The sequence below is a fragment of the Brassica rapa genome, chromosome A01, assembly GCF_000309985.2.
Source record: "Brassica rapa cultivar Chiifu-401-42 chromosome A01, CAAS_Brap_v3.01, whole genome shotgun sequence".
NCBI classification, from domain to species: domain Eukaryota; kingdom Viridiplantae; phylum Streptophyta; class Magnoliopsida; order Brassicales; family Brassicaceae; genus Brassica; species Brassica rapa.
In genome coordinates, this window is record NC_024795.2 from 18,000,970 (window position 1) to 18,065,245 (window position 64,276).

Below are 64,276 nucleotides of genomic sequence, written 5' to 3' on the forward strand. Positions count from 1 at the left end.
AAATGGCTTCAACGTTCAACCACTGCCTGTATTCTAATTTCTAGGTCTTTGTTCTGCGAGAAACTACAGAATGGTTCTGATTGAAGCAGTTAAAAGTATTGTACCGACATTTTCGTAGTTTAGAGAAGTTCCTTATTTTGGGTTCCAGATTTCTACTGTGTCTATTACTGGGCATGCGAACATACAGAGGCGAATTTAAGTTATTTAACTATAAGATATTGTACTTTTGATATTTGTAGGAACTTTTTAGATGCCTAGCCATCTGTCATACAGTCCTTCCTGAAGGTGATGAGTCCCCTGAGAAGATCGTATATCAAGCTGCATCTCCAGATGAAGCTGCCCTAGTTACTGCCGCCAAGAATTTTGGTTTCTTCTTTTACAGGTGATTCTCGTTACATTCAGTTCCGAAAGAAAAATTGACAAGATAAATTTGCAACTAGTTAACTTGACCCATGATTCCCCTTGTTTCAAGTTTTAGAGATTTTTTTCATATATGTGTTTGTTTCTCAAGTCTCTGTTAGTAATGTTTGAGACTAGTTTCTTGTAATTTCAGGCGTACTCCAACTATGGTGTATGTTCGCGAGTCTCATGTGGAGAAGATGGGAAAGGTTCAAGATGTAGCCTATGAGATCCTTAACGTTCTTGAGTTCAACAGGTCTATAAGACAGTGAAATGTTTGTTTATTTCCTATTTGTCATGTTTTATGCATACCATTGAAATTTACACAATGCATAACAGTACAAGGAAGCGCCAGTCTGTTGTATGTCGTTACCCAGATGGAAGGCTTGTACTCTACTGTAAGGTAATAGCTCTATAAAATACTTAGTTCTCTGTGTACTACAGTATCAAATATTGATCATTGCTTGGAACATTGTCCACAGGGTGCAGATAACGTAATCTTTGAGAGATTGGCTGATGGTATGGACGATGTTAGGAAAGTTACGAGAGAACATTTGGAACATTTTGGATCTTCTGGATTGCGTACCCTTTGCCTGGCCTATAGAGATTTAGACCCCGAAACCTATAATAGTTGGAATGAAAAATTCATCCAGGCCAAATCTGCATTGCGAGACCGTGAGAAGAAGTTAGATGAGGTATTCCATTATTTCTTACCTAGTTTTTTATAATGATAGAGACAGCGTTCTCATGAATCCCGAGAAAGGTTAACAACCAAGAGTACGAACTTGTTCGTAGTGACTGGTATGAAAAATGATTCTATGATTATGTTCAGTAGTGAGAGTGATTATATCCTTACAGTACAGTTTTTGAGTCGCCAGGAAATAGTTTTATCATAGCTGATGAACATGAGGTGTTTTGATCCATGAAGGTAGCAGAACTTATCGAAAAGGATCTTACCCTCATCGGATCAACTGCAATAGAAGACAAACTTCAAGAAGGGGTGCCTAACTGCATAGAGACCTTATCAAGAGCTGGAATTAAGATCTGGGTGTTAACAGGGGACAAAATGGAAACGGCTATTAATATTGCTTATGGTAGGGTGTGTCACAACTTTTGCTCTTGGGTCTTATTTTTTCTTCTGCCGCTTAAATATCTGCCTTGGATTCTGTTATGCTACAGCATGCAACTTGATCAACAATGATATGAAACAATTTATCATCAGTTCTGAAACGGATACAATCAGGGAAGCTGAAGAAAGGGTAACTATTTTACTGTTAATAGCTTGTCTTGCGCGGGTCACAATCGGTTTAGCTATTTTTTGTTTATAAATCTTTTTGATATTAGGGTGATCAAGTTGAGATTGCTCGTGTTATCAAAGAAGAAGTAAAGAAGGAGCTGAGAAAGAGCCTTGAAGAAGCTCAACTCTATATGCATACCGTAGCTGGACCAAAATTGGCTCTCGTTATTGATGGAAAGTGTTTAATGTATGCATTAGACCCGAGCTTACGCGTAACGCTGCTCAGCTTGAGCTTGAACTGTACGTCAGTTGTATGCTGTCGTGTTTCTCCGTTACAGAAAGCACAGGTAATCTAGATGACTATTTCAAAATAAATTCGTACAGGTTGGTAATCACCTATTGTTAATCTAGATGACTATTTTAAAGAGAAGCTTATATACTATTTTATTTGGGGCTTTGATTTCGAAATTGGTAATCACCTATTGTTTTTGGGTTTGAATTTTAGACACTTAATTCATGTCCAGTGAGTAATTTGGTTCTCTGTGTTCTTTGAACCGCCTTCTAAATGGTAAATATACGTGAACCTAATTTCAGGTGACAAGCTTGGTGAGAAAAGGCGCAAAGAAGATTACTCTTAGTATTGGTGATGGTGCCAACGATGTTAGCATGATTCAAGCAGCTCATGTTGGTATAGGAATAAGTGGGATGGAGGGAATGCAAGCTGTGATGGCTAGTGATTTTGCCATCGCTCAGTTCAGATTTCTTACTGATTTGCTTCTTGTCCATGGACGGTGGTCATATCTTAGAATCTGCAAGGTTGAGTTTGTCTTTTGCCGCAAAACTTTTTGAAACATCTAATGATCTTTTACTTGGCAGATTGCGGTATAACATGCTTATTTTTTTCTCATCAATGTTCTTATGATCTCTTACTTGGCAGGTGGTCATGTATTTCTTCTACAAGAATCTTACCTTCACTTTGACTCAGTTTTGGTTCACATTTCGAACTGGATTTTCTGGTCAAAGGTTCTACGATGATTGGTTCCAGTCATTGTATAACGTTTTTTTCACCGCTCTTCCTGTCATTGTCCTTGGGCTGTTTGAGAAGGTACTAGCTTTTCTCGATCTCTTAAAACGTACGCATACCCATCTTAAATTACTTAACCATTAGGACCATTATCATTTTCTGGATTTGATAATCTCATTTCCGTATTGTGCTCTTGATAGGATGTGAGTGCGTCCCTTTCGAAGAGATACCCAGAACTGTATAGAGAGGGAATACGTAACTCATTTTTCAAATGGAGAGTCGTAGCAGTATGGGCTACTTCTGCTGTGTATCAGTCTCTCGTCTGCTATCTCTTCGTGACCACCTCATCTTTTGGTGCTATAAATTCATCAGGAAAAATATTTGGTCTCTGGGATGTTAGCACACTAGTTTTCACATGTCTGGTGATTGCCGTGAACGTGCGCATTCTTTTGATGAGCAATTCCATTACAAGATGGCATTATATCACAGTCGGTGGGAGCATTCTTGCATGGCTCGTTTTTGCTTTCGTATACTGCGGGATTACGACACCACGTGATAGAAATGTAACACCATCCTACTACTTCCCTTTCAGTATATCGTTTGTGTGATGTTTTTGTTTCATTTATTTTATTATTTTTTTCCTGGTCTCTGCAGGAAAATGTCTACTTTGTCATATATGTGCTGATGAGTACATTCTATTTCTACTTCGCATTGCTGCTTGTTCCCATTGTTTCTCTTCTAGGCGATTTCATCTTCCAAGGGTAAGTAAAACCAATGAGTTTCAGAACTGACATGTGGGTTATTTTGCTCAAGATCACTGAAACAAAGCGTACACAGGATGTTTTGTAATGATTATGACATGAGAAAAACTATGCTTTTACTGATACAGGGTTGAGAGATGGTTCTTCCCATATGATTATCAGATCGTCCAAGAAATCCATAGGCACGAGTCGGATGCAAGCAAGGCGGATCACCTGGAGATAGAGAACGAGCTCACACCTCAAGAAGCGAGAAGCTATGCGATATCCCAATTGCCTAGGGAGCTCTCCAAGCACACTGGATTTGCATTTGATTCACCAGGTTATGAATCTTTCTTTGCGTCCCAGTTGGGTGTTTATGCGCCACAGAAGGCATGGGATGTGGCAAGGAGAGCCAGTATGAGGTCACGGCCGACAGTACCAAAGAAGAAGTAGAACTGATGTATACACATTATTGCTGATTGGGGGGTTTGTTCTTGTTAGGCCTTTAGTTTTAAAATATATGTAGAAATGTACCTCTTAAGGTGTTTTCTAATGATCATTTTACGTTTGTGTTTTGCTTTGAACGCCATTTTTATAGCTCCACTTATAAGTTAAATTGTGGAGAGGCAAGCATTAGGATACTTCTTCCCCATGTACATACATTCGATTTACACTTTTGAGGTATCTGTCTCTTTTTTATTCTACATCTTTATGTTTATTTACTGTAAACAATGTTTTTAATATTTGATTATTTTGGAGTACTCCCAAGCATGCTGCGAAGTTAGAGTTCAGTGAACTCCAACTCTTCTTGTCATTTTCTCTGATAGTTAGAGTTTCACACGCATATAAGTAGAGAGATGAGAGTAGAACAAGGGGCGAATAAGCTTATATCTTTGTTTAGAACTTTGGAAAAACGTAGAACTTTCTTGCCATAAAGACGCAGTCTGTTTCGGCTCGACCAGGTGTCCCTCAGATCACAGTCTGTTTTGACATTTAATACAACCGGCATCTCAATGTCTCCGTTGAGGTCAAGACCACCAGCCGAAAGAACAAGATCACGATAACCAATGACAAGGGTCGTTTGTCTAAAGACTATATTGTAGAGAACTATTATACACAGCTCTGATAAATGATAATATGTCGAAAATGAGATTACACTGCTTTAGCTGATGTAGAATTATGTGGAATCACCAATAAAGTTTAAACACTCTAGAACCGAGTTCATGCTCCTAGAGAAAGAGGAACAAGACATTCTGGAATATGAGGACTTTACGATAGAATAAGAGTTTGAGACGAATCTTGAAGAAACAGTGACAAAAAAAAGAGACGAATCTTGAAGAATAAAAAGTAGACGAGAAGAATGATAGAAACAAAAATTCCTTGTAATCTTTTTTATTAGAACTGACTATGAATAACCCATATCAGAAAATACACTCAATCAGACCTACGTATTAGTGGCAAATACTCTCTCCGTTTTTCAATATTTGTCGTTTTCAGTTTTCTATGTAACATTTATTAATAATTAATGTTGTCTGACCAATGATAATATATCTTCTATTTTTATATTGGTTGAATTGTAGTTAGGTAAATAGTTAATGATGTTTTTGTTTCAAAAATATAAGAAATTAATGATTTTTTTAATCTATGTGTATAATTTTAAAACGACTTATATTGAAAAACAGAGGGAGTATTATCCAATGCAGTCTCAATTGAGCTGTTTAAGTGTATTCAATTGCATTAATTGAGAAAACATTGAATTCTGTCCAACAACCTTATTTTGTTAATTGAATTTTAATTTCATTAACAAAATAACATATTCCTTCCGTTTCAAAAAAAAAAAAAATCTTAAAAATATATTGGTTTCAAAAAAATACATTTTCAGTGCATTAATTAATTGTATTATTCATTCGGCTTTTGGATTGGTTCAATGGTTATTATTATTATTTTTTTTGCTAAAAAGGTTCAATGGTTATTTCCGATGGGATAAACGTCGTCGCATGATGATGATATGTCTTTCTCTCCTAACGGCCAAATTTTCATCTCTAACCTCACTGTCTGCAATGGAAGCAGCGAGATTCATCAACCAAATTCAAATCCCGAAAAACCCTAATCGCAGATCCTCCTCTCGTCCCGCGCGCTTTATCAGAGCTTCGTCTTCACAGGTTCTCCTTCTTCCTTTTGCTGTCTCACTCTTTCTCTCTCCCTCTTATCTTCTGGTTTTGGGGGTCAGCAGGAGCCGAAAAGCTACAGAGGTCCGAAACCGAGCAAGAACTTGGTGGCTGATTTCGTTTCCAGGAACGACGACTCGGTCCGGAGCTTGCCCATCTACGTCGGAGGCGCTTCCCTCTTGGCCGTTCTCTTCAATCGCGCTGTTTCCGGTATCGCTCCTGTTGCCGATGCTAGCAGGTAAATAATAATAATCTCTTACCTCCGGTTCGGTTCGGTTCGGTTAAGACACTGGTTTGCTCATTTGGTGGGATTTTGTAATTCGTAGCTCACAGTCAAGAGCGGATCTACTGGCGCTTGGTTTGGCTGTAACTAACTTATTGACCGGTTTAGTCTGGTTATCGATCCGACCGAAGACCATAACACCAGTGGAACCTCAAGGTGTGGACTGCAAAGTTTTGGAACCCAATCTTCCTCCATCAATACTCTCCGAGTTGTTATGGTACTCTCTCTCTCTCTCCTTTGTGTAAAGATGAATGCACAGCACACACACTAAGGGAAATATAAATCTGACTCATTTGATCTCTGTGTTTCAGGGCTTGGGAGTCTCTTAAGGTGGCAACATGTTGTAAGTCTCTGGTTATTGTCTACAATGGCATTTGCCTTCTTCAAATCGGGATGGCTGCTAAATCTCCGGATGTCAACCAAGCAGTCCTTGTAAACACTGCTAAGCTGATGACAGGATCGGTTTACCGAGGGGTATTCAAATCCAAAGCACGTCAGTAGTAGAGTACCAACTTTCACTTTATATTTTCAGATTTTTTATCTAACTAATAAGAAAGAAAAAAAATAAAAATAATGATTTTGTCTTTGTCAGAAAGTTACTTGGCAAATCTTTCTCTATATCCTGGGAGATCAGAGCTACCATTTCTGCCTCCAAATACACAGGTATGCACTTAATAGGTTGTGAGAATAATGAAACTGTGTGACATGATTTATATATTATTGGGGTTTCTCTCTGTTAGGCGGTGATTTTGCAGCCGCTTGGTGATAAAGGAATCGCAGTTATTGGCGGAAACACCATCAGAGGCTTCACGTCTTCAGACCAGGCTAGTAAAACTTTCTCTTCTTGTAGCTTAGAAAAAACTAATAGGACAAGTAAAAAGAGTTGGTTTGCTCATCCATGTTTAGGCATGGATTTCTTCAATTGGGGAGAAGCTTGATGCCACATTGGGGAGACGTTTTCTTGATTCAGATGAGATTTCCCAAGAAACAGATCAGTAAAGGTAACACAAACAATGTAAAGAACTTTGTTTACACAAAGTGGAAATGTAAAAATAGATTCAAGAAATCATGAACTAAAACACTTATACATCAGCTTAGAGTTCATGTATAAAACCAATAAAAACTTCTTCACGAGCCCAACTATGAAGTGTGTGCTCAGGTAGAATGAAGGCTTTTGGAACCTTTTTCCTTCAATTCTGTAGATGGGCATTTCGTTTGTGGTTGCCATTTTGTGTTATGGTGCGAGACACTAACAAATCAGTGGAGAGTACACTGAATGATGTCTCTAGACAACGCACTCGTCTCCCCAGCGACTGCATTTCGTTCTGCGAGCTCTCCATGAATCGCTGAAAGAGATCTAACAGACTAGACTGCTGTTTTTCGATCTGAGTGATCTGGTTTCTTATCAGAGACAACTCTTCTTCTGCATTCTTTCTCTGTGATGAACTACTACTACTACTCTCCTCTTCTTCATCACCACTCTGAACAACAGCAACAGCTTGTGACTTATTAGATCTATTCTCTTTGACCTTAGACGGTTTTGCCGGAAACAGAACCCTTTTCGTCCCCAATGGCCGCAGCTCATCTTCAACATCATTTAACTTTGAGCCTGTTGGTACGTTTGGATTCTTTTCTTTGCTCTTCAATGTGTTGATTCCTTTTCCTGATTTGGAGAGGGAAGATGAGTCTGGAGAATCATCTCCAAGTTGCTTCCATAGACTCAACGTATGATTCATCCTCTCCCTAACAAGCTTAACCTTATCAAATCTTCTGCTCTCAAGAACACCAAGACATGCCTTCTTATACAAAGGAGCTAACTCTTCTTCAGCCGTAGCTACTCTAGCCACGGCCTCCGCAGCAGCTTTCCTCGCATGCCAATCATCGCTGCTTAGAAACTCCAACACGTTAGGTAATAGCCAATCTAGAACCGCCTTGTCGCTGTTTCTGCCTCCAATGGCGCCGATTACGCTTCCTATGGCTCCTAGAAGTTCAGGTTTCGCCTTGAAGCCTTCCGATTTGAGCAACTTCCCGATCTTCGGAAGCGCTTTCTGCAACTGCTCGACATCAGGATCATCAGCCGCGTCTATAGCCGCCGCAAGGCACACGGCGGCTCCTATCTGCGCGTTGGCATCGCAGTCGTGGATCAAGGCTTCGATCATTGGCCCGGCGAGGACGGAGAAAGGCGGTTCGGTGATGTTGGTGGTCATATCGACGGAAGCGGTTGCGCAAGCGGCGCGGACGGAGGTGTCAGGATCGCGGAGACGGCGGAGGACGGTGGAGACCATCTTCGGGAGGTGAGGAGCGAGGGAGTCTCCATGGGAACGAGAGAGTAGGGAGAGGAGAGAGACGCAGTGTTTCCTAACGGGAGACTTAGCTGAAGAGTCTGTGGTTTGGAGACAGTTTATGAAGAGGGAGAAAGCCTCCGGTGAGAGGTTGAGAGCGATTGAGTCGAGCTCTGCGGCGGCTAGAGATTGAGTGTCGCGATCGGAGAGACGGTTGAGACAGGCGATGACTCGCTGCTTGAGATCAGTAACCGTCCTCGGCGGTGAAACAGACGGAGACGAGCGCATTTGAACGGAAGGCATAAAGTTTCAAGCAAGAAAAATAGGTAAGGAAATAGATATGGCGGCAGAAAGAGAGAAGGCAATGAAGATGAAAGTTTGGTTAGTACTTGCCTTTTAAACAAGACTCCTCTTTGCCTTGCCTTTTAAACAAGTCCAGTTTTCACCCCCTTCCAACCAAATTTTTGTTTTACATTTACTCTATACAAAATTATATTATTATTTTAAATTACTCATAAAAATAGATCCCCCAAAAAATTCGTGACAACTCCATAATTTCCTTCTTCGTAAGAATATGTCAAATATAAATTATCAGACAAAGGCTTCTGTTTTTTATTAATGTTTTATTATTACATCAAAATAGATTTCTTTTTAGTATACCAACAAAGATTCCATAACGTGCGCAGAGAATAGTTACGTAAATCTTCTGCGTATATTTATAATATTATTTGAGAAGTCACTTTACGTGTCATACGTTAATTTTCACCATAACTACTTATAAAAGTACCTTAATGAATTAAATTATTCTTTCAAATTACCATTAATAAAAATATTTAATAATTTATTCCATTTAAATTTTTGTTTCCTTTTTATATTTTGTTAAATAACATATATAATAAAAAAATAAATATTCATATAATAAAAATGAAAATAATATTTACAAAAACGAAAATAGTTTATTCCAATTTACATTTTAAATTTTAGTTTCCTTTTTTATTTTTTTCTAAATATCATATATAATAAAAAAGAAATGTTCATATATTAGAAAATACGAAAATACTATTTACAAAAGGGAAAGACAAGTTATTTTATGAAAAGATATTTATATAATGTGATTTCGTAAAAAAATAAAGTTCACAGAAAACAGTTTTGATGTTAAAAAGATAACGTCTCTTTAAAACATAATATTAAACAACATAATATATATATATTAATTAATTAATAAAAATATTTTATTTATGTCAGTCATTTTCTTAGATTTTTACAAAAGGTAATTTAAATAACATATAATAAAATATCATTGATGAACTAAAAATATTTTATAATTGATACGATTGAGATGTTATTCAATTTTACATAATTTCTTTGTGTTAAACTTTTAACTATGAGTTTTCAAAATTTTACAAATCTACAAATATCAAATTATACAAAAGAATTTACAGAATTATATTTATATATATATAAGATAAAAGCTGAACTAATGAAATAAATAAAATTAAATTTAGTTTAACTAGAATCAAAAGTAATTGTGCTTCGAATTGAAGAAATATGTGTAATTTAATATTATCCATAAATGAGTAATTTAAACAATCTATATTTTTAAGTCCAAGACCAAAACATAAATGTAAAAAATAAAACTTAATCAAAATATTAATCTATATTAGCACACAAAAAAATACTACCGTTAAATTTAGAGAATTAAATACAATTCAATATACAAAAGTAATAATCACATCATCGACTATAGATATTATATATTCAAATTATATGTATAATTTAAATAATATAATGTTATATAAAATAAATCATACATATAAATTAAAATTAGAATATTAATAATGATAATATATTTATTTGTATAAAATTAATGATGGGAAAATGTTGGGGACTTGATTAATTTCAAATAACTATTACACAGTTGCGACTAATGTTTTAGGATAATTTTCTGTTTATTTATCTGATTGCAAATCAGAACTTTAAACCTGAATTGGTTTACTGAGGATCAGTAAGGGCCTGACTGGTTCAACCGCAGCGGTTGCGGTTGCGGGAGTTTGCGGATGCGGGTGGTTGCGGTTTCTAACGGTTTTAAGAGATTTGTACGACTGGTTCTGCGGTTAGAAATTGGTGCGTTTGCGGGATACTTATGACTGGTTAACTACCAAATGCAGCAGCGGTTAAATAAAAAATTAACAATATTTACATTTTATACAATTATAAAAATATCAAAAATAATAATATTATAATAAATATAAAATTTATATTTAGAAAGTTATAGTTTAAATTTTTTTAAAATATAGAAAATATTTTTATTTTAAAATTTTATAATATTAATTAAAATATAATTGATATATTTTAGCATTTTTATAATTTCAATTTATTTTTTTATTGATTTTTTTTTATTTTTGTATTTATATTGTTTTGGAAAAAAAATAATTTTTTTTTATCCTCCCGCAAACGCCCGCAACCGCAAACGCTAGCTGGAACCAGCTTTTGAATTTATGAGGTTCAGAGCGATTTGGAGCGGTTTAGAGCGGTTTGAGCGATTGTTGCAAAACGCCAGTAACCGCTACCAACCGCAAAAGCTGCGTTTGCGGGTGGTAGTGGAAAAACCAGTCATACCCTAAGTGCAAACGCTATTCAAAATATCAAAGTTTGCAAGAGAACAGAAATGTATGAAAAATAAAACATCCATTTTTCTATTTTTTGGACAAAAATAAATATATAACCGGAGTAAACCAATATGATCGGGTTAACAACCTAAGTGAGTGGAATTGTATTACCCTATTTCCCGTTTACCTATTTCCTAAGATCCACAATTGATCCCACTTTCCTTTTTTCTTTGTGTATATTGAAATCACAAGCTATTAAACTAAACTTCATTTGGAGAAAGGTTACAGAGAATCTAGATTGGGACATCTGTCATATCAACGAAAAATAAAACTAAGATTAGGCGGCAATTTACTATTTTATTACAAGCAAAAGAAGGAAAATATACCCAGTGTTGTTTACACATGAGCTGATGAGCCAGTCAAGCAAACACGGTTTCTTCCTTAAGTCTTCCACGTAATATAACGTGAAAGGGGATTATTGTGGTTTCGTATAGTTTCCTACTATTATACTTTTCAAGAAAAAGGCTGTACATTGAGAAATTCTTAACTTTAATATTTATATAAAAAAGTTCTTAATTTAGAACCCATTTACAAAAAAAAGATCATAATCTTGAATGTGATGGTAGCCATCATGTTTTCCCATATGATGAAAGCGGCTAACGTTTATGGGGGCCATGTTTGTTTCTCATGGCTTACATCTTAAGTACATTTTTAATAACTACGAGAGTTTGAATACTGTGATTTTGTGTGTTCGTATAAATATTCATAAGACAAAGCTTAATCTTGAAATTTTGACCCTTTATGGAGATCAAATCTTTCCAAATTCCAGTATGATTTAAACATACAATCTCGAAGATGTTTACTAAGTAACTTAGGAGATTAGGAGTTTTATAACCGTTAACCTAAGTAATCTTTTCTCTGTGACGTTTAGCAATAGATAGCTTACCTAATATATTAAACGTAAAAACTAATAAATGAAATGTTGTCAAAGTTCTTATACTATCCCTTATATATTAATTAAGGAACATTTGAAAAGATGTAACCTCAATTTTGTATTAATTAAAAGAGGCCCCAATGCATAGGTGGCACTCAATTAGGTAGTCAATTACATTCAATTGAAAAATAAGTAGGTCCACATTCGATTTTTATATGTTGTTAGATACATAAATTGGTCAAACTATATGATATAATGATATGATATGATATTTTCTTTCCTTAAATAAAACTACGGAATTACCATAAATGACTAATATATATATGACAATTAATGAGTTTAATAATAAAGATTTGATAACAATGTATATCTCCTCCATCATTTTTTGTTTAATTTTATATTATTAAAATAAATTAAACAATCAAATTAGCTATAAAAATAAAATTTAGATTTTTTCGTATATGTTATATTTTGAATTTTTAAAAACGACAATAAATGACTAAAACTATTAAAATTATTATGTTAAAAATTAATGATCAATGGTTTAACATTTTTATTATAAGAAGATACACATGATTTTAAAACCATATGAGTAAAAAGTATTATTTAATAATAAAATAAATATATATATTAAACACTATATACCATAAGATTACATAAATATTTTAATATTAAAACTTTCAATGAATTTTCAAGAACATTTATAAATTATAAACTTATTAAAGATTTCAGATTGAAAATTTTGTTATCGATGATTTAAATATTTTGTTATAAAACGATATGAACGATCATAGAACCGTATGATTATAAATTATTATTTAATAAATAACTATACAAAATATACTATTCCTAGAAAAATAGGTTGGTCCATCTTAACTTATATTACACTTTTTATTAAACTAACTATCGAATTGATAAATAACGTACCAAAAAATGTTTTGCACTTTCCTTAAATAAAAGCTACGAAATTACATAATATGATTAACGTATATGTGAAAATTAATTATAATGAATAATAAATATTTGATAACAATTTTTGTATCTTAGTTCTTTTTTTAAATTTATATTATTAAAATATAATTAAAAATCACATTAAATATATAATAAAAACATTTAAAAATTTTCTTATATGTTATATTTTGAATTTTTCAAAACGTCTATAAATTATTAGAAATTTGAAGATCCTCACTCTGAAAATTTTGTGATCAATAGATTATTTTTTTGTCATAATAAGTTACAAATGATCATAAAATTGTATTAATATGAACTTTTATTTAATATTATAAGAAGATACACATTATTTTAAAACCATATGAGTAAAAAATATCATTTAATAATAAAATATATATATATTTTATATATATATAGATTATACTATATACCATAAGATTACATAAATATTTTAATATTAAAACTTTCAATGAATTTTGAAAAATATTTATAAATTATAAACTTATTAAAGATTTCACATTGAAAATTTTGTTATCGATGATTTAAATATTCAGTTATAAAATGATATGAATGATCATAGAGCTGTATGATTATAAATTCTCATTTAATAAATGACTATATAAAATATACTATTCTTAGAAAAATAGGTTTGTTCATCTTAACTTACATTATATTTTTTATTAAACTAACTATCGAATTGATAAATAATCTACCAAAATGTTTTTTGCACTTTCCTTAATTAGAAGCTACGAAATTACCTAATATGATTAACGTATATATGAAAATTAATTATTATGAATAATAAATATTTGATAACAATTTTGGTATCTTAGTTCTTTTTTTTTAATTTTATATTATTGAAAGATATTAAAAAATCACATTAAATATATAATAAAAACATTTATATTTTTTTCTTATATGTTATATTTGAATTTTTCAAAACGTCTATATATTATTTAGAAATTTGAATATTCCCACTCTGAAAATTTTGTGATCAATAGATTATTTTTTGTTATAATAAGTTACAAATGATCATAAAATATAACGCATATGAATTTTTATTTAATAAATATTCAAACTAAATAATATATATATATATATATATATATATATAACACTAATGATTTAAAGCAACAAGATTGGCTGATCAATTTAGTCGTCCAGTTGAAATCTTTCAAAAGTATGTGAAAGACTAAAGTCAATGTAAATATGGATTTAGAATAGTAGTTATATTTTACTAACCAAATACCGAAAAAAACCGAACCGAACCAAAACCAACCCGATATCCGGATTGAACACCCGTAATCTAAATGAAGCCAAACTATTGTTTCATTCTCCAAAATATAATAAAAATAATAACTTAATCCCGCGCAAAGCGCGGGTCTTATCCTAGTATATACTGTTTGACATACTATAATTAATTTATTTAGTCTCTTTTGTAAAATTGAAACGCGTGACATATATAATGAGGTACTAACAATTAAAAACATTTATCCAATTTGTCTGCAAGATTCTTTTGCAGAATGAATGTGCATCATCCAACAAGAGGAAAATCGTTTACAAGAAAGACTCCTATGGGCTGGGTATTTTCCATGATGGACCTGAACAAGATAGAGGTATAAAGGAAAACTAGCCCATTAGTAAAAATCTAATACATTAAAATTAAAAACAAATTGGGGCGTTCCGAGAATTGAACTCGGGACCTCTCGCACCCTAAGCGAGAATCATACCACTAGACCAAACGCCCTTTTGTTTTTTATGTACTCTTAAGAACTATATAAGCATACTTAATGTAAAATAGGTTAGTAGAAACGTGAAATGCAAACGACAAGATTGGGAGATAAATGACTATTACACACAAATATAGATGAATCATAGATCTCAACGGAATGTCAAAGAAACGAGACGCATCCATCAAGTTATTTTCAGTTTAAGATTCAACTTCATGTTGTTGTATTCATCCCGCTTGAGAACGTTAACAGAATGGGAGAGAAAAGCATAAGATATAAAACAAACTGCGTTCACAATTCACATAGTACTTGCTGAACCACAATTACCTCAAAAAGTTGTGCATTTTAATGCAAGAGACATGAGAGAAATCAGATAGACATAAGAGAATAAGAACCAGTGTTAAAGATGGCATTACACGGATTCAGAAGTCTTTGATATGGGCGGGCCGTGAGGAATATAGCCAGAGGGAGCCTGAGTATAAGCGCCATAAGGAGGATCATAGCCAGCGTGAGGCTGAGATGTGTGTGGCAGATAGAGGTGTAGGTATGCCTGATGATGGCCATAAGCAGTGTTCCACTGATGCGGTTGTGCAGGACCGAGTCTTGAGCTTGTGACCAAGTCTGAAATTGTTAGTTTTCGCACATTTCATCCTATCTGAAGCTATGTGGAGAGTAACTGATACATCTTCTCTCTCAGAAGAACTTGCAGCAGCATTTGGATTTATAAAATTTTCAATAAGTGGCTTAAACTGAGATGGCTTTGGAAAGTTAAAACCACACCAAAACTTAAATCTTTTTTTTCTTTGTCTGGATAAAGAAAGGGGGTTACATGTATACTTCAGTTGCACAAGCTATGTGGAGAGTAGCCCAATTACCACATCAATCACTCAATGATCCTAATCTCTGTTTCGAAACCAACAATATAGACTGCTAACCTAAATGAAGAGAGAGAGAGAGAGAGAGAGAAGCCTAATTAAGTTTTTTACAAGAGTATTTATCGCAGATCATAAGAAGGGTTCGCAATCGCTGCATCGTCTCCGCCTTTGATTTGATATTTCTCTTCCGTTTGCTGCACTTTCGATCCACTGTTGATATTGCGAGAGACATCGAAGTTAGATCAAATGGGTTCTTCTTCTTCTTCTTCGTCGGGACATTCTCGATAGCCTCTTTGAGCAAAGTTAGATCGAAAGATGATGAATCGCCACCATCGTTGATCTCAATCCCTTCTTTTTCGGTTTTCTGCTTTGACTTTGCCATTACCCTCACGCAGAGAATCAACTTGCTAGCTTTTTAACCACTTTTATAGAGAAACACGCCATCTGTTGTTCTATTGGGCCACCTTTAGTCAAGTAACATTGGGCTAACAACATAGTAAAGCATTTATGTTTTTTTGGGAAATTGATATGTATGACCATGAAAAAAATGTAATTCATTAGATAACCAAATGCCCTAAATTTTCGAAACACCCATTCCACTTTATGTAATAATGCTATTTTGCCTTCAATGCCAACCGGTGAAACCTGAAAAAAAAATAAAAATAAAAAATCCTAGTTATTAGATGTTTCAAATTACTCGTGGCGTAATTATATTCACATCTTTCCTTTTATCTTTATTTGGTAAATTTTGAGAAATTGATCCACGGTTTTCTCCATCTCTCCGAACCACGTTTTTCTCCACCTCTTCGAACCACGTTTTCCTCCTCCCCATCACCACCGTCTGTGTTCTCTGAGTTTATTTCTTTCTCTAACTGTGTTGCAAAGGGACATCGTCTCCACTTCGGGAATCTATTGCGAGAAGACGTCGTGACAGTCCAATCGGCGAGAAGGAGCACACTGAGCCTTTTCCCATTCACATCGGCGATTTGTCTCAGATCTGTTGCAATACTGTAAGTTCTAGGGTGTGTGCTTTAGATTCTATTCTTGTGATGCTCTTTTTCCCTATTTGGGATGTAGTCCAGCCTAGTCAAATCTAAATTGTTAAATATAAACCCTACTTTGGGTTGCATGTCGGATCTAGTAGACAGAGGTCACCGAATCGATTTGGGGTTGAACTTTTACCGATTTGTCTTACTCATATGTTTACATCGAAGTCAATGGTAACTTTGTTTGGAATCGAGACAAACATAGTATATGTAGAACTATTTGATCGGTCTATGGTATGTGACATGGAATAGCTTAAATTGTTAATCATTCACGTACCCTTTCGTTTTACACTTCTTTATGATGTAGAAACAATCATAAGGTATTTAGAATTTATATTCCATTCAATGTACTTTTGTGTTCCAAGTTATACGTATATATACAATACTATATCAAATAGAAATAATTATCTTGTTTTATGTATCGAGTGTAGTTCACTCCTCGCAAATGGTAATGTATAACAATTCCTTTCTATGTAACCGTGTGTACCATGTCATATATATATATATTTACTATTCCACATAAATAGAAATGATTATCTTGTGCTATGTATCGACTGTAGTTCGCTCATGTTATAGTCTCTTTGTGATTCCAAGACAAAAACATTTGGCTTAGAATAAATGTTTTTATAGAACTAAGCGACTTTGGCTTTGTATAGGTTGCTCCGCTGTAGTGACATATATTATGTTATAAATGCACGCCGTTGGGGTAGAATTGAAGTGTGTGGCTTTCACTGAAGAAAATGTTTGTGTAACTGCGGAGAACTACTTGATTGAAACACTGGCACTGTGTCAAAGCGGAGCACTCACCCAGGACGTGTAGACATGGGTTTATGGTTTCTACGCATTGTTTTTATGTTCTAGCTTTTCTTCTTGTTTTTAGATACTACCATCTAAACTACCTCCGTGTTGTAGTAATGTTTTATGTAGTGACTCCAACTCTATGTATCTTCTTCCTTTTTGTTGCTTACACTAGAAGAATGAAATCATATTCCATATGCGTAAGTAAATAGTTGTTCACTAACTGCGTATAGTACGTACACTATCTTCAAATAGTTAACACAATTACTCAGCTCGACATGGCAATATACGCTTCTATAACACATATTTGCCATATAACATTATTATGACATCAAATAAAACATAATACAATGTGATGTTGAATGGAATGATATTCATATGATGTTTGTTCCACCTCTTTTCTATAATGCCCTCAATCTTCATTTTTTTCGCTACAGTCAATTTGAATTTGGTTTAAGCATTACTTCCTTCTATGCAATCATAAACACTTCAAATGTGCTATTTATTTTGTCACATTTTCTATTCTATATGCTAATGTAGAATGGAAACAAATCTTATTGGCATTTCAGATTTGGATTTAGTTTATGGAAGATTAGGGTTGACAATATATATGTAATGTGCTATATCGTTTGTTACATTTTCTATTCTATATGATCATGTAGAATGAAAATGCATGTTACTTACATTTCAAAATTTGGATTTAGTTTATAAAAGATTGGGGTTGATATTGGATTAGGGATTATATTTCCATGTAGGATTTAGTGATTAGTGACTAGGGGTTAGTTTATGAAAGATTGGGGTTGACATTGGATTAGGATTTATATTTCCGCGTAGGATTTAGTGAATAGTTGATATGGTTTAATTTATGTATGATTGTGGTTGACATTGAGGCAAACATTACCACCTTCTATGAAGGCATACCCATATAAACATTTGAGAAATATGTTAAAATGATCTTTAGATTGCAACTATATTTTCACACTTTCTATTATATATGCCTTATGTAGAATGGTAATGCATCTTACTGGCATTTCGAAATTTGGGTTTAATTTATGAAAAATTGGAGTTGACACTGGATTAGGGTTTATATTTCCGTATAGAATTTAGTGATTAGTTGATAGTGTTTAGTTTATATTCTGTGTTGGGTTATTTTGTCGTAAATTTACTGTGGCTATTTTGTTAAAGTACATGTCATGATTTTATTCTATATTGCTCATGTAAAATGAAAATTAAACTTCTTTACATTCATGTTATAAATTGGAATGGAATACAAGATATATTGAAAGGAATTCTAGTTTAGTCCACACATTTACTGCGCACAATAATTCCATATGTGGTAAATGGTTAAGTGATGTGGTCCTCTCTTTCATAAGTTACCACCAACTCACCTCTTTTTGGGCCACATAGATCACAGTCGACATCATCTATCTTTCTATGACTGGATATTTGTTACTAGTGAGGGTATAACCGGAGAAAATGTGAGCTAAATGTTAATTTGTTAATAATGTCAAAATCAATGTCATATACTTAATTTACCTTCAAAATATGATTAGATAGCAAATAAGCCCATGTTTTTTCCCCTAGGAATATGGTAAAGTTATTTTTTTCAGCAAAACTAGAATTTTAGTAAGGCTTTGATCGGTAATCTCGTGGAATGGCGGAATCACATTTCTAACGCAATTTTGCAAGTATTTTACCAATCAAGAAAAATTGCGGAATGAAAAAAAAACGCAAAAATGCAGATTCGCGTTTTTACTGACAAAAATATAAAGAAAATTTTTATTAGGTGGAAAAGTGAGTCTTAGTAGATTGTTGTGAACTTTTTACAAAATTAACACTTTCATATTATTAAATTATATGCTAATAAGATTTTAAAATTTTAAATAAGTAGCTATAATTTTTGTAGTGATCAAGAGGTATGTTGTAAATAAAGTTCTACTGTAAGTTGTTTTGTAGTATTATAAAATGTCAATCTATTATTAAAACGTATTGAAAAATAAGCTAACTATTTATAATAATTACTAAAGTACTTTTAATAAATTTTAGTTATTTTCACATTTTGTTTTTTTCTTATAAAAAAATGAATACCATATAAATATTTTATTCAATTTAACATGTATTTTATCATTCCACGAATTTTAAATTTTTTCTCAGCTTAATTAATTTTTTCCGCAACTTAACTATTTTTCCGCGATTCTGCGATTACGCGATGGTTACCAATCGAAGCCTAACTCTGATAAAATTTAATCTGAATACAACGATTGATTTCAACCATTTTGACAGATAAAAGGAAACTACTAGAGGCATCCTCATCTCCACTGCATAATTTACTCCAAAAATAGATCAAAAATAGAGTATAAAAAAATTACTTCCAAATATAGAGCAAAAATAGAGTATAAAAAAACTACTTCCAAATATACACCAAGCTTAATCCGGTACATAAGCCAGAATTACGACTAATGTTAGAAACCTGCAAGTAAATCAATCAATCGCCAAACACAACCACAATAATAAGACTCTAACTAACTACAACTAGTAACACTGTATTTTGATGTTAATACTCTCCATAACCCTTTACCCAACACAACACTCTAACTCGGGTCCTGGTGACTTTGTGTTTCAAATCAACATCGGCAATATCATATTTTCTTATCACAAAGACTAAGAGAAGGAACTTTCAACTGTCCGCTCCTCACAGTAATTTGGATCACCGCATGTCAGCCCACAATATCTTTGGGTCACTGTCAGACTTTACACTGTCATGTAATACTCAGCCATAAGCCATGATCCCGTTCCACCAAGTCTTCCTGATCCAGCAAATAAGGATTTTTCTTGAATCTGTTTGGTACGAGGTCGTGGAAACACTAATTCTCTCCTAAACATGCCTAGTATGGGCGGGTTTCGCACACGATATCCGACATCACTCTCTAGACACAACATTAACGTGGAACCTAACCTAAAGCTAAAATTCCAGATCCTAACTAGACTCTCGACTCTACAACACTAACCACTAGTACCAGTAGTCTGACCTATGTGGCCTAGGATCTCTAGTACTTCTAATCAACTAAACAACTATATCATTAATAAATAACATCAAATCAACTAGTTAGTCAGTCCTTTACCAAGAGCTGACTTACTTCAGTCAACAAGATTAACTAAACGAGTAAGCATTTAATTAAATCTAACAATGAACTCAATCAAACGATTACCCATACGTATCAGCCTCTTGCTGAGAAACTATCTTTAAAGATAACATGAACCTACACTCAACCATATCAACACACAAGAATAAAATCATAATAGCAATGATTATCTAAGCATGCAATTTAACTATCTAGCAATCAACCAATCATTCAATCCTAAACTATCCAAACTGTTACCAAGTCAGGCCCGGCCTCCTGCCATGATCCTAACTTAACAATACAGATTATTAACTCAACCTTAATTTCATTTAATCTAAGTTTAGCCTGTGCTAAACTGAATCCAGTTTAACAAATAACCCTAAGGACTCTATCATGCAATAGCGTGAACATTCTATTATATATGGAACTCGATCTAATATAAGTTTCAAGTGGAACTCAAACAAACCAACACACTATTCTATCCTAAATTCCAAACGAAATTCAAACAATACGAACTCATAGTGTTCTAGGCGATAAGCAACAGGTTGATAGGAGATGACTTGGCCAAAACCCAACTCTGGCGTTTTGACTGGACTGATCTTGACTTAGACAGTACCTCGGCATGATCATGTAGAAACTGAATGGCCTAGATTGATTGATTTGGAAAATTATAACATTTTGGAAATATATAACTTTTTTTTTTGAAAAAGAAAATGATGGTTTTAACCACTTGAACTGCCGAATCTTTCACGAATTAAGTATAACATTTTGTGACTTCCAAATACGCCATAGGAGCCAGAATGGCAATAATCTTTGTTTTAGCAATAATAATGCTTTTCCTTAAACATATAAAATAAGTCGAATCTTGTCCTCCACGCCATGCGATAGATTGAAAGGCCGCTGGTAAAGTAATTTTGATAGCCTCCAGATTGTATAAACTCATGGCAGGTGATCAAATAATGATCTATGGTTTATGCCTCAAGTCCAAAACGTTGGCAAAGGGTCTACATGACTACATTCATTCCTTGTGAATTAAATCTTGTTTTTAATTTTTGATTTATTTAATTCAGTTTTAAAAGAAACTAAATCAAGAACAACCTTACATTAATAGCCAAACAAATCATCATACTTACCAATAATGACTTTCACAAATAGGTATTTAAGGAAATTGTATCATTAATGCTCAGGTTTCCTATATTTTTATTTTTCCAATTATATCTAATTAGCATTGTAACTTTTAGTAAGTTATAAAAAACAATTAGATTAAAATATTCCAAATAATATTACATATAATAAAAAAATAGAATATACATTGAAATATAATTTTTATTAAAATATATTTTAATCTTATGTTTAATATATGATTTCGAAAATGATAAATAACATATTTATATTGTAACCAAATATTTCATTCGTATAATAGGTGTAAGATATTTGACAATGATCAACTATACATTTTATTTAACTTTTCGCCTTTATTTTCTTATTATAATGTTATCACACTTTTTGGTGCACAAGAACATGATATGATGTAATTTTGATTTGTAAATTTCATTAGCTTAATAACTCCTCCTATTAACTAATTTTAGAATAACCATTGAAGTATAATTTGTATTAAAATATATTTTATTCGTATAAGAGAGATTTAAAAACTTCCCTTTGCATATTATATAGATAATAAAAACGAAATTCAGTTTATTGGTTACCAATTTTTATTACTTATGTATTACATAGACAATAATATACAAAATTCTATATAATATAATTTAAAGTAAAAAAATTTAAAAGTAACATTAGATAAGAAACATATTTAAGCTTTTCCATTAACAATTATATAAAATAATTATTTATTCATATATTTAAAATGAATTATTTAAGAAAGAAAAAGAATTGAAACTTGTCCTTGTATGTTACATAGATGACTGAAAATGAAATAAAATTATTAATTAGTATTTTTTTCTAGTTATGTATTGTATAGATAATGATATACAAAATCTGTATATATAATTTAGTTTTAAATTAAAATTTTAAACTAATTTTTTATATAAAAACTGAAGTTATCTTTTATGAACTTGTAAAAGACTATACCGTTTCACAGTTATTTTATAAATTTTTTAAAATGAACGTTTTTATATTTTAGAAAATAAACTACTTAAAAATTCTTTAAAAAATTTCTTTTGCATGTTATATAAATAACTAAAAATAAAATAATAGTTACCAGTTAGCAATTTTTGTTACTTACATGTCTTATTGATAATAATATACAAAAACTATAATCATATATATATACTTAACATATAAACCATATTAATTATATATATATGGTGTGTCTATCTATTTTAATTTATCTAAATGATTTCATTAACAATTTTTCATATTGTCTGTGAACTTCCCATTAACCATATTTTTTTTGGTTATTTGTATCAAATTGTTTATTAAATAATCCACATGGTGAGTTATTCTAAGCCATATTAGCCAATCATATAATTTTGTGATTTGATAAATTATTATCGTCTACATATCATTTTTTTTTTAAAACTATAATTTGTGTTATCGTATATATATATATATATATATATATATATATATATATATATATATATATATATATATATATATATATATATTAATTTTAGCAATATTATTAGGATGTATAAATGTAAGCTAATATTAAATTAATGACATTTGGAAATCAAAATTACATAACATATAATAATACTGTAAGAAAATTAAATTGCAGCATACATTAACTATTTTCACTATAATTGTTGATAAAAATATATTAGTACAGTCATATTTATATTTCTTAAAAATTGTCAAAAAAACAAAAGATATAAATCTGTTTTTTTAGAACTTTAAAAAATATTTTTACCCGCGAATTCGCGGACAACCACCTAGTTATATAATTATATGGACCAACATATTTCTCTAATGATTATAAGAATCATCATAGTGATGACATGTGACTACAAAAAGAAGTTGTAATATTTCTCAACTAATATATAAGAAATATACAAAAAATATTATTTTTTCTTACAAAATTTTAAAAATATCATAAAAATATGATTTTATTTTCATTGGAAATTTATTCTTACCGTGAAAACAGAAATATATTTTTATTTTCCATAAAAATATTGTGAAAGTATTCACTTTGTATAAAAATCTGGTAATAATAGATATATTTTGTATCTATTCTATTAAAACTGAAGTATAAAATAATATTTTCCTATTTTTAAGTGGTTTTCTATAGATTTCATTACTTCTTAACTAATTTGAACCCTTCATTTATTATTTTTTCTAATTAGTTTGACATAATTTATTACAAAGTATAAAACAGAACTTACCTGTTTTAAAGTGTTTTATTACATTTTTTATATTTTTTACTCTTCCAGACGATTTCATTAATTGTATTTACCATAATAATTTAACATCATTTATTTTATATTTTAACCGTAGTAATTTTACATGTTTGAGTGAAATTACTCTTAGTGACAAGAATTCAAATATGTTAACAAAATTTCTTTATTTGTTTACATAATCAGTTAGATATGAGCGTTCATGTATATGTTCAGATATACATCGATTTTACGGATATTAAATTTTCTGGATTTTAAATTTAACCCGTCGAGTATTATAAATTTTTGGACATAGTCAGATTCTTTCGGATCCGAATAAGTTTATTAGAACCTAAAAATATCTAAATAACATACTAAGCTCTAGTAAAAACCAACGTGTACTAAACTCTAGTAAAAAAAAATATTATTGTTGACAAGTGTATGATAACTTTTATAGAAATATAATTTTCTATTTATAGCAAAACTAATTTATTACTTTTAAAAGATATTCATTCAAAAAATATCTTATGTAACCAAATTAAATGTTAACTCAGTAAGTCTGATGAAAGAAGGTTGGTAACATAGAAAAAACTTTAAATGCATGAGTACATGCGAGATATAGATATAAACACACTTGATAATTACCTCTCCGCACATACATAAACAATCACAGGCCTCCTCCTTCTCTTTCTTTCCCTCTCTCGCTCGCTCGCTCGAGCTTTTAGCCTTTGATTTTTATTTTCGGGTAACCTCTCTCGAAAACTATTTGTATCTCAGAGAGAAAGAGATAAAGAGATTAGAGAGAGAGAGAGAGAGAGATCCAAATCCAGAAGCAATCTTCTTCGTTTGCCTTTTTTTGTTCTTCTTCTTTCGTGTGAAGATTGGTATCCCTTTTCTCCGCCAAACTCCCCGCCGCCGATCCACTCCCTTCTATGTACGTTTTATCTTCTTCGGAAGGAACCTAGAACTTGTCTCTGTCCCTTTGAAGAACGTGATCCTGTCTCTTCAAGGTTTGAAACAGCGACCAATCTCCTTCTCATCGTTGGTTGTTGGTTCGATAGATCTGGTTTCTGATTTGAATTTGTTTCTTGTCCGACTTTGATTGGTTTGGTTTCAGGGTAGTGAAGCGTTTCTTGTTTATTGTGAAAGTCGAAGATAGAGAGAGAGATGAAGAGAGTTAGAGAAGAGGTTTACGTTGAAGCTCAGACACGAGGACAAACGTAAGCTCTTTGTCTTTAATCCTCATCTCTTGTTTTGTCTTCTCGAATTTGCAAGGCTGATACGATATTAAATTAATCAATTTTCTGTTTATTTTTCTGTTTCTAGATATTAGTTACCTAATAGATTTTAAACAAGGGGGAAATTAGCTTTAATTTATGGTTGTGTAATACAGAAATGGTAGTAGGCCTTTAACGATAGGTGGAGGAGGAGGAGGAGGAAACATGGGAGGGCTAACAACGAATGATGCCCTGAGCTATCTCAAAGCTGTCAAGGATATGTTTCAAGACAAGAAAGACAAGTACGACACTTTCCTTGCACTCATGAAGGACTTTAAAGCCCAGAGGTACTTTATTAATTACCATTCTTTCTTTTTTTTTGTCTACAACAGGAAAGTTTGTTTAAATCTCTTGTTGTTGGTTTGTAGAGTTAACACTGATGGCGTCATTGCAAGTGTAAAGGAGTTGTTCAAGGGCTATGACGACTTGCTTTTGGGTTTTAATACCTTCTTGCCTAAGGGTTACAGAATAACCCTTCCTGAGAAGAAGCCTGTGGCTTTTGGAGAAGCTATCGATTTTGTTAACAAGATCAAGGTTTGTATCCCCTCATGTTTTTCTCATTATTATCCACACAGTTCAAACGTTAGTTGAGATTTATCTCTGCTGCAGGCGCGGTTTGGGGATGATAACCGTGCGTATAAAAGATTCCTGGACATCTTGAACATGTATAGAAAGGAAGGCAAGTCCATCTCCTCTGTCTATCAAGAGGTATGTTGTCTGCATTTTTATCTGATAAAGAGCATTGTTAAATAGCTTTCTTCTTCTGATAATCGTCTGTTCTGTTGTACAGGTTACTCTGTTGTTCCAGGGCCATGAAGATCTGCTTGCTGAGTTTGTTAATTTCTTACCTAATAATTCAGGATCAGGTTCTGGAAGCAATGCAGTACCGCATGATAGAAGTTCTTCACTTCATCCAATGCATTTTAACAAGGTTTCCTCTTATTCATGTTTCCTAATGATGTTTGTGGCCCATGAATGGCTAGTTTGGAAAGTATTAACATCCTTTCCCAAATTGTGATGCCAAGAGTGATAAACTAAGTGCTAGATAAATATAGGAATTAAGACACAGTTTATAGCAAATTGATGAGATCAAATGTTGTAGACTTTGACTGAGATATTGATATGGGCTTTTACCTGCCACAGAAAATAAAAATTGGAAGTAGGCTTGATGAGTATACCGCTCACTCTGATCAACGAGAAGATGGTGATGAGAATCTTGTGGCTGCTGGTAATTCTCGGGGAAGTGAGTGTTTGGATTACTTGTACCGTTTTTCATTTATGTTTCTTTGCGTTTTCAGTGATTTTCATACAAAAGGAAAAGAAGTATATATATCTGTGAGTAATCATCAAGTGTTATGTTAATATTTGCAGAATCCCTTAATCAAGGTCAATGGCGGCAGGTAGAAGACAACGAGGATGTAGTCTTTGGCCAAAAAAATAATATGGTCAAGGGTATAAATGAACTGGATCTTACTGACTGTGTACAATGTACACCAAGCTATCGTCACCTGCCAGATGATGTGAGCGCCTCTGAAACCTTTGATAATTTTATTCACAATATTCAATTTGATGTGCTCTTTGATCATATGGTTTGCTTTTCTCCGGTGTAGTATCCCATTCCTATTTCAAGCTACAGAAATTCACTAGGTGAAAAGGTACTCAATGATCATTGGGTTTCTGTCACATCGGGGAGCGAGGATTACTCATTCAAACACATGCGTAAAAACCAGTATGAAGAAAGCTTGTTTCGGTGTGAAGATGACAGGTAGGACGTATATAGTATATTACGTTTATGCATTTCTTTCAATGTCTCGATTAGGAATCTTACAATAACATTGCTGAGCTCATGATTGTTTTGTTATTTTGGTTTAGTCTCATTTCACCAAGTTATCTGAAATTTTAGCATATATGTAATTCCTAAGCTAATTCAACTTCCATCTGATCTGTTTGTTTTCCTGATATGGTCTGTCAGGTTTGAGTTGGATATGTTATTAGAGTCTGTGAATGCAGCCATTAAGCGTGTGGAAACTCTTCTGGAGAAGATCAACAACAACACAATCTCTACACCAATTTGTATCAAAGAACACTTATCAGGTAAGTAGTTAATTGATCTGATCTGGTTGTGCGATATGTATGTCTATTATTCTCTTACTTATATATGTGACAATGTAATAGTGCTGAACCTAAGATGCATTGAGCGGTTGTACGGGGATTATGGGCTTGACGTTATGGAAATTCTGAAGAAGAATTCTCATATCGCCTTGCCAGTGATACTAACTCGCTTGAAGCAGAAACAAGAAGAATGGGCTAGGTGTCGCTTTGATTTCAGGAAAGTATGGGCTGATGTATATGCTAAGAATCATCACAAATCACTAGATCACCGTAGCTTTTATTTTAAGCAGCAGGACTCCAAGAATCTGAGCACAAAAGGTATGTTTTCTTTTTAAGTTCATTTTGTTTAGATTACCTACCAAATGAGCCTCATTTTAACTGAGTAAACTTGTCTGTTATGTACCATATTCAGGTTTAGTGGCTGAAATAAAAGATATCAGTGACAGTAAGCATAAAGAAGACCCGCTTCATGCCATTGCTGTCGGAACTAAGCCCTCTTTCACCCCAGACTTGGAGTTCAGTTATTCCGATACTCAAGTTCATGCTGACTTATACCAACTAATCAAGTATTACTGCGAAGAAATATGTGCTACTGAACAGTCAGATAAAGTAATGAAGCTGTGGGTAGCCTTTTTGGAGCCCATGTTTGGCGTTCCTTCTAGGTCTCAAAGTGGTGAGGCAATGTTAGATGTTGCAAAGTCCAAAGACAACCAAGAGCAACATGATGCATGTGAGGCAGTGAAGGAGAGCACCTGTGACGTTTCTCTTGTCTCAAACCTAAAACTTATAACACCTCCAACAACACCTAACAAAGAAAACCCAACAGTTCAAGGGAGCTCTGTCGCACAAGAAACCATTCAGCAAGATAAACTGCATGTTGGCGCAGCTATGAATATTAAGGTAACTGGGTTGTCTCTCCTTCCTTAGGCATGACCAATCCAAAGTTTATTTTATTATGGGTCTTGAAAGAGATATTCGTCTATCTTTATCTTTTATATTCTATAGGATACCCAGCCGGTGGCACCACCCAGAAAGGATTTGTTAATGGAGGGTGTAGAGAATCGTACTGATGTAATAATGGGAGATCAGAAGGTTGAGCGAGAAGAGGGTGAGTTATCCCCCACCGAAAGTTTTGAGCAAGACAATCATGAGGTTTATAGAGACAATGGCGTTGAGTCTCTTCAGAAACTGCCAGACAATGTAGGAAGTAATAAAGAGCAAGAGCACAAAGGAGGTGCAGTCTGTACTGAAGCCAAAGCAAAGAGCAATACTCTCCCTAAAGATGATGAAAATAAAATCACTCACGCCTCAGGAAGCAAATGTGGTGGCCAAGTTTCTTCCGATGAAGAGCATAAAGGAGCTATGAACTGTGACCGGCTTGGCAGTGTGATTGAGAGTGAAAACGAGGCTGTAGGGATGATTAATGCCAATGAGACTGAAGATGGATCTCTCACATTTTCAGAGCGGTATCTGCAACCTGTAAAGCCCCTTGCAAAGCATGTGCCTGGAGCACTACAAGTCAGTGAAAGTAATGATTCTCGAGTTTTCTATGGGAATGATTCCTTTTATGTGCTTTTTAGGCTTCATCAAGTAAGGACTACGAAACAAACTTCTCTACTTCTGCAAATGTCAATTGTCTTTTAAGTTCAAACCGCTAGCTAATTTTGTTGTTTTCTTTTCTTCCAGATGTTGTACGAGAGAATACAATCTGCAAAGATACATTCAGAGAGGAAATGGAAAGCTCCAGATCCAGATAACACATCTCCTGATTCTTATACCAGGTGCTTTATCTTCTAAGGAGTATTGGTAGTGGAACAATAATTCCTTTCTTACTGATAGTTTTGAAGCACAGGTTCATGGATGCTCTCTACAATTTACTTGACGGCTCGAGTGATAATACAAAGTTTGAAGATGAGTGCCGAGCTCTTATTGGAGCACAATCATATGTTCTCTTCACATTGGACAAGCTAGTTCAGAAGTTTGTCAAGCATGTAAGCTTCCATTTTCACCTGCAACTTAATCATGTTCGACTCTGCTTCTTTTCCCCCTCTGTACTGATCATTGACGTGGCTTGGACATGCTTCAGCTTCATTCAGTTGCAGCTGATGAGACAGACACCAAGCTACTACAACTATACACATATGAGAACTACAGAAAACCGGGAAGGTTCTTTGATATAGTGTACCATGAGAATGCGCGAGCCCTTCTCCATGAGCAGAACATATACCGGATTGGATATGTATGTTTCTCTTAATATTTTCGGAAACCTTGTGTCTAAGGATGGTCTCACATGCTAATGTATCTTTTCAAAATCTCTGTGCAGTCATCTGCACAAACCCGTCTCGCGATTCAACTTATGAACAACGGGAACGATCATCAGCCTGAAGTTACAGCTGTAACGGTGGAACCAGGTTTTGCAAATTATCTACAGAATGACTTTCTTTCGCTTGTACCTGATGAAGAAAGACCTGGTCTATTTCTGAAGAGGTGAACCAAAAAGCAACGATAAGGGCTTACGTTTTGTGTATACAGTTGTGCAAGTGCATTTAGTAATCATCTTTATATATGCTATCTTCAGGAACATGGCGAAAATGAGCGGTCCAGATGAATCTTCAGGGATGTTGCGTGCAATGGAAGGACTGAAGATTATCAATGAGGTCGAATGCAAGATGGCTTGCAGTTCTTCCAAGGTACGTTACATACCAATTAAATCATATTAATAATATTTCTGTATTTTAATGTGAATATGAATAATGAGAGTGTCCAAATTGTTATTAGGTCAAGTATGAACCAAATACATCAGATCTTCTGTATAGAGTCAAGCAGAAGAAACCAAAAGTGAATCCAAATGGGCTTGACAATGATAAAACTCCTGGTAGCAGTGAAACCTCCAGAAAGAGAAAAATATCGCGTTTTCACATGCGTCTGAACCGTAGACTTGCTGCCTTGCCTTAACAACGCGGCTTCAAGCACGTAAGTAACCCTCTTTTTGCCTTAATCATTGCGGACTTATTATTCATCGTTGAAAATTAGAGATAAAAGTTGATAGATTAGGGATTTTGTATACTATTGTGCAGGTGTGAAAGTTCTTGGCTGAGATATGCAAGTATGAGTTAGTGGTAGAGACTAGAGACCGACCAAACTGTCTTTGACAAAGATTCTTGCATCATTTCTGGCTCAGAGAGATTCTTCACATGTCAACCGTAAATTTTCATTTTTCCTAAAAATTGCGTCTGGAGCCGCCAGTTTTGGTGTATAGTGTAAGATTATTACATATACCAGACAATTCTAAAATGGGACACTTTTAATTCTTTCATTTTAAAAAACAAATCATGGATATTCCTTCTAATGTTAGGTTTCTTTTTCTGTTAACTTTCTCAACTTTTACTCTTTTTTTTTGGTCAATAATGGCTCAAAGGTTCAAGTCCAAAGACCTGGGAAGAAGAAAGTAATTAAAGCGAAAATGCGACCAGTAAGTGCATATAAAAACCAACTATAAATAAAGAGAGGAGCAAGCAGAAACGTCTTGTTGCTGGAGAAGAAGACGACACAGAGAAGCATCCTAGCTATACCTAACTGAACTAGAGTAGTCTTAGGAAGTCTGAAACATGTCATTGCAAACACCAACCGTTGACTTTAATAAAATAAAATTTCCACCTTGAGAAATATGCTGCAGGTGCCAACCATCTAGTCTGCCTTGAGATCTATCTTTGAGGTATGATTGTATCTCAACCTTTGATCCAGAGAAACATTCTGAAAGGCCTGGATATTTGCTTGATCCCGTTTCATTCAATATACCTACGATGTTATGTATTTTCATTCTCGTTTCCACCCCAACCTTGTCTTCAAAGGATATTGAAGATTTTGTAGGTTTACGGTTTGACCGGTTGCGACACCGTAGTGCCGCAGGTATAATTTTTACATTGCTGTCACATTAGACTATATATAATGGTTTTAAGATTCAATATTCTCTACTTCATCTTTTAACACTCCACTAGGATCGAATCCGCGCACCAGCGCGGGTGTTATATTGATTTGCAATAATATAACATGCATATGTAGTTGTTTATGTTTTATATCAGTATGTTTCAATTTGGTTAAACGGTTTTTTTTTTATAACTTCCAATATTATACTGAAAATTCGAAGATACATAGTCTTTATGTTAGTGATGTGTTACAAATCTTGGAATATAATGATAAGATTGAAAAGTAACATAGTTCATCTTAAACGGTTTCGTTCACGTTTTTTATAAACCTGATACATTTGAATTTTGTATTGTTGTTTTTTTTTTTAACGCTGATTTATTATGATCTTACAATTATGATATAGGAAAGATTACATAGACGATTCGACAACCGACAAAGGTAATTGTAACAATTTTGTATTGTTGTTCAAAAAAACATAAGATAGAAACATAACTTTTATGGATAATGGTAATTGTAACTATTGGGCTGGAGATATTGAATATTTACAAAGCCCATTTAGTTTGTTAAAAAAAAGCTCATTTAGTAAGTTAACTAATTAGCGTAGGAAAAAAATTGTTATGAACAAACTCTTAACAAAAAAAAACAGAGCTATCATCTTTAACGATTCCTCAAAATTAAAATCGCTGAAAATTCATCAACATGCAATCCATGATGAAACAAGCGGCTCCGGTAGGTTTTGATTTTTGTTATTTTGAAGTTAAATCCGTACGGATTATTGAATTATTGAAGTAAAAGGTTTATCTATGTGTCTAATAGTTTTATTGTATACAATTCCAGATGAATTTAACCCTACAAATAGAGATTGAAGATGTCCAACAGATCATATAGATCCGTCTGGTTTGGAAAGTTCTGGGATTTAAGATCATAGGTGTAAGCCGTTCTTTTGGAAAGTTTAGCTTAAGATAGATGTATATTGTTTCAAATTATAAATGTTATGTTTCTCGATCTTAAGATTTGCTGAATTGTTTCCACTTTGCTTCACAATATTTTCATGTTGGAATATAACTGAATTGTTTCCACTTATGTTAGATGTTGATTGTACTTCTTTGCTTATAACTACAACTATCAGTGAATTCAGTATCTCGTATGCTTTAGTTTTCAAAATCACTCTTGATGAATGACTAACTTGTGTTGATTTTTTTTTCTGTTTAATTACATGACTCCAAAACATGGTGGAGAAGCAAAAGTGATACAAAAAGGATAGTATTGAAGATGAGCATTACACATAATTTTAAAAGTAAAAAGATTAGTAATTTCTTAAACAAACTTTTATTAATATGCGCAAATTAGTAGTCTTAAGAGTAGTATTAGTAGGATTATCGGTTTGAATGAAACATTGCTGAATGAAACATAGCATTATTTCTGGTTGTGGTCTGAACTTTAAAAGAAGAAACAAAACTTGTATCAAGTTTGAACAAAAAGCATAGTAAAATGTAGAAATCCATCGCATTCCCTCTTCTTGACAAAACCTGCAACTAAACACGAAATATATTTTACAACCTTATATCATCCTAAAATTTTCCAAAAAAATTTCCATAAGTAAACATACCTGTCGTTTCTTACGTATAAATATTATAGGCTGTTGAAAATCTCTTTGAAAACAACATTCATAGTCTTCTTCTGAGGTTTACCATCTTTGTCCACCATCAAAATCTTCAATCCTTTCTTTGATGTGACCCTAGAAATAGCCAGATATAGCTGTCCATGAGAGAACACATGTCTGGGTAGGAATATGCCAACTTCAGAGAGAGATTGTCCTTGGCTTTTGTTGATTGTTATAGCAAATGCAACTGCCAAGGGCAATTGCCTTCGACGCATCTTAAAAGGCAGTTTTGTATCAGTTGGTGTAATAAGCAATCTTGGGATATCTACAATTTCCCCAACCTTTTCTCCTGTGATGATCCTAGCTTGCACCATAAAATCCATGAGTTGAGTAATTTGTAATCTTGTTCCATTCATCAACCCTTCTGCAGGATTAATATTTCTCAGAATTATCACAGGACAACCAACTTTCAGTCGAATACAATGATTCGGCAATCCAAACACCTTTATGCTGTTTAAAAAATCTTGACCAAGTCCTTCGTCATTAACAGATTTTTTATCAGTAGGATCAATACTATCTGCACTTAGATAAATCTTTTCTTCACCTGAATAAGTTAGACAAACACGTTTAGTACAATATACAATTTTTCTCTAAGGGTATGGTGGACGGGATGGAATAGGTTACCATACAATTTATCCAACATGTAATCATTGATGACATTGACATCTTCATTAGTTGGACATATAATAGCTCTTTCCTGGAAAAACTTTGCTTCTTTGTTTTCTTGTAGCGAACTACAATCTCCATACACTGCTCTGCTGATGGCTTCAATAGGATCATTAGAGTCAGTAATCAAAAATTCTGACGGAATTTCGATCTCAGCTGCACCATCGTTAGGCTCTGCAAGTTTACCATCACCGACCTTTAATATCCACTCTGAAAATTCCTTAAGGTCCTTTGATTCTTCAACTGACAACCCACCAAAAAAAAGTCTCATGTTTTTGGTTAGTTTTAGCACTTTACAATGCTCCCAAAGGTATGATGAATTCATTGACGCCAAAACGACCTCAGCTCTACCAGCACCGGGAATCACTGGCAGAACTTGCTTAAAATCACCTCCAAATACAATGACTTTTCCACCAAAGGGGTTGTTACTCTGCTTCCCAATAATATCTTTAAAACTTCTATCCAAGGCTTCAAAACAATGTTTACTCATCATTGGTGCTTCATCCCATATTATGAGTGATGCCTCTTTCACTAAATTCGATTGATCTAACCCATGAGACAACATACACGAAGAAAACATAAAGATGTCCCATTACGCCTTGATCATAGCTTCGCTCATCAAGAATCAGGACGTTTGAATCACAACTGCTTGTGTTTGGTACCTTTGGCATTTTTTCAAATCTTGATAAAGATGTCCCATTACGCCTTAGAAGCTTCTCAATCTCCAGTAACGTATACTTCTTTTTATCCGCATCACTTAACAGTAGCCCTAAATCGACATTGACAATAATTTTAAAATCAGAAACACAATTAAATGTACATATTTTTTTCAACATTATTTTTAAGTATAACTATATATAGCACTAACCTGGTCTGTTGAAAATCTTCCTCCTGTTGTGTTCAATATCTTCAGAAAGATATTCCCAAGTCGATTCCCAAACCTTCTATGGCATAGCTAAGCTATCATTCATTAGCATAGTAACAAACACTTGCCTCATTTCATTTGATGAGCCGTCGTAACTTCTCCTTATAATATCATCGATGTACTCTTTATCATCATCTAACAATCCCCTTGCAAAACATGCTTCTTTGTAGCTAGGATAAAGAACTCCTTCAAACATTTTTAAGTCATCATAACTGGTAGGGCCTTTGACAATGTTCAACAACACATGCAAATAGTAGGAACTTTCTTGCTTAAATGGAGCATAGTTGATTCTGCCAATGATAAATCCTCTTTTCCTTTTCTTAAACATCTTCTGACGCTTATCATATGTAAAAAAAATTCGGAATCTTGGCATAAGTGAAAGTTCTAGCAAGAGAATCAACTTTATTCAACTCAAACCATGCTAAGAATATGGTATTCTCAATGAGTTTACGACTGATCACTGCTTGCATCTTGTCTTTCCCTTTTGAAAACAACATGTTGTTTCCCAGGCAAATGAAAAGTTTTATTAATAGATAAAGAAAAAGAAAAAACGAAACATCAACTTCTAAACACCAGAAAGCTTAAAACAGAATCAAATAAAACTTCAATATAGAAAAAAATCCAAATTATTCCAAAACACTGCATCCATAACCACCAAACTTCAGCAATTAGAACCGTCCCAAACTAATTCTTTTTCGATTTTTCCACCTTGACAATCTTGGTGCACAGTTTTTTTGACGATGAGGATATGTCAGGTAGATCACCATCTTTGCGTTTGGAGAACAGGGTTGAACAACCTTCAGAAGTTGTTTGACTGTTTGGATCCGACTTTGAAACCTAAAATAATGAAAGTGCACACAAATTCGATGTCAAGTATAATAAATATATACAAATAAAAATTATAAAATCAATATATAAGAAATTAACCTCGCCACCAGAGGTCATGGAGGATTCTCTGCTGAGAACAGAATGTGATTCTGTTTTGAGAAGTTTATCTCCAGACCAGATTGCAGCCACCATAAATATATCAGAGCCGTTGGTCACATTATCATTTTTCAAAGAAACTCCAAAACAGAAAGATTGGCCAGCTAATTCTTTGATTGGTTGTGGCAAAACCTCTGGATCTTCAATCTAGGTTAAGTAAATAATAAGAACATAGTTAGCCAAAGAAACAAAGTTTTGAAGAAACAATATAGGTATGATGTCAAAATCATATAATAATGTTAAGCATGGTTCAGAAGTACCTCATCATATGATCCACCCCATAAATCAACAGCTTTACAATCGACTATGGCCTCAGCTTCAGTATCCAACAGCATTAACTTGCATGTACCTGAGTCATCTTGCACAACAATATGCAGTTTGTATCTGTACAACAAAAAACTCACATATTAGATTTAGTTGATTTGTTATAGTAAAATATTATTCACAAATACATTCACAAAAATGAAACTCAATCTATGGGTAAACTTACTTTGGAGACACGTTTGTAACATTACAATGGCAACGTCTACAATACCATAAAGGTTTATCTGCCACCGATAAATTCGCTGAACCATCCCTAACAATTTGATCGGCACGTTTGTTACACCTGTCATGACCAAAATAGAACTAGCCCCAATCTGTATCTATTGTTTCAATAGAAACAATGAGTTTGCAGCTTTCAATCTACAAACATAATACGATTTAGATTTAAATAGGTGACTATATAGGGGATATAAATGGTTTCAAATTATATAATTGTACAAGTAATTATACCTTCATGGCCACCAATATTTCTGAGATTGATTTGACATCAACTTCATTCCAGTCCACCTTTGGAGCCTTGATTGTCTTACTGTTGGAATTTTGATCGAAAGGAGTAATTGCAATATCATTTTGTGGCAACCTAAGTCAAAACAATATAATTATTAGTCAAGACTCAATGTTTTTCTTTTAAATACAACCAACATAGACATACTTACATGCTTTTGAATGTCACGACTTCAGGCAAATCCGGATTGATCAGAACCAATGATGCATCAAATGCGTTGGTAATCTGAACTTCTCCTATAAGAAGAAAGCAAATAGTATTATTAAGAGTATTTGAGATGATTAATTTAATCATTCGGAGTTTCATTTTCATTTTAAATTATTTGTATTACCTTGATAAAATCCGATCTTTGCAAATCTTATAACCAAAATCATATTTGGGTCATTTGCTTCTTGAACATGAGATTCAATTTGTTCTGCATATTTTCCCCACAGACAACATGCAATAGTCTCACCCCTAATACAGTTAAGGTGTTCAAAAAATAACATAAATAAAACATAAATTAAAGATAAGCTGCATGGTACAAAAAAAACAAATTACTTGGTGTCACGTAGACGAAATTCAACTTTCTTCATGTTATTTTACTTCACTTGAACAGTTTGAACGTCTTTAAGGCTCTCAACTTGACCGATTACTTCTGCAATTAGTCACAAAGGAAAAAAATGTTGGTACATTATAATTAAAACATTATTGCAAATACATTCAACTTTATGATAAACTTAACCGATCACAAATAAAATAAATGTAAAATATAGATTGTAAGATAAACTTAACCGATCAAAAAGTGTGATTTAATACTCCTATTACCAACATCGTCAAAACTTGCAAATGAGAAGAACATATCATCGCAATGGAAATCTGAATCCTTAATCTTACTGTCGCCTATAATAGACATCTTGTAAGCATGGTTGGTTGGTCGGTATTGACCAGTTGCATTTGTGAGCAAAAAGTTTGTAATCAAACACCATACTCCCAAAGGCAAATCACGTTCAACACGAAACATGTGATCATTCTTGCATGAGCAATGAATCTTAGTACCCTAAAAATATGAAAAAACAGATGTCGTTAATCTTATACATTAAATAATACGATATAAAACATTACAAATAGAAAATTTTAGTCACCGTTTCACTGCTAAGATCATTTCTAGAGAACGACTACCATAACTGGTATGTTGTTTCCAGGAATGAAGCAACTTAACCTGAATACACCAACCAGTTTTGTATGGTTTGACATTACTGACCAAGGTTACGCTCTTGTTTGAAGATATTTCGAAGTGGTTTAGTTGTGAAAAACAGTTGAAGCACGTCCAGTATATATATAGTGGTTATTAGATTTTTTGGTTTCCTAGATATTAGGTAACTAAATTACTTATATCTTTGTGAGTTAGATAGTGAGATTGTATGACGTGATTTGTGTAACGAATATGAGATCTAATCATTTCAAAATATATTACGTGATTTTATAATAGTTAGGGATGAGAGATCTTAGGACGATTAACTTATAAAAATTAAATATAATAATCTTAAAGGTTAGGATCTCAGAACAATTAATTATGTTTTAGTATATTCTGTAAAATGCGGTATTTTACAAATTTAAATCACAACAAAATGTTTTCACAATTAAAATAAATATGTTTATAATTTTTTTTGAACTTATATATACGATCAAACAATATATAAATTTTTGGAACTTATATATACAATAATTATATAAATCAACCTTTTACTCTTAAATACAAAATCAACCTTCATCTAGAACTGAAAATAATTATATCCATATGTTAATGCATCAAAATATCACTGTGAAACAAAATATTCAAATGCATAATACAAATGCTGAATTATCTTGGTGATATCAAGAAGCATGCATCAAAGAACGAATAACTTTTGCGTTGAAATGACAACACAGATGAACACAACCTTTTTTGTCTTGCATGTGTACTCCACCATCAGGTACTATCACATCAATTACAACCAAGCATCTTCATAAGTAAAGCCCTCCAGCATTGTTAGAAACATCAGCCTGAGAAAAAACGACATGAAAAAAAAATTGCATTCAACAAAGACACTAAAGTGAAGATGGGATCAGATAATTCAATCAACAATTACATTAACATTTCTGATTCCTCCGACTATGAAGACTACTCAAACTCAGATCCCACCAGTTACTTCAGAAACATCAGCCTGCGTTATTTTGTTCCTCAACCTTTCGAAATGCTCACTAAGCACGCTAAGTTCAAGGAACTGTGCTTGGAGAATGACAACCCTGAGGCACACTATATTGAGGGTATACTTCAATACTTCGTCTACCATGATAAACACAAAGGCATTTTTCATATACGCCATTCAACCACTCTCAACAATAAAAATGGTATGTATCTTTACGGTTTGTTAATGCTTGCCTTAGGTCATTATCAAAAAGGTAAAACGTATTTGGACAAACTCCAATGGCAAGAAAAACTATCAACCTCGGATCATTGCTGGGAAAGTGTCAAGAACTCACTGAGTTCAATCCCTGCAATTATTAAGGACCGATATTATCTAAATATGGTCAACTTTAGGCAAATAGACTGTCACAGTGCGGTCTAGATAATATGGCTGAAGTATGCAAGCATTGTTACTACTTCAAAAGGCTTAACCAATTTGTTGAGTTTGGTATTGATCAAGAGTAAAAAAAGAAGAAGAGTTGTGGAATAACATCATCTGTGCACGCATGTAGAAATAGTTATGATTTTAACATGTTTATTTATCTATTTCTTCTGTTTTGCTAGTTTGCTATTTTGCTTGTTTTGCAAGTATCCTTTCGTATGTCATTTTCTTATGTTTTGTAATATATCTCTTTGATGGTATGTAAAAGAATATCGTATGACAATATGAACTTTCTTATGTTTTGTAATATATGTCTTGTTGAAATGTCTATCAAACTCCAAATCACATGTTGTAGTTAATAAGATAAAGATAAAAGAGATTCCACTAAGGATGTATATAGCAATTGGTGAATAAGATAAATGTAAATATTTTTTAATATGTTATGGTACCAAACATGTGGTTAGTAAATTAAAATGTAAATCCTTTTAATAAGTGAATCATTCACGTGAATGTGACAAAAACAAAATATAAATCATGCGGAGGATAAATGTTTTAATATGTTGTTACCAAATGGTTAGTAAATGAAAAGATTAATTAAAAGGTTTAATTAGATGGTCCTACTATGACTTTTTATGGTAGATAAAAATGGTACTTCTCTTTTAATAGAGAAAATGTCATATTCTTTTTGTTACACATCATCATTCAACACACATTTATTTTTTATCCACTACAATAGTCTTGTTGAATAAAATTCAACACTCTATTTTATTAATTAATAATTATTATTTTTTATATCTAAATCATATAAACCTAGTCTCTTTTTATAGATAATTTAAATAATAAATTTTAGTATAAGAAATAAAAATAAATTATTTAATTTATAATGAAATTAATTAGTTTTAAATAACTAAGAGAATATCAAAATATCAAAAATCTTTAGAAAATGACATGTATCGTCGGTGGTCCCCACTTTCTTGTTATTCAACATGTTGAATTTTCTCAACACCAATTAATCCACATCATCAAATTTCATTTTTCAACACCTTCATTGTATGGATTCAACTGTTGAATCTTTTATTCAACACCTCCATTGTACATAGTCTTATGAATCCATGTTTTCTTTATCCATTTAATTCTCTTTATATGTCTCATGAAGAAGAAAAAAAATACTCTTTCCACACCTATTAAATCATCATATTTAGTCCTTGCTTCTTCTTTTGGAGATCAACAAATTTATATAACTTCTCCATGAATTAGTTTGTTCTTTAGACCAAAAACTTTTCTTCCCACAAAAACCTTTTTTACGTTTTTGTAGTTTCCCCAAACGGACTCCAGTGACTGATTTTCTGTTGCCTCTAGTTGCTTGATCTTTGGCCATTCACGAAATGTGGTGTTGAGTGTAACTCCAGTGAACGGTCTTTTTTTACACGGAGAAGACCGTTCGTATTATGAAAAAAAAAACAGAAAAGAAAATCTAAAAAAAAAACATCTCGATCTCCATCTTTCTCTGTGAGAAAGGCATTATAATGGAGACAGTCAGATTATGCCGAAATAAATGAAAAAAAAAATTTCTTGATTGTGTTTTAATGTTAAAAGTCCATAATATAGGATAAACTAAGATTTTGTTAATGTTAGTTTGAATTTTGTGTGACATCATATATTCAGTTTTCTTTAAATACTTAGTGGTTATGATTTGAAAAAGGAAATGATAAGATCTCGTGTTTGTTCCACAAGTGTAGGCGTAAAAAAATGATTTTGTGCTTATCTACTTTATAATAGGTGTAAATGTAATTAGTTATAAGGAAATTATAATATATTAGATTTTAAATTGATGATTTTGTTTATGATATTTTGATTTGTACCAAATAAATAGGAAAATTTGCAGATTTGCTGGATTTTGTTGTTCGTTTTGAATTTAAATGTATTCTGTTTTTATTTGTTGTGAAATTGGATTTATAAAATAATTATAATTATATCTTTATTTTTAGATTGGAATGTCTTTACAAATTGTATATAAAAAATCATTAGACATTAGATGGTGGTGAAATTTTTTTTTAAAAAAACAGATGTTAATTTTTTTAAAAAAATTAAAGAATTTGTTTGCAAACATACGTTATGATTGTGCTTATTTTTTTATATTGCCTGGGAACTATGGTGGTAAAGGAAAACATGGTGTAGTTGGGTAATTAACAAAAGCGAAATTGGGTTATATGACAAGGAAGAAAATCCTAATTCACCAAGTAACCAATTTTCCTAACTTTTCTATACACACCGTCATATATATATAATAATACAATATTGTTCCTTCTTGCAACTGGCGTAACCTGCAGGAAAAAAATTAAAATATTAATTATTATGTATAAAAGTAAATTGTGGTTTAATTGTCTTCACATCTTCCCTTTTTACTTATCTTGGTAACTTCATTGAAGTTGAATGGTCTCCGACACCGAATTGCTCCACATCGTCACTTCCGTCGGGTTCATCAATTTTTTTCTTTATTCCTCAGTGGTTGCAAGCCCCCGTTCAACTACTCTTATGGAATTGTCGGACACACGACGTCGTCATAGTTGCAGCGGTGAATAGTGCGAACCCATACCCATTCCAATTCTAACCATCGATTCTTCTTAGATCTCTTCAATTCTGGTACATTCTCAGGTTTTAACCTTCGATTTTCTTCATCTCCTGTTATGTTATTACATATTTGCGCTATAGGGTACTCTTTTAGTAAATTTACAGTCTCGTTGACGTTGGATGTCGTATCTGCTTTTCTGGAACGAAGTTCCCCAATTGATTTAGGGGTTGGGGTTTCCCCAGTTATTCTTAGTCTTTGTTAAATTTGAATTTTGTTTTTTTAGCGGATATACATAGCATATGGTGTAGTTATATAGTTTATTGTATGGAATAGTATCTGCGATAGATAGGTTTGTCTGTGTTGACATAGTATAATATCTTTCATTCCTATTCTATTTCAAATGGCATAGGTTAGCATGTGTGTGAACAGAGTACGAGATCATCCATTACTATTCTATTCGACATAGTCTAATATAACTGTATGTAAACATATTTTATTTGAAATAGAATTGAGAGGTTGCTATTTCATTATTTTGTATTCCATTCAATTTATTTGCACTATAAAAATTCATATCTATATAAATAGAGTTGAGTACTATGTCCTAACAGTGTTTACCTCCTACCTTCATCCTTCAGATCTGACATTGACGATTTAAACCTTGCGAGTAGATTGTTTGAGACATGCTTTGAACCCACTGGAAAAAAAGTGTTAACAACTATTTCAACTTCTGTCATCGTCACGCCCATCCGCGCACGTGCGCTTCTACATAACACAATTATTCTGTTAGAGCACCTATTATCTGTTTCTATTATATTTTGATCATGTAAAATGAAAAGTCATCTTATTTGCGTTCCTGCTATAAATTGGAACGTTTAATATCACCTTATTTTGCTTCTGAATTCATACAAATTTAATACTTACGTATTTTGATATATGTGTTGGGGTTTATGTTTTCGTGTAGGGTTTAGTGATGATTGGATAGGGTTTAGTTTCTGGAATATTGGGTTCACCGTTGAGAAAGCATTACTTGTTTCTATTATGTTTGGATATGGAATAGAACATTTCGGCATGTTATAATTTAATATAACATAATATAATTTAATATTACATATCATTATGTATTTCTTAGATTTTGATATATGAGTTTAGGGTTTATATTTGGGTTAGGGTTTAGTGATTAGAATTTAGGGTTTAGGTTTTAGATGATATGGAATAGAACTTAGATGATATGGAATATAATTTTCAGTGCTTATGTATGTGATCAATAAAGTTATACGTGGATGGCTTTTTCTTCTTTCAAAAAACCACAACGTTACTTACGTTATAAATTGTAACTGGCAACCTATTACAGGAATGGACAGAACCGGATAGAATGTGTACAAAAAGTCTGACATTAAATTATGTCAAAATCAATGATAGTTACTTAATTTCACATTGAAATATGGCTATCTCACCAATAAGCCCTTAACAAAATCGATGTGGTCCTTAAAAAAAAAAAAAAAATTGATGTGGTCCTTAAAAAAAAAAACAAAATTGATGTCTAAGGCTTTTCTTCGTTTTTAATATAATGGTCGTTAAAAAAAATCGATGTGGTTTCCTTATTTATAGGTCGTGGAGTTATTTTAGGAAATGTGGAAAATACAAGCTATTTTAAGGTGAAACTAATTAAATTCTCAGTGGTATATGACTGTAAATAAATTGAAAAACTAAAGGTTATTTTATAAGTGTACTTCTGTTTTAATAAAGTAGATGTACATATAAAATCATGTACACATGTACATATAAAATCATGATGTACCTTTTTGGCAATTTTATTTAATGAGTGGCATTTTAGTAAATATATCTTCGTATTCCCCAAAATTTTTAGGTTTCCTGCAATAATTATTGCGTCTGCCATTGATTTCTTTAATGTATTTTTTATTCTTTTGCGTTTTAAGTGTAAATTACACTTCAAGATTGCTGATTTATCACATCTAAACTGATTTCCAACTTTAGATTATGAAATTTTGTGAGATTTGGCCATTGTTGCTCGAGCTTCATCATGCAACTGAAGCGACGACCACTGCAGTCGATTCAACCACCACGGCTATTGTCAGAGTGAAACCAAGATAACTTGCAGAGAAAAGCTGTTCTGATGATTTTGCGGTGAAGGAGAGGCGACGGCTTGTGCTTGAGCTTGGCTGAAGTTCGTCGGCGGTGACGGAGGAGGATCAGGAAGAATGGTGAAGAGGAAGCATAGATGACATGATGCACCACAAATTGAGATATCTAGAGCTGTAAACTGGGCTCTCTCGCGTCCATTAGCCCATATTCATTTGTCCATTTATTGTTTGTGGATAGAGAGTGACAATGCCCATTAGAAATTAGTTCATTAAGGAACAGACCCACTAACACCCATGTTTACATGGACTGTCATTGGGTCCATAATGAACTATATAAGAAAAATGAAATTTCAATTTATAAGCCTACAAATATAAATACAAGTTCATAAGACTAAAATTTATCTATAAATTCATAAGTACAACAATACATAAGTTCATAAGTGCAACAATTCCGGTTTTGGCGAAAAACTCAATTTTCGGTTTTGGCGAAAAACTCAATTTTCGGTTTTGGTGGAAAAACTCGAGTTTGCGGTTTTAGCGGAAAAACTAGAAATTAAGATTTTAGTAGAAAAATCCGATTTTGCGCTTTTGACGGGAAAACTCAAATTTTAGAAACCCTAGCTTTTTGTGATCATTGGACCGACCACGTCCATGTAGTCCAAATCCACTAATGCCCATTAGCCATTGGTCTTGTGATTCTTGTCCATTTATAATTCACAAGGATAAATGAGTGTCACCAAATAGACCCATTTATATTTGGACATGGACAACCAATGGACAGCCAATCCATTTGACAGCGATAGAGATACCAAGGAGCGAAATGTGAATAAGAAGTTTTTTAGTTTAAAATTTGTGTTTGTCTGTTCCATAAGAAAAAAAAGAAAATAATCAACTTAAGAACATGGTAGGACCACTTTAGTTATATAAATGACTTTAGTTATAATGGTTTGGTTTCTAGTCACAAAAAACTACCCCATAAGCGGGAACTGCCTTACCGTGTAAATAAAACTTGGAAAATGCCTTCTAGTGTAAATGACCGGATTTGGATCTTTAAAATAAATAAAAAATAATATTAAAATATATGAAAATATAAACAATAATTTTATAATAAAAATGTTACATAACGTCTATAATTATTTCTATATATACTATTATAAAATGAAAATATAATAAATAAAATTAATTTTAATATATAGATATTATTATTTTTGAAATAATTATCAATAAATTACGGATCCATATATCCGGACTAAAAATTCAAAATATCTGGATCAAGATCCGGTTTTGAAAGATCAAATATTTTATTATCCGGATCCGGCCTCTCCGGATATCCAGATTTTCCTTTACAAATTTTAAAATTTTAAATTTTTAAATTTTAAATATTCAAATTAAAAAAAAAAACAAAATATTACAAATTTCAAAAAAAAAAAAAATATTTTGGTTATTTTCTTTTTTGAGTGCTATTTTGTAAAAAAACTTAAAAATGACTATTCGAGAGAATTTACATGACAACTAAAGTTATCAATTAAATTGACACTAGGAACACAAATTATCAGTTTGCTTGGATACTATGGTATATTTGGAAAGGAATAAATAATAAAGTTTTTAGTAATTTGGATATGGATCCTAAGGATATTCTTAAGTTGGCAGAAACGGAATCTACACTCTGGACAGAGGCACAACTTTTGAATGAACAGAAAACGGGAACACAGGTACATGTTACGTCTCTTCCGTCAATTCCCGGTCGATGGTGTTTTACAGATGGATCATGGAAAGAGGGTGATATTTTCTCTTGTCAGGGTTGGTTCAGTACTTTAGAAGGATTTGAGGAACTGTTGGGAGCAAGGAATGTACGGGCTACTCTAATTCCCTTGCATGCAGAGATGGAGGCGCTACTATGGGCTATGGAATGTATGAGAAACTTACGACAATTTCAGGTTACGTTTGCAACGAATTGTTCTCAATTGGTGAAGATGATTTCAGAATCAGAAGAATGTCCAGCTTTTGCAAGTTATTTGGAAGATATTAAGAATCTGAAAGAGAGTTTCATACGATCAGAGATTATTCATGTGCCAAGAACGCAAAATACGAAGGCGGATAAACTAGCATGCAGTGTCAGGATACAACTGTCTTTCGTCGTTCACATGGATCAACATCTCCCAGATTGGTTTATAGGGTCAATGTTGTTGACCAAAAAAAAAAAAATCTTTGGTGGAAACCATAGCAGGCCTGAGTTTATAGACTTGGGCTTGTTCTCTAATCATTTGGAGGTATCAAATGACTCGTTCTGACCCATGTAGAATCTCTACGATTGATAGTAGTTACCAAATTCGCATTAGTATCTTCCTCACTGGAATTGGAATTGTCTCTCAACAGATTCGCAGTCTGAAAAATCATCAGCGGTGTGGATAATGGCTCTATCACGCCTCTCATCGCGATCTAACATCATCTCACGCCCCCTCTCCGCCGCCTTCCGCCGTTCCATCTCAACCGACACCACACCGATCACAATCGAGACCTCGCTTCCTTTCACCGCTCACCTATGCGACCCACCCTCTCGCTCCGTCGAATCCTCCACCCAAGAGCTCCTCTCCTTCTTCCGCACCATGGCTCTGATGCGCCGCATGGAGATCGCCGCCGACTCGCTTTACAAAGCGAAACTAATCCGAGGGTTCTGCCACCTCTACGACGGCCAGGAAGCCGTGGCCATCGGGATGGAGGCCGCGATCACGAAGAAGGACGCCATCATCACGGCCTACCGCGACCACTGCATCTTCCTGGGCCGCGGGGGGTCGCTGTACGAGGTGTTCGCGGAGCTTATGGGGAGGCAAGACGGCTGCTCGAGAGGGAAAGGTGGGTCGATGCATTTCTATAAGAAGGATTCGTCGTTCTACGGTGGGCATGGGATCGTCGGTGCTCAGGTTCCGTTAGGCTGTGGGATTGCTTTCGCGCAGAAGTATTCCAAGGAGGAGGCGGTGACGTTCGCTATGTATGGCGATGGTGCTGCCAATCAAGGGCAGCTTTTTGAAGCTTTGAATATCTCTGCTCTTTGGGATTTGCCTTCCATTCTCGTCTGCGAGAACAATCACTGTAAAACGCTCTCTTCTTTCTTTGTTTGTATGATCTTCTGTTTGGTTTCTTATTCATGTGTTTTGTGTAGATGGGATGGGAACTGCTGAGTGGAGAGCTGCCAAGAGCCCTTCTTACTATAAGCGTGGTGATTATGTTCCTGGTTTGAAGGTTAGCTCTTTGTAAACAACTACCTTGTGTACCTTAGAAGTAGTGTTATAATGAAGCATTTTTAGATATAAAGTCTGTAACTTTCGTGTGTTTAAGTCTTACAATCTTTGAACTTACAAGTAAGACAATATAGGTTCTTACAAGCTCCTCTTTTCTACTACTTCTGGTTTACTGATAAGTAATTGATTTTCATTTGCATTATATATATACTACAGTTTTTTTGGAAGGATTTACTGTGTGTCTTATGTAGCTTTAATTTTGCTTGGCCTCTTGTGTGAATTGGCGGATGGATTAGTGTCGTTTCCTGATTTCACATGAATTGCTATAGTTTCCTTGTAGAAAATAGGATGTTGCAAGTATGAGCAGCTTCCTACTATACAGTTTTCATTCATTGTCCTATTAGTTTAAACCTGAAATGCATTTGGTGTCTTGTAATTTGTTTTTGAGTTTGATTGGATTATTTTTGGACGAGCAGGTAGATGGTATGGATGCGTTTGCTGTCAAACAAGCTTGCAAATTTGCTAAGGAACATGCCTTGAAGAATGGACCGATAGTAAGCTTGACTCGCATTTTCTGTTTTTTTTTCCCTTTGTCTGTCACGTTTTGTGGATTCGCTTTGAGCAGTATCTAATCTAGCTTTTCCTTTTGGGACGTTACATCATAGGAGGAAGTTTCTTTTCTTTCCTTTCCTTTCCTTTTGGATTTTCTAGTTGAAAGTTACAGTCACTCAGTTCCTCTTTGGGTACTAAATTCCATTATCTGAATATTGATGGGGGATACAAGTTGGTTAGTTATTTGTTCTTTTCTGTATAGTTCTCAGATTTTTTTATTTACGAAGAAATGACTAACTGATTTTTGTATCAGTGAACATCTTAGAACCTGCACTTACGGATATGAAATAGTAGTAGCTTTTGCCTTGCCAAATTTTCTAGTGCTTCCTTGATTCATCGTTTCTTGTATACAGATTCTTGAGATGGACACGTACAGGTACCACGGTCACTCTATGTCCGACCCTGGGAGCACATACCGTACACGAGATGAGATATCTGGTGTGAGACAGGTTCGTTAGTCTCTTTTAGTTACAGTTTATTGGCCGAGGACTTGGGTCACTGTGAATCTCAACGTCTGTGTGCTTATTTTTATGACCTCAGGAAAGAGATCCAATTGAGAGAATTAAAAAGCTGGTACTATCTCATGACCTAGCAACCGAGAAGGAGCTTAAGGTATTTTATCTTTAGGATCTTCGTTCTTCACCAGCCACAGACATACCTGGTTTATGAAAAATGTTGTTTCTTGCAGGACATGGAGAAGGAAATTAGGAAAGAAGTAGATGACGCTATTGCCAAAGCTAAGGTAAATAATAACCGTCACATTTGATCTTCAAAGCTAAGGATGAGAAACTTACGGTCAAATGTCTTTCAGGATTGCCCAATGCCAGAGCCTTCTGAGCTTTTTACCAATGTGTATGTGAAGGGATTTGGCACCGAGGTACTTGCTAAATTACACATTCTGCCATTTCAGTTCTCCATTATATTCAATGAACTTCCTTGTTGACTTTTTTTTTTAATCTTTCTGTTGGTAGTCATTTGGAGCTGACAGAAAAGAAGTCAAAGCTGCACTTCCATGAAGCTCTTGTTGTTAAACCGCCACGTGGTTTGATAGGAAGCCATGAAATAAAAATGTTTTTTTTTGGGCAGTGTTTTGTGCTCTGTTCAAGGCCCCCTTTGCGAGTTTTAATTTCCAAGTATCTCTTACATACATAAAGAGCATCATGTGATTCTTGTGAACCTTTGTGTGTGTGTATTTAAGTTTGCTTCCGAGTGTTCTCGATACAGACGAAAAATTTGAAACAAGTTTTAATAGAGTCCCTTGTTCTATCAGATGTTTCATTTTCAAACACACTTGGAGGATGTCATCATTGCTGTTTGCTGCACTCCAAAAATAGAGTTTTTAAAAGTGAAATACATACAAAGACCAATTGTCACTAATCTTCGTCTTCCAAAAAAAGAATCAACAACAAAACAAGTAAAATCATAAGAACCATTTTCAAATAACCCAAAGAATCTTTTTCATTTTTGAAACCAACAAGCTTCCCTAACATGTATATACATATAACAAAAGCAAAGAATCTTTCTTTTTGTTATCAAGAATCTGAGTCTGAGTCGCTTGAACTGTACCTTGAATGCTCTGACATGAAATTTGGAGGCAGAATCGGAAATCTAACAGCGTTTCTTTGTGGTGCCGCAGCGCTCGGTGTTGTTGCTGCTGTTGAACTCGATGCTCCTGCCACCGTTGCTGCTGGTCTCTGCTTCCGTTGAATCCTTGCGATCTCACTACATGCGGTATCAACCATCCCTAAGAAATCACGGATTATAACAAACAGCTGAAACAGGTTCCTCTCTTTCAATGCACCACCAGCTTGGTAATAATTCGTTGTTTTTTTCACCAAGTCCATGATCCTGAGCTGTTCCTCTGTAATAACTCTCAGTTCTTCCTCTGCAGATTCAAAGAAAGATCTCAGCTTTGTCAAACACCCATCTTCTTTCCCTTTGCTTTGGTCTAATAGCCTTTTTGTTTCTTTCAACCTGGTCCCTAAAGCCAAGGTCGTGGCTAGAAAAGAGTCATAGTCGATTCCTGCTGCTTTCTTCACATTGGTGAACTCTGAACTAAGGCCACCAATAATTGGTAAACCTAGCTTTATGAATTCAATCTCTTGTTCTTCTCTAGATGCATCTGCAATATCACCACCGGAGATCTTACTCATCGCAGCTCGTTTTCCCTCGGATCTTACAACTTCTTCAACAACAAAGTGAAGCAAAGTAGTTTTCCCATCAACACTCTTCACATCTGACAGTTTTCTTAGAGCTGTCAAATTGAAAGCCTGAGCATTTCCTCGAGCGGTTCCAGCGTTCATTCTGTTACCTGCTTTCAAGATTGCCTCTAGAAGTTTCATGAAAAGCCCACGAGCACGTAACTCGTTGCATGCAGATTCAAGTGTCTGTAAAGAGCCCTTCTGTTGAGAAACCTCTGAGCCGTAGTTGATCTTGAAGAGCATGACGTTGAACCTGTTAAACGCTGAAGGAACTGCTCGTAAGATGTGAAAGAGTAGAGATTCTGCATCAGCAAGTTTCGTAGGGTCGCCACTGAACTCTATGATCTCTGTCTGTTCTTCTGGCGTTGGAGCTATTCCGGAAAGCTTCTCAAGGGTATCAGTATCAGCATCATGGCCTTCTGTTAACAAGTCAATGATCTCTTCCTTAGTCATTCCCAAAGATTTAAGCACAATTGCTTTGTTCTGAGATTTCCTAGGATCAAGAATGTAAGTCTGGGTGGTTGACACAGTCGGTTTCTGGGGTACAGTGTTAGCTTCACCAGGCTTTCGAGCGCCAACGTATCCAAAGAGAGCCTCCATGAGGTCACCATCAAAGCTAAACCAAAAAACAAATACATATATTCATAAGAACTCAGACATCCTATAAGAGTGTATATAGACTGCAAAGATTTGCTTACTTGAAAGAGCCACCATCGATCCTATGCCAAACCATTGAGTGACTTGCATCAGGATTAACCTTATCCCAATGTAAAGGCTTGAGCTTCGGCTGCGCTGGATCATCTTTGGTCAAGGCAGAAGAACTCTCAGCTGCCTTCGTCGGTCCTTTCCCATTACCTGGTGGTTTAGGTGGCCCAGTTTTGGACATTGGAGGCGGTGGCGGGGGCCCAGGTGCCTTCTTACCGGGAGGAGGAGGAGGTGGAGGTGCCTTCTTAGCGGGAGGAGGAGGAGGTGGAGGTGCTTTCTTAGCCGGTATAGGTGGTGGAGGCGGAGGTGGTGCCCCAGGAGGCGGTGGAGGTTGGTTAGCTTGAACATGTGGTACGGTTTGGTTGACTGTAAGAGGCAGCGGAGATGTAGAGGAAGACCCAATTGGTGCCGGGAATTGACCCGGAGGAAGGGGAATTGCAGGGGAAAGACCGCTACCACCAGTGGGAAATGAGCCGTGATTGACTGTAAGGGGCGGTGGCATAGTCGAAGACGAGGCAGTAGCCAGCCCTAATTGACCCGGAGGAAGCGGGAGTGGCGGATAACGACCGCTACCACCACCGCCGCCGCCGCCAGGAGCTTGAAATTTGGACTGAGATTGCTTTCCATAATCACTAAATCCGCCTGTAGAAGAAGAAGAAGGCCGTGAAGGCGAAGAAGAAGAAGTGTAGGAGTATCTCCCTCCTCCTCCTCCTTCTTCAACACTCTTACTCAGATCTCGAACTTCTCCACCTGAAGATAAAGGAGACTTGTTCTTCTTCACATGAAACGAAAACGCCTCTTCAATCGATTCATCTCCCTTCCGATTAGTGCCCGATCCTCCTTCTTCTTCTTCTTCTTCTTCATCTGCCCCAGTTCTTCTAGATCCACCATCTGGTTTACCTCGTCTCCTAGGTTTAGGAGTTTTCCCGCTAGTTTCAAGCTCGAGAAGCTTCTTCCAGTAAATCACGTCTAAGCCTTCTTCATCTACAATAACTGCCTTTAGATTACCATCTATTCGCTCGAAATCCTCCGGGAACAGAAACCCCCACGGAGAAGGCGGTGCAGGTACCGAGTCGTATCTGACTCTCTCTTCTTCTTCTTCTCCTCTCTTCCCGCGATCTGAGTTCCGACCTCTTAGTTTGTCTTTGATTCGCCTCCGTGAACTACTCCCGTTCTTCCGGAAAAGGAAAGACATCCCCGGCGCTTCTTTACCGGACCGCAGCTTCTAGCAAGTCACAAGGTTCTTGACGATTTTGACAACCAAGAAACGTGTTGAATGGTTCGATGAACATGACTACCATTTTCATGATTTTACACATTTATGATTTCTCTTTTTCCAAAAAGAAAAGAAAAAAATAAAAATAAAAATAAAAATAAAACTTTTTTTCGTGAGATGAGGTCCAATGTCAAAAGCGTGGCTGCTTTGGGTCGCCTTTGACGCGGGGGCCTAGACTAGGTTAATTTCTCATTTACGTAACGCGGACGTGTGTGTGACCAGGTCTTTTGTGTGATTAGTAAAAATATGTTTTACCATGTTTTGACTTCTTTCATCTATAATTTCGGCTACGCGTTCACTTCTTTTATGTCTTCTTATTAATGCACTGCATAATCTAATCATAAAATATATTTATATTCATTCATACTGCCTTTTTTAAAACCTACCCAAATAATTCTTGCCAGTGTTCTACAACCAACCTGTGACTTTGTTGTTTGATAATAAATTTGATTTGATACGGTTTGGTAATGTGTGGATGTTCTCGAAGACGCCGAAAATAATCTGGACCAGAGAGAGGTTGAGATGTAAATGTGATATTCGAATGTTTGACTTTATGATACCGATGTTATCATGTTTGCTTATCGATATCAGATCGGGAGTTAGAGATATAATATTTAATCTTTATGTTCTCATCCAATATGCAAATCTAAAAAAAACATCTTGTAACTCTTATAACAATTGGAGAATTATGTTCATCCTGAGGATATACCATTCATAAGGAATTTGACAATAAGTTCAACTCATCGTCGTGATACCTTCTGCTGGGACTTTACAAGAAATGGTCAATACACAGTCAAATCTGGATATTGGGTGGCTCAGAATCTATTAAAGGTAGCGGAGGAAAATGATGTTTTAGAGCCAAGTATTACAAAGCTCCAAGCCTTTGCGTGGAAATTGAAGGCTCCTACGAAGATATGTCATCTTATATGGCAGTTGTTAACTGGTCATGTGGCAGTAACGAGGAACTTAGTTAGACGTAATATGAGGTGCGATAATTATTGCCCAAGATGTGGAGAAGTGGAGGAGACCGTTACACATGCAATTTTTGAATGCCGGCCAGCTCTTCAAGTATGGTCTCTATCATCTACTCCGACAGGTCCAAATATTTTTCCGGTTTCGAGCGTCTACGCAAATATGGATTATCTATTCTGGAGGAAGAATAGTATCATTAGGCCAGAGCAAGATAGAGACCCATATCCCTGGATAATATGATACATTTGGAAAGCTAGGAATGAAAAACTCTTCAGGGGAATAGATAGAGATCCATTGGATCTAGTTAGACATGCAGAGAGTGAATGTCAAGCTTGGTTTGATGCTAATGAAGTGGTACAACCTGTGGCACACGATAATATAAATGAGGAACCCCAAGTCGTACGCTTGGGAAATATTTGCTTGTTAGATGGATCTTGGACATCTTCTGCTAACTTTAGTGGAAGCGGATGGGCATGGATGGATAGTTCTGGGAACACGCAACTTATGGGAACAAGGAACCTTCCCCGACGCGAATCAGCCTTACACTCGGAAGTAGAAGCACTGCGGTGGGCGATGGAGAATATGCTACAATATTCGACCTGCCAAAGCTTTGGGACAGACTGTAAGGAACTAATTGCAATGGTAAAAGACCCTCAGGCGTGGCCAAGCTTTTCGACAGAATTGGAAAGGATAGAGACGCTACAGATATGCTTCCCAGCATTCAAAATCTTCCACGTTCCACGGACGCTCAATCGGACTGCTGATTTTTTGGCTAAGACTGCTAGATCTTTTTATAGGGAGTTACATTTTGTTGGTTGTTCTATTCCGGTTTGGTTACCCAGACCACCTCAAGTTTGAGTAATAGAATGGCCTTTTGACGTCAAAAAAAAAAAAAAAAAAAACTCTTATAACAATTTAAGAATATAGTCGACACTTAACTTACTATAAAGTGACGATCTTTATATTTTGAAGATTGAATAAGACATAGGTTTTTATATTTTATTTTAAGATGTGTTGGCATTATATTTGCAAAATGACAAAATCCAATGTATCATATGCTAAGGATGAATAAAACCGTCAAAGATTACCAAAAGGGCTCATGTAAATACATTTAGTTAATTCGTATAGTGAATGTTAGTGTTATATGTCAATAAATTTAATTTATAATTTTTTTATAAAAAAAAATATATTAAATCAATGATAATTAATTATAATTTATGAAATAGTTTCTAAAAGTTTTTAGATATAAAAAAATTAACTCAAAATATTTAAAATTATAACTAATATTTATACTATTTTATAGTATAGTGGAACGTGTTATAGTTGATATTTTTACAGTTATAGATTTTTAAGCATCAAACATACAATATATTAATCAGATACGAAAATGCTTGACATACACTTTAAAATCTATCTATATATATATATATATATATATATATATATATATATATAAGAGTGTTTTACTCTCTTCTTAGAGCGCCACCTAGGATCCATGTCATAAAGTCGTTCAATCTCGAGCTGACACGTGTCCTTGAAGAGTAAAACTCGGCGTTTCATTTAATCTGATTCAGAATGGGCCTGGTCGTTCAATGTGTGTTGGGTTTTTAATTTAGAAACTGTATCCGGTCCAGGTTGCTTGAGATCACAACCCTAATTCTGATAGATCGAGACGAGCTTCATCTCTCTTCTTCGTGCGGCTACGACTCGGTGACGTCTTAGCTTCTCCTCGCCATCTGAAACGGTCCGAGTTATGGCTGTATCGAAGCGCCTCTTCAATTCCCTCATTAACAGTATCTATTCACTTCTCTCACAATCTCTCATTCAGTGGATATCCATTACATTGATTGAGTGAGTCTTCGACTATTTCGACTATAAATATGTAAGTTTCATACCCTGGGAGTCATCACTTTGATCATTTCAATCATTGCATTTATAAGCTTTCAGAGACAAAAATGGTTACCTCCGTTATCTTCTTCTTTGATTTGAAGATATAACCTGTCTGATTCTTAGGTATGTTCACGTCTTAGCTTCAGTTCTGTTCAGATGTTACAGAAATTTTTTTTCTTTTAGAAAGTTCAAAGCTTTGCTTGAAATTGAAAATTTTGGTTTTATGTTTGGTTCTTGGTGATGATGAACTTCTCTGTGTACCTTTTGTGTCTTCTTATCAGATGAGTCCTTTAACAGCCTTATGAATCCAGTTTAAGATAATTTAGTTAAAGTGACTATTAGTTATTAGATGGTAACCGCTACATTAGTGATCTTTCATGACCCAGATCATACGTATCTGTTTTATAATAAACGCCGCGTTGAAAAATGTTATATTTGTTCTTACTCAGGTCTGTCCTATATGCACAAAGACTCTTTATAGATAAAAGACTAAGTTTTGTAGTGTTTATAAATAACTGGTTGTGATTGTTTTGGTTTTTGCAGATGGATTTAACTTCTTATAATCAGAACCTGATACCTTCAGAACCTGATACCTTCAGAACCTGATACTTAAGGAAAGAGAAGAAAAGAAACTGAAAGAACAAGCTCTGCTCTTCCACCGAACCCAAGGTAATTAATTTCTCATGGAGCAAATGTATGGGCATTCTTTTTATGTTCGTGTGCAATGCAATTGTTGTTTCTGTGAAAGTGCAGGAACTGAAAGTAGCACTTGAATTGAAACACGTACGTGTTCTCCACATGAAATAGCTGAATATATTGTGGTTCCTTTTGTATTTAATTCAGCTTGAGTTATATGTGTGTTTAAGACTTTTAGTGCAAGTTGTTTTCTCTATTATGTTATTGTTGTAAACCTGTGATGTGATCATCTTTGATCAATAAGTTAGTACAACATGGGTTCAAAATTTATTTTGAATGTGGTGTAATATATTTGAAACTGAATATTTATTTGAAACTTTGAACAATTGAGTACAATTATTTCTAATAGGTGAATGGAAACCGACATGTCAGCGAATTATTTAAAGAATTATAAATTCTTTCATAACTTTTGTTTAATTAACATCTAAACCAAATTTTTAACACATTTTATAAAAAATATTCCATAAATATTTATTTACTCCATAACTTTTGTTTAATTAACATCTAAACCAAAAATTTAACACATTTTATAAAACAATATTCCATAAATATTTATTCACTGGTTTATTTTGAGCACAAAATACTTTTTGTCAGTTGATTAAAAAATCAATAATTTCTAAAATCGTGAATAAAATTTTAACACAATTTTATAAAAAAATAAAAGTTTAACTTATTTTTTTAACAATTAAACCAAATATTTTAACACTATACCATATATATTTGATAAATATGTATTTAACCATGTGTATGTTTTGAACCAAAACTAATTGTCAATTTTAAAATCATAAATTAAAATTTCAAGGCATTTTTAACGATAGACAACAAAAAAATATGGTTATACGAATATATCTGATAATTTTATATGCAGTGGTACATTTTGAACACAAAATACTCTTTGTCAATTGAATACAAAATAAAAATGTTTGCCGAGTTACCAAAATTAGTAAACATCTCTTACAAATGCAAACCTAAAATACAAACAAAAAAATCATACAAAAAATAATAACATAGATCACAAATAAATTATATTCCGCCCGTAGGTCGGACCGACCCTAGTTATATAAAAACAAAAGTTAGAAGTGCAAGACATATTAAAAGATTTATTACTCCGTTTCAATTTTAGTTTGTTAAAACTAAATTAAATTACGAGACAGAACAAATAAATGAATTTTTATATTTTGAAACTTTGATTACTATCTACTTATTTATATAAAATTTTAATTTGATTATCTTTTATATATTATTTGAGAAGCCTTACAACGTTTGAACTATGTCATGTGTAATCACTAGAATGATTCTAAAAGCTGTTAGAAAATAGGTTGGTTAATCTAAGCATAGCGTTCAAATAATTGGCATGCAGCTGTTAAGAAACTTTTAATAAACTATTTTTCTGAATGTCTAAGTAGATTTTATAAAAGTTATTCTAGAAAAATTATTTTGTTTCGATCCAATTTTTAGAATATTATTTTCCAAAAATTAAATTTGGTTCAAAGACACAATGCATAATCTTTCAATTCTATGCAGTTTCACATATTTAAAAAAAAAATATTTTTATAAGTTTACAAGAAAAATATTCTTAAATATATACTTAAAAAATAAATTCAAAATACATAATCCGCGCTTAGCGCGGAGAGAAGATCTAATGTCTATAAAAGTTAGGTACAAAAAAATTTGCTTAGTTCCACCTCTATTATACGACAAATGTTACAAAAATGATTGTTGACTACTAAAGTATTGGCCATCACATGGCTAACCATGCAAACTAAATTAATGTATACCTAGCAACACAAAATATATATTATGCATGGCAACATCCCTCAACTTAATGATGTTATGTAGTTAACATCAAGAGTTTGATTTCATTCATCCAAAAATTGATGTGGATGTCAGAGACCGTTTAAATCTCCCATTTTTATCAATTAAAGTATAATGTACCTTACGGTAATTTAACTAAATACGAAAGCTATATAAGATATTACTTAATTTTGGTTTTTAATTATTTGATCTGTTTTGTTATTAACTCTTAATAAAAAATTTGTGATTCGTTTGATTAATTGTGTGATATATGCTTATTTGATCAATTTTTATTATAAAATTGTTCATGTCCATTTACTGACTCTAACATTTTATTTGTTTGATATAAAATTAATTAAATTAATGAATTATTTTATTTATATGTTTATAAACAAAAATTGCATCCATTTAAAAATGTATCAAGTAAGTATATATCACACAATTAATCAAACGAATTACAAAAAGTTTATTAAACTTTCATAAGAAAACATATTAAAATAATGAAAAAACCAAAAAACCAAAATATCTTATGTACTTTCATATTTATTATAAATGAAAATAATATATTTATATTTTTTTAAATACACTAAAATAAAAATGTTATAACACTACTTATCAAAAATGTCAAAACATATTGATTTTGTAAATTAGATTTTGTTAAAAATATTCTTATGCTTTTAAAATGTGGGTTAAAATCTCATTTAGTTAAATTACGGTCGGGTCGGTCATATTTTAATTTGTGAAACGAGATACTAAACAGTCTTTGACATCTATATCAATTTTTGGATGAATGAAATTAAACTCGTGATATTAACTAAATAACATCATTAAGTTTAAGGATGTTATCATGCATAACATATACTTCGTATAGCTAGGTATACATTAGTTTAGTTTGCATGGTTAGCCATGTGATGGTCAATACTTCTTGTAGTCAGTAATCATTTTTCCGTTTACAATGATTTAATCCAAAGTTGAATAACTATGTTTCATCAAAAAGGATCCCATGGGCTGAGAGAATAACGTAGAAATGTTATGAAAGTTAGATACCAAAAGCAGATAACTAAAGGTCTAACTTGATTGATTCACGAAGACGAGTCTTGTTTAAAAGGCAAGTACTAACCAAAGTTTCATCTTCATTGCCTTTTCTTTGGAAAGTGATTAAAACATCCTACTTCCTAATATTTTATTCTTACTACCCCTTTATTTTTCTCAGTACTTTATTCATAAAAAAAACGTAGTCGATTATCTATACCTAAAAACCGAAGTTAAATGAGAGAGCGACTGAGAGACAGAGATATTTCGAGAGAGAGATTAGGATTCTAAGAGAATTTCCAACATGGAATTTCATTTTGAGGGTGGGTTACTCTAACAAGGAACCTCAAGTAAATCTTTATATTATTTTACATATTACATTTTACTCCTTCATCTTAATAATTAGTTATAAACACTAAACTTTTATAAATAAATAATAAATACACAATAAAATGGAAAAAATAATATTTATAATTCATATATAGATACTTTTGTTTCATCAACTTGTTTTTTTAAAGTGCATCAATTAAAGAACGTTTATATATCTTTATATTCTTTTACATGTTACATTTTACTCCTTCATCTTAATAATTAGTTATAAACACTAAACTTTTAGAAATAAATAATAAATACACAATAAAATGGAAAAAATAATATTTATAATTCATATATAGATACTTTTGTTTCATCAACTTGAGGGTGGGGTTACTCCAACAAGGAACCTCAAATAAATCTTTATATTTTTTTACATATTACATTTTACTCCTTCATCTTAATAATTAGTTATAAACACTAAACTTTTACAAATAAATAATAAATACACAATAAAATGGAAAAAATAATATTTATAATTCATATATAGATACTTCTGTTTCATCAACCTATTTTTTTAAAGTGCATCAATTAAAGAAAAGAGTTACGAAATGGTTAAACAACATATACATAATATTTAGATAATTTAATTTAAATTGTAACATATTTATGTATTTTATGTATCATTAATAACATGTATGTAAAAATATATTTGAATATTTGGTCAAACTATATTTATACAGATTAAAGTAATAGTATAGTTATACGTAAGTTAGAAAACTAGAAGGACCAAAATGAAAAGTAATTAGTGTTTTGACAAACTGAATAGTCGAACCTCAAATTTGTGGTTTCACTATTCAAACCCTCAAATTTTGAGGGTTTGAGGTGCTGTTGGAGCGTCAAAACCTCAAAATTTGAGAGTTTGAGGGCATGTTATAGATGCTCTGACAAAGAGATGTCTAGAGAGACAAATAGATTCTGACAGTGTGAGAGCGATTGAGAGAGACATAGAGATTTTGAGAGGGATTGAGTAAATTAGGATTAGGGTTCTTCGGTTTCTGTTTCGAGAGAGTGAGAGACATGGAGACATCAAGACAAACTGAGAGTTGAATCGAGAGACAGGGAATTAGGCTTAGTTTTTATTTTTTCATTTGAGGTTTTGGGTATGTTGGTTATTGGGCTTAGCGGAAGTGATATATGTGTTAGGCGGGAGTGAATTTTGGGTTTGCCGTTTGACGTCTAATTGATTTTGACCGAGACATTACATTTAGGGTAAACATTTCAGGGTAACATTTTAGGGTATAGGAATTAACATAAGAAAGTAAACAACGTAACATTATCATTACAACATAATATCATCATAACAACATTTTAAGTTTAGTGATATGACTCTACCAATCACATTATCATACCACTTACAATTGAAAAGAGTGATTTTCAAATTGACTGCCACTCATAATCAATGGAAATATATCAGTTAAGATCTCGTAGTAATTGACTTTATCTGATGCATTTGTGTAACTGTCTCCTTTAATACATGCGCTGTAGTTACAAGTCGTTCATCCCTCGCCATGTTTCTGCGTATGAAATAAAAACCTTGGGTGAAATAGATGGGCCAGGTTTTGGCCTTATTCACGGGTCCATTCACAATATCTTTAACCCACACAAGAAACTCATGTGTGTTGCTTCAAGCATCCTATATTACACCACCACCATAAATTAGTATGACAAATTATAGTGCGATACATCGAAACGAAATATGATAATTACCAAATTATACCTCTCAAATGGCTAAAAATAATCACAATTTCGCAATACATATGAACTCGCGCATATATAGTCTTTTTTGGAAAGCCATATTTCTTGCATTTCTCCAATTGGACGACCTACATGTGTAAATATATGAGGTACTCCAGGAACATGATATACATGAACTTCACCTTCATCAAATCTTGTTAACCTGCACAAATTAATGATCCACATAACTATACATATATAGCATAAAGAATGCGACTACACAATAAAAAAATGCGACTACATAAAATCTTGTTAATCTGCGGAATCATGAAAGCGTTTACCTTGATTTTGTTTGTCTATGATCAGCAAAGTAGTGCTCAGAGAAGTAAGCTATCTCGTCATTGATATATGATTCAACAATCGATCCGACAGCGAATATCTTGTTCTTTGCTTTTGTTTCCACTTTTTTAAATTCCTTTCTAAAATATACATCCATCTATATATTGGACATGTCCTCATAGTTCAGCTACGTCGGGGAGGTGTATAGGGAGGTGTATAGGGAGGTGCTCCATTACGTCAAACATGATAGTGGAAAGATCTTCTCTAAATTACATATGATCAAAAGAATGTTTTGATTTAGAATTTGAACGCGATCTTTCTGCAAAGTTATCAAACAAAGATCTCGGAAAAATAGTCCAACACCTACAAAATTTAAATTATTGTTGATAATCATAGATGAAGTTGATTATTTCACATAAAAAAAACTATAACAAAAAATTAGCACCTGATAACGCAAGATGTACGTTTTGGTCTAGGAGTTCTAAAAAGATGAATGGAAGTAGGTGCTCCATAAAAATATAGCAGTCATGACTCTTCATGCCAGCTGTATCAACACAACTATCAAAATCTGAAGTATAACCGTCAAGGAATTTAACCGCGTGTGTCACACATTCCAATAAAAAATTTCTTTTGTCTTTGTTCAATGTGTAGGGAGAAAATGAGCTTGACCATCACCATCAACATGTAAGTGTGACTGATCACAAATTATACAATCTTGACTTGATTGTGTCTTTCGATTTACTATTCACATTCATCAGAGTATTTATGATGTTATCACAAAACAATTATTCTCTATACATATCACATCAAAATTATGTCGAAGAATTAGGTCTCTTTAGTATGACAATTCCCAAAATATGGAAGGTGATTGGTTGGGTTGTAAGAAGTGACTTTAGCTTTAATTTTTGGGAAGTTGACTCAGATATTATATATTTTAGTACTTATGACCAGAACCATACAAATCTTTTTTTTATTACTGGCATTTTTTATATGCCAAGCGTGCCCTTTATCCACGTTATGAGAAAAAAACGTATTTACGAGAATGCCATTACTTTTTAACGCCACGTAAGCAAAAATCCGGCGACACGTAGGAATACGATTCCGTGTTTTCATTAAGTCTGCCGTAAAAGAATACGTCTTTCGTTACGGCTGGTATATGTATAAGTGTCGGCTGACTTATAATAAAATAGTTGACTTAGTAAAAAAGGCTGATTTAAGACAATAAGTAAACCACGCGTAAGGGTTGAGTTATATGAATCTAGTTGAGTTATTGGACAACGGCTGACTTACGTACTGAAGTTACGGCTGACTTAATCATCGATGGAATGATTTCTGGAAAATTTGGTTGAGTCGTAGTAAAGACACGACTCAGTTATATACCCACGGCTGAGTTAATGAACACCGAATGGCTGGGTTATGGGATGTTTGACGGCTGGGTTATCTTAAATCAGCCGAAACTGGATGGTTTAACATGAAACTCAGCTATATTGTGGTTGATTTATTAGCGAAAGATTAATTACTAGAATAATATTGTTTTACGGCTGAATTGTTAAACGATATGGTTGGCTTATTGTATTTCATCCTATTTACAGCTGGGTTATCGAAAAAGATTAATTACTGAACTAGTATCCACGTTTCGGCAGACTTACTTACTACATGTGGACTGACTTAGGGTGTCTGAGTTATATATTATTTTGGTGGCTGAAAAACCGAATTTCCATGTCAGCTGCCATGTCATCAATTCGGATTTGCCATGTCATAAATAACGCTTCGCTACTTCAAAACTAGGTTTTAATCAGCCTGTTCATATTCCTCTCTTCCCCTTTCATACCCGATATTTCTCTTCTTCATCTATCTCAGTTGGTTATGGATCTGGTTATTATTGTTTCCGGTAACTGGATTAAGAAAAACAAATATGTATTCAACGCTGATAGTAGAGGGTGTAGAGTTCTCCATTTAGATGAGAACTCTACACATGAAGCTTTCGCAAAGTCTGTTCTCGATGATTACGGATTGAATGAAATGAGTGATCATATTCAGCTAAGCTACATGTTCTCGAATAAAGCATTGAAAACAATGGCGCACGACATTCCACCAGTGTACGTGTCCAATACTCGGCAGTTGCAAGGTTTTGTAGCCCTAAAGAAAATCGAACAACTACGTCTTTGTGTTGAGATTACGGAGAACAAGGACGACAGAACAAGAGAGAAGACTAAAACAAACTTCAGTTTTAGCTCAGAAGTAGAAGCGTCAGAAGTAGAAGCGTCAGAAGTTGAGTCCAGAGACGATAATTACAGTGGGAGTTACGATGGTTGCAGTTCGGAGAAGGAAGAAGAGGACAATGAGATTGATTGCTCTAGTATTGTGGAAGGAGAAAATCAGAACGTAGGCGGAGAAGATGAAACAGGCAAAGAAAACGAAGAAGACGATGAATTTGATAGCCGATTTGATATGTTCGACGACTCGGACGGTGCGTCATCTGAAGATGATAACTTCAGCTCATACGGTGAGTCTCCTTTAGAAGACGAAGAGTCACCAACGATACCTCCCAAGAAGATATATCAGAACTTCTCGATGATCGGGTCTAAAGAGAGTGAGGAGGTTCTTCCAAGGTTGGATATGTCGTCGTTAAATCTTGCGGTAGGGCAACGATACGAGAGTAAAGCCGATTTGGAGAGACGACTGAAACTTCTTACAGTGAAGGATCGATTTGATTATGATGTAGACATATCAACCCGAACATTATTCATTGTTAAGTGTTGGGTTGATGGATGTATCTGGAGGGTTCGTGCTTCTACCAAAGGGGAATCCCCGGCGTTCTATGTTTGTATTTACGAATCGAATCATACATGTTCTACAACTGAGCGTTCTAATCGATGTCGAAATGCAACACCAGATATTTTAGGAGAGTTGTACAAGAACTTTCTCGGCGACGTTGGTCCGGCCGTTCACCCTACGAGTGTTGGAATAGCTATCACTAAGCAGTTTGGTCTAAAGGTAATTACTTTGGTGTAACTGAGTTATGTTTACGAAACAGCTGAGTAATACGTGTTTCGTAGCGGCTGATATATTTACACAATGCGGCCGAGTTATATTAAAATAGTGTTGAATTAGTTTTACGTTGTGACTGACTTAATTGTATGATGTGGCTGAGTTATGTGTATCGTTTTTCATGTGAACAGTTGAAATATTGGAAATCTTACCGGACGCTGAAATTTGCAAGGAAAATCGTTCAGGGAACACCTGAGAGTGGGTTTGAACGTTTGCCTTCTTACTTATACATGATAATAAGGGAAAATCCGAGTACAATTGCGCGTCTTCAAATAGATGAGAATGGAAAATTCATGTATGTGTTTCTTGCGTTTGGTGCGAGCGTAAATGGATTTCCTTTCATGCGCAAAGTTGTGGTTGTCGACGGTACGTTTCTTAATGGTAGATACAAAGGGACGCTTCTCACAGCACTAGCTCAGGATGGTAACTTTCAGATTTTTCCAATAGCCTTCGCAGTGGTTGACACTGAAAATGATGATTCCTGGCATTAGTTTTTTACGCAACTAAAACTTTTGATTCCTGACGACGAGGGTCTTGCGATAATCTCGGATATGCATAACTCGATTGGGAAAGCCATTACAAATGTGTATCCGCTTGCTTCTCGTGGAATTTGCACGTACCATCTATATAAGAATATACTTGGACGGTACAAAGGAAAAGATGCATTTCGTCTGGTGAAGAAAGCGGCGAGATGTTTTAGGATGTCTGACTTTACTCAGATTTTCGAGGAGATTGAAGCGATTAATCCAGCACTCCACGGCTACCTCCAAAGGGCTGATGTCCGACTGTGGACGCGTGTTCATTTCCTGGGCGAGAGGTACAATTTGATGACTACGAACATAGCGGAATCAATGAACAGAGCATTGTCGAATACTAGAGGTCTTAACATTGTTCGGATATTAGAATCGATACGGGTTATGATGACCAGATGGTTTGCTGAACGAAGAGAGGATGCCAGATCGCAGCGAACCACGCTTACTCGTGGTGTGGAGAAACTACTACATGTAAGTAAGCCTTTAAAAAAATTAGTCAGCCTTTAAATTCATAAGTCAGTCTTTACAGCTCTTAAGTCAGCCCTTAAGATGTACTAAGTCAGTCGTTTCACATTAATTATATATTTTTTAATAGGATCGTGTAACTGCCGCCAGAGATTTGGCGGTACAGAGGATTGATGATCATCACACTGAAGTTAAATATGGATCTTCCGGCGAGTCTTTGCATGTTGTTAATTTGGTAGAG

At 34.0% G+C, this 64,276-nt stretch overlaps 8 protein-coding genes, 1 long non-coding RNA gene and 1 other non-coding gene across 13 annotated transcripts in view; 5 read left to right on the plus strand and 5 right to left on the minus strand.

The window, feature by feature from the left end:
• Window positions 1-4,122, plus strand: part of LOC103829275 (phospholipid-transporting ATPase 3) — an 8,803-nt gene extending 4,681 nt beyond the window's left edge. The window contains exons 16-27 of the mRNA XM_033277474.1: window positions 240-382; window positions 554-655; window positions 739-802; window positions 882-1,094; window positions 1,328-1,493; window positions 1,579-1,658; window positions 1,744-1,983; window positions 2,231-2,452; window positions 2,574-2,741; window positions 2,861-3,223; window positions 3,315-3,421; window positions 3,550-4,122. Coding sequence (XP_033133365.1) covers window positions 240-382; window positions 554-655; window positions 739-802; window positions 882-1,094; window positions 1,328-1,493; window positions 1,579-1,658; window positions 1,744-1,983; window positions 2,231-2,452; window positions 2,574-2,741; window positions 2,861-3,223; window positions 3,315-3,421; window positions 3,550-3,853 — 2,172 coding nt within the window. The 3' untranslated portion in view covers window positions 3,854-4,122. The remainder of the gene's footprint in view (window positions 1-239; window positions 383-553; window positions 656-738; window positions 803-881; window positions 1,095-1,327; window positions 1,494-1,578; window positions 1,659-1,743; window positions 1,984-2,230; window positions 2,453-2,573; window positions 2,742-2,860; window positions 3,224-3,314; window positions 3,422-3,549) is intronic.
• Window positions 4,123-4,846: 724 nt separating this feature from the next.
• Window positions 4,847-7,033, plus strand: LOC103829302 (protein COFACTOR ASSEMBLY OF COMPLEX C SUBUNIT B CCB4, chloroplastic). The gene is made up of 7 exons (XM_009104965.3): window positions 4,847-5,562; window positions 5,634-5,806; window positions 5,895-6,068; window positions 6,163-6,344; window positions 6,444-6,514; window positions 6,592-6,675; window positions 6,758-7,033. Exons 1-7 carry the CDS (start codon window positions 5,398-5,400, stop codon window positions 6,848-6,850), a joined length of 942 nt encoding a protein of 313 aa, XP_009103213.1. The 5' UTR covers window positions 4,847-5,397; the 3' UTR covers window positions 6,851-7,033.
• Window positions 6,864-10,333, minus strand: LOC103829286 (TORTIFOLIA1-like protein 5). Its single transcript, XM_009104947.3, has one exon. The coding sequence runs from the start codon at window positions 8,434-8,436 to the stop codon at window positions 7,042-7,044; it is 1,395 nt and encodes a 464-aa protein (XP_009103195.1). The 5' UTR covers window positions 8,437-10,333; the 3' UTR covers window positions 6,864-7,041.
• Window positions 10,334-14,302: 3,969 nt separating this feature from the next.
• Window positions 14,303-14,374, minus strand: TRNAP-AGG. The gene has a single exon. It is a non-coding gene; the product is annotated as a tRNA-Pro (tRNA).
• An 8,937-nt stretch (window positions 14,375-23,311) lies between these two features.
• On the plus strand, window positions 23,312-30,590 carry LOC103829312 (paired amphipathic helix protein Sin3-like 5). 3 transcript variants are annotated; one of them, XR_625529.3, is made up of 21 exons: window positions 23,319-24,543; window positions 24,651-24,753; window positions 24,927-25,097; window positions 25,179-25,344; window positions 25,420-25,518; window positions 25,601-25,741; window positions 25,954-26,053; window positions 26,182-26,330; window positions 26,421-26,575; window positions 26,783-26,904; window positions 26,986-27,240; window positions 27,335-27,822; window positions 27,928-28,512; window positions 28,609-28,703; window positions 28,775-28,913; window positions 29,009-29,161; window positions 29,246-29,409; window positions 29,501-29,612; window positions 29,701-29,895; window positions 30,000-30,182; window positions 30,341-30,590. XR_625529.3 is itself a non-coding variant. In XM_009104985.3 (20 exons), exons 2-19 carry the CDS (start codon window positions 24,701-24,703, stop codon window positions 29,875-29,877), a joined length of 3,309 nt encoding a protein of 1,102 aa, XP_009103233.1. In that variant the 5' UTR covers window positions 23,312-24,543; window positions 24,651-24,700; the 3' UTR covers window positions 29,878-29,895; window positions 30,000-30,292. The 3 variants fall into 3 exon arrangements, 2 of the variants coding, with proteins under 2 accessions (XP_009103233.1, XP_009103223.1); XM_009104985.3 differs by lacking the exon at window positions 30,341-30,590 and having other exon boundaries at window positions 23,312-24,543; window positions 25,954-26,038; window positions 30,000-30,292; XM_009104975.3 differs by lacking the exon at window positions 30,341-30,590 and having other exon boundaries at window positions 23,320-24,543; window positions 30,000-30,292.
• A 144-nt stretch (window positions 30,591-30,734) lies between these two features.
• On the minus strand, window positions 30,735-34,299 carry LOC103829614 (ATP-dependent DNA helicase PIF1-like). Its single transcript, XM_033275947.1, has 6 exons — window positions 34,172-34,299; window positions 34,047-34,069; window positions 33,730-33,947; window positions 33,476-33,608; window positions 33,171-33,421; window positions 30,735-33,102 (listed from the first exon to the last, which is right to left on the minus strand). The coding sequence occupies exons 1-6, from the start codon at window positions 34,297-34,299 to the stop codon at window positions 32,482-32,484; spliced, it is 1,374 nt and encodes a 457-aa protein (XP_033131838.1). The 3' UTR covers window positions 30,735-32,481.
• A 488-nt stretch (window positions 34,300-34,787) lies between these two features.
• On the minus strand, window positions 34,788-38,264 carry LOC103829624. The gene is made up of 10 exons (XM_033275952.1): window positions 38,088-38,264; window positions 36,724-36,955; window positions 36,502-36,553; window positions 36,248-36,372; window positions 36,068-36,152; window positions 35,862-35,991; window positions 35,670-35,731; window positions 35,348-35,471; window positions 35,031-35,234; window positions 34,788-34,940 (listed from the first exon to the last, which is right to left on the minus strand). Exons 1-10 carry the CDS (start codon window positions 38,262-38,264, stop codon window positions 34,788-34,790), a joined length of 1,344 nt encoding a protein of 447 aa, XP_033131843.1.
• Window positions 38,265-45,592: 7,328 nt separating this feature from the next.
• LOC103829344 (pyruvate dehydrogenase E1 component subunit alpha-1, mitochondrial) lies at window positions 45,593-48,048 on the plus strand. The gene is given in 8 exon segments (NM_001301966.1): window positions 45,593-46,271; window positions 46,342-46,421; window positions 46,897-46,974; window positions 47,386-47,481; window positions 47,573-47,644; window positions 47,721-47,774; window positions 47,844-47,909; window positions 48,004-48,048. Coding segments are annotated over 8 exon segments (1,170 nt in total).
• Window positions 48,049-48,366: 318 nt separating this feature from the next.
• LOC103829333 (formin-like protein 7) lies at window positions 48,367-52,055 on the minus strand. Its single transcript, XM_009104996.3, has 2 exons — window positions 49,932-52,055; window positions 48,367-49,849 (listed from the first exon to the last, which is right to left on the minus strand). Exons 1-2 carry the CDS (start codon window positions 51,131-51,133, stop codon window positions 48,565-48,567), a joined length of 2,487 nt encoding a protein of 828 aa, XP_009103244.1. The 5' UTR covers window positions 51,134-52,055; the 3' UTR covers window positions 48,367-48,564.
• A 1,120-nt stretch (window positions 52,056-53,175) lies between these two features.
• LOC103829353 lies at window positions 53,176-55,105 on the plus strand. 2 transcript variants are annotated; one of them, XR_625533.3, is made up of 3 exons: window positions 53,701-54,068; window positions 54,620-54,745; window positions 54,830-55,105. It is a non-coding gene; the product is annotated as an uncharacterized LOC103829353 (long non-coding RNA). The 2 variants fall into 2 exon arrangements; XR_625531.3 differs by having other exon boundaries at window positions 53,176-54,068; window positions 54,620-55,098.
• Window positions 55,106-64,276: the final 9,171 nt, after the last annotated feature.

What these genes read in the sequence shown, in the direction of transcription:
- LOC103829302 (XM_009104965.3), top strand. Translation starts at nt 5,398, where the DNA reads ATGATGATGATATGTCTTTCTCTCCTAACGGCCAAATTTTCATCTCTA. An exon ending in ATACTCTCCGAGTTGTTATG is followed by an intron (nt 6,069 to 6,162) that starts GTACTCTCTCTC and finishes TCTGTGTTTCAG; the next exon opens with GGCTTGGGAGTCTCTTAAGG. An exon ending in TTCTGCCTCCAAATACACAG is followed by an intron (nt 6,515 to 6,591) that starts GTATGCACTTAA and finishes TCTCTCTGTTAG; the next exon opens with GCGGTGATTTTGCAGCCGCT.
- LOC103829286 (XM_009104947.3), bottom strand. Translation starts at nt 8,436, where the DNA reads ATGCCTTCCGTTCAAATGCGCTCGTCTCCGTCTGTTTCACCGCCGAGG.
- LOC103829312 (XM_009104975.3), top strand. Translation starts at nt 24,701, where the DNA reads ATGAAGAGAGTTAGAGAAGAGGTTTACGTTGAAGCTCAGACACGAGGA. An exon ending in GCTCAGACACGAGGACAAAC is followed by an intron (nt 24,754 to 24,926) that starts GTAAGCTCTTTG and finishes TGTGTAATACAG; the next exon opens with AAATGGTAGTAGGCCTTTAA. An exon ending in TCTCCTGATTCTTATACCAG is followed by an intron (nt 28,704 to 28,774) that starts GTGCTTTATCTT and finishes TTTGAAGCACAG; the next exon opens with GTTCATGGATGCTCTCTACA.
- LOC103829614 (XM_033275947.1), bottom strand. Translation starts at nt 34,299, where the DNA reads ATGTTTGAAGGAGTTCTTTATCCTAGCTACAAAGAAGCATGTTTTGCA. An exon ending in GAAGATTTTCAACAGACCAG is followed by an intron (nt 33,948 to 34,046) that starts GTTAGTGCTATA and finishes ATGTCGATTTAG; the next exon opens with GGCTACTGTTAAGTGATGCG. An exon ending in TCGTGTATGTTGTCTCATGG is followed by an intron (nt 33,609 to 33,729) that starts GTTAGATCAATC and finishes ATTGGGAAGCAG; the next exon opens with AGTAACAACCCCTTTGGTGG.
- LOC103829624 (XM_033275952.1), bottom strand. Translation starts at nt 38,264, where the DNA reads ATGGCGTATATGAAAAATGCCTTTGTGTTTATCATGGTAGACGAAGTA. An exon ending in TGCAAGTTTTGACGATGTTG is followed by an intron (nt 36,554 to 36,723) that starts GTAATAGGAGTA and finishes GACTAATTGCAG; the next exon opens with AAGTAATCGGTCAAGTTGAG. An exon ending in CCATGACCTCTGGTGGCGAG is followed by an intron (nt 34,941 to 35,030) that starts GTTAATTTCTTA and finishes TCATTATTTTAG; the next exon opens with GTTTCAAAGTCGGATCCAAA.
- LOC103829333 (XM_009104996.3), bottom strand. Translation starts at nt 51,133, where the DNA reads ATGTCTTTCCTTTTCCGGAAGAACGGGAGTAGTTCACGGAGGCGAATC. An exon ending in ATCGATGGTGGCTCTTTCAA is followed by an intron (nt 49,850 to 49,931) that starts GTAAGCAAATCT and finishes TTTTTGGTTTAG; the next exon opens with CTTTGATGGTGACCTCATGG.